Genomic DNA, 64,733 nt, shown 5'->3' on the forward strand with positions numbered 1-64,733 from the left:
GCGAGTTATTAGTTTTTGGACTTGATTATTGTTAGGCTTAAATTATAACCTCTATAAGATGGCTAAAATAAAACTAAGCTTTTTTTGTCCTGTGCTATCCATCTGCATTGCATCTACGAATAGTTAATTTCTGCCCATAGAAATTGATTTTTATGAAAATGTTAAAATACAACAGCAGTTTTCTTTGTTTTCATTACCTCGAACAGGGAAGTAGTGAATACTCACTGTGATTTTTCAATCTGTAAATCATTCCATAATCCATTCATACAACCACTTTATTTTTCCAAACTTTGGTGGTAAATACATCTTTAATTTTAGCATTTATGATGCAGTTTTCCATTATTTGTTTTTAAAACACAAATACATTACATTAGTATATATTATCACTGCAAAGTGATCTTGTTAAATGCAGCACTTCCGCAGTAAACTGTAATGTTCATTAGGTATAAACTAGTCCAATCTTTTGCATATTGGACTGGATTTTCCTGGCCCTGTGATGATGGGATTGGAAGCAGGGGGGCTGGGCAAATAATGGGAAGTCACATCTGAACACTTCCCTGACCCATTCCTGCCACCTGGTAACATTCTTGGGGGAGGGGCAGAAGTAGAATTGACTGCCTTTTTACCATGGAAGCAGACAGCCAAGTAAAATGCTTAAGGCCCCAGTTAGGGCTATTTTGCTGCCTCACCAGTATTTTGCCACCGGCAGAGCCCGCCTACCCCCCTCCCCAACCCGCTCTTACAGAGGCCGCCAACTCAATGAAGGCAGCCTCTCTGCAGCAGACCCAGGGAGCCATCAGGGTCAGAGACCCCATGCCACAAAGAGGGAGCCATGGACAAGAAACCCACTGCCCAAACTATTCACCCAGAGGGGTTACCCCTCTGCTCGAAGGGGCCTAGCAGTTTTGCCCATCAAATCTTTTAAATTTACATCCAAGTCTCCCAGGGCACCTCCATGTTGGGGTGTCCTTGCAGTCCCGGACCTGTCTCAGCAGTGCCCACTGCTCCCAGTGGGGTTGCCGAGACTTCAGAGCTGCCAGCCCTCTAACTGGATCGGCAGCATCGGGAGCCCACCTGCTGCCCATAATGGGTTGGTGAATGTGTAGCTGGTTAGTTACGAGGCTGCCACCCAGAAGATTGTGCTGCCAGTCTTTCTGCTGACAACTGCAGGCTTGTGACCTCCCTACTTGGTCCTGATATCTGGGTCTCAAAGCCCAAGGGAAAATCCAATCCATTACTTCCGGCATAAAAACAAAAAATGCTGGAAAGACTCAGCAAGTCAGGCAGCGTCTGTGGAGATCGAGAGAAACCAAGTTAACCTTTAATGTTGATTACCTTTCATCAGAACTGGAAAAAGTTTGAGATTAAGCAAATACAGGGGCAGGGAACAGAGGATAGGATAAAAGAACAAAAGGGAAGTTCTGTGATAGCAGGAGCTGGAAAGCAGGAGTGATTAAATGACATTAAAGGATAGGATAAGGACAATCGAGAGAAAGGATCTTAGTTTGAAAAATCAAGATGTAGAATCCATTTAGGTGGAGCAAAGAAACAACAAGGGGAAGAAAACACTGGTTAGAGTAATTTATAGCCACCTTCACTGTAGTTTAATGTCAGGTAGAGTATAAATCAGGAAGTTAGAGGTGCATATAACAAAGGTAATACAATAATCATGGGGATCTTTAATCTTCATGGACTGGGCAAACCAAATTTGTATTAATAATGAGCAGAACAACACCAGAGAATACATTCAAGGTAATTTTTCACATCAGTATGTCACAAAACCAACAATGGAACCGGTTATTATAGATCTAGTATTGTGCAACATGTAAGCTTAATTAATAACCTTGTAGTAAAGGAACCTCTGGGGGAGGATGATTACAATATGTTAGAATTTCATACTCAGTTTCACAATTATTTAGTTCAGACCAAAACTAGGGTTTTAAATCTGGTCCAACCCTGGCTAACAAGAGGAGTTAAAAATAGTATTAGAACAAAAGGAAAAGGCTTATACTGTTACCAAAAAGGGTAATAAGCCTGAGGATTGGTAGAAGGTTAGAATTCAGCAAAGGATGAATAAGAAACTTAGAAAGAGAGAATAGAATTTGAAAGTAAACTAACAAGAGGCATAAAGGGCTGAATTTTACATGCTCCCAGCCGGCGTATTTACTGTGGAGGGGCACGTAAATAGGCTGGACGCCCATCCCACCATCTTCCCACCCACACCACTGCTCACCCTATAATACAGGGGTCGGGTGGGTGCCAAAATTGGCAGCCCGCCCACCATATTTAAATGAACAATTAAGGGTCAATTAGGCTTGGTGTGGGCAGCAGAGCTGGAGCGGGAAGCCCGATTTTTAACCTGAAATGATTAAAGGGCAGGAAGGAAGAGGGGGTTGCTCTTCAGGGCTGCCCTTTGCCAATCACGTGGAGGCTCCCCCTTAGGCTGAAACCCCCCCTTTCCTTCCTAACCGCTCCCCACTTTAAACCTACCCCATCCCCACCACACTGCCACTCTCCCTAACACATCCCACACCCTCCCATGTCGTCGCTCCCCCCTGCCCAATATTGTAAAAGCTTCTATAGGCATGTGTAAAGGAAGAGATTAGAAAAAGTAAATATGGGTCCCTTAGAGGCAGCAGCAGGAGAAATTATGGGCTAGACTTTCTGCCCCCATGGGCAGGAAGGGCATAAAATTTGGCACCATGGCAACGACGATGTGTCAGTTGACTGCCCACTCCCACAGATATTTTGCCTGCAACAGTTGGGTGGCTCACTCACCCATGGGTCAATTTAGACCTTCAAGTGGCCTTTTAGCGAACTCCTCTCACCACCGTAGTTTTTTTTACCATTGTGGGGAGGCCCATTCCAAGTTTCCAGGCCACCAGGTGAGGCTGGGCTGGAGGGTGCTTCCTGTCCAGACACCTTGTGTCCATCATGGTGGAAGATATAAAAGAAATTCCGGAACTAGTAGGAAACCAAGGATCCAGTGAGAATGAGGAACCTAAAGAAAATATTAGTACAGAATTATACTGGAGAAATTAATGGGACTAAGTACTGAGAAATCCTAATGGTCTGCATCCTCGGGTTTTTCAGAGAGGTGGCTACAGGGATAATGGGTGCATTGATTTTAAACTTCCAGAATTTTCTCAGTTTTATAATGGTTCCCACAGATTAGAGAGTCACATACGTAACTTGCTTTCAAGAAAGGTGGGAAAGAGAAAACAGGGAATGATATTCCAGTTAGCCTAACATCAGTCATCAAGAAAATGGCCAAAACTATTGTTAAGAATATATAACAGGGCACTTAGAAAATCATAATATGATTGGGCAGATTCAACACCAACTTATGAAAATCAGTCAGCCTAACTTCGGTAGTGGACAAATTATTGGTATTATTCGTTATTTAGATGTGCATGAATTAAGGTCAGTAGGCCTGGATTTGTTAAGAGAAGTTCATGTCTGACAAACCTAATTAATTTTTTTGCGGAGGAAAATAAGGGAAATCAATGATGGCAGCACATTTGGCCTAGCCTACATGGATTTTAGCAAGGCTTGTGACAAGGACTAACATGGCAGACTGACCAGAAAAGTAAAAGCACATGGGATTCAAACAAATGGCAAGTCAGACAGCTGTTTGCAGCAGCATTCCACATGGCACAGTATCAGGTCCCTGACATCTGGTGGTATATATCAATGATTTGGACTTGAAAGTAGGCAACATGATTAAAAAGTTTGTAGGCGATACAAAAAATGATTGTGCGGTTGATTGTGAACAAGAAAGCTGTAGACTGTAGGAAGATATCCATGAACTGGTCAAGTGAGCAGAAAACTAAAAAATGGAATTCAATCTGGAAGGGAGGGATTTTACACTCTCTGCCGGTGAGTTTGAAGGCAGAGGATGCATTAAGTCTAGTCAGCGGCCTGCCCACCATCTGTCCCCACCACAATTTTACCAACAGCAAGGGTAGCATCAGGTGGCCCATATTGGCATACTGGTATTGTCGCTGGACGAATAATCCAGAGACCCAGGGTAATACTGTGTGGACCTGGGCTCGAATCCCACCACGGCAGATGGTGAAATTTGAATTCAATAAAAATCTGGAGTTAAAAGTGAAACCATTGTCGATTGTCGTAAGAACCCATCTGGAAATCTGCTGTGCTTAACCACTCTGGCCTGGCCTACATGTGACTCCACAGCAACGTAGTTGACTCTTAAACACCCTCTGAAATGGCCTAGCAAGCCACTCAGCTGTATCAGACTGCTAAGAAACCGGATGGACCACCAGGCATCAACCTAGGCATCGGAAACTTGGCCCTGTCATCCCTGCGAAGTCCTCCTTACTAACATCTGGGGGCTTGTGGAAAAATTGGGATAGCTGCCTCACAGACTAAGCAAGCAACAGCCTGACATAGTCATCCTCACAAAATCATACCAGACACCACCATCACCATCCCTGGTATGTCCTGTCCCACTGACAGGACAGACCCAGCAGGAGTGGCGACACAGTCGGGAGGCAGTTGCCCTAGGAGGCCTCAACATCGACTCCAGACCCCATGAAGTCTCATGGCATCAGACATGAGCAAGGAAACCTCCTGCTGATTACCACGTACCACCCTCCCTCAGCTGATGAATCAGTGCTCCTCCATGTTGAACACCACATGGAGGAAGCACTGAGGGTGGCAAGGGTGCAGAGTGTACTCTGGGTGGGGGGGCTTCAATGTCCATCACCAAGAGTGGCTCAGTAGCACAACTACTGACCGAGCTGGCTGAGTCCTAAAGGACATAGCTGCTAGACTGAGTCTGCGGCAGGTGATGAGGGAACCAGCAAGAGGGAAAAACATACTTGACCTCATCCTCACCAACCTGCCAGCCATAGATGCATCTGCCCATGACAATATCGGTAGGAGTGACCACCATACAGTCCTTGTGGAGACATAATCCTGTCTTCACATAGAGGATACCCTCCATCGTGTTGTGTGGCACTACCACTGTGCTAAATGGGATAGATTTCGAACAGATCTACCAACTCAATACTGGGCATCCATGAGGTGCTGTGGGCCATCAGCAGCAGCAGAATTGTACTCGAACAGAATCAGTAACCTCATGGCCCAGCAAAGCCCCCACTCTACCATTACCACCAAGCCAGGGGATCAATCCTAGTTCAATGAAGAGTGCAGGAGGGCATGCCAGGAGCAGCACCAGGCATACCAAAAAATGAGGTGTCAACCTGGTGAAGCTACAACACAGGACTACTTGCGTGCCAAACAGCATAAGCAGCAAGCGATAGACAGAGATAAGCGATTCCACAATCAACGGATCAGATCTTAATTCTGCAGTCCTGCCATCCTGCCGTGAATGGTGGTGGACAATTAAACAACTCACTGGAGGAGGAGGAGGGTCCACAAATATCCCTATCCTTAATGATGGAGGAGCCCAGCGCATCATGCAAAAGATAAGGCTGAAGCATTTGGTACAATGCCCAGCATCACAGATGCCAGTCTTCAGCCAATTCAATTCAATCCACTTGATATCAAGAAATGGCTTTAGGCAGTGTATATTACAAAGGCTATGGACCCTAACAATATTCCAGCGATAGTACTGAAGATTTGAGCTCCAGAACTTGCTGCACCCCGAGCCAAGCTGTTCCAGTACAGCTACGACACTGGCATCTGCCCAGGAATGTGGAAAATTGCCCAGGTATATCCTGTACACAAAAGGCAGGACAAATCCAACTCAGCCAATTACCGCTCCATCAGTCTACTCTCAATAATTAGTAAAGTGATGGAAGGCGTCATCAACTGTGCTATTCAAACATGGGCAAAAGAGCTGAACTCCAGAGGTGAAGCGAGAGTGACTACCCTTGACATCAAGGCTGCATTTGACCGAGTGTGGCATCAAGGAGTCCTGGCAAAACTGGAATCAATAGGAATCAGGGGGAAAATCATCCACTGGTTGGAGTCATACCTTGCACTGGTTGTGGCTGTTAGAGGTCAGCCATCTCAGCTCCAGGATATCGCTGCAGGAGTTCCTCAGGGTAGTGTCCCAGGCCCAACCATCTTTAGCTGCTTCATCAATGACCTTCCTTCCATCATAAGGTCAGAAGTGGGGATGTTTGCTGATGATTGCACAATGTTCAGCACCATTCGCAACTCCTCAGATACTGAAGCAGTCATGTCCAAATGCAGCAAGACCTGGACAACATCCAGGCTTGGGCTAACAAGTGGCAAGTAACATTCGTGCCACACAAGTGTCAGGCAATGACCATCTCCAACAAGAGAGAATCTAACCATCGCCCCTTGAAACTCAATAGCATTACCATCACTGAATCTCCCACCATCAACATCCTGGGGGTTACCACTGACCAGAAACTGAACTGGGCTAGCCATATAAATACTGTGGCTACAAGAGTAGGTCAAAGGCTAGGAATCCTGTGATGGGTAACTCACCTCTTGACTCCCCAAAGCCTGTCTACAATCTACAAGGCACAAGTCAGGAGTGTGATGGAGTATTCTCTACTTGCCTGGATGAGTGCAGCTCCAACAACACTCAAGAAGCTTGACACCATTGAGGACAAAGCAGCCCACTTGATTGGCACCCCACCCACAAACGTTCACTCCCTCCACCACAGACGCACAGTAGCAGCAGTTTGTATCATCTACAAGATGCACTGCAGAAACTCACTCCTTAGACAGCACCTTCCAAACCCACGACCACCATCATCTTGAAGGACAAGGGCAGCAGATACTTGGGAACACCACCACTTGGAAGTTCCCCTCCAAGTCACCATCCTTCACTGTTTCTGGGTAAAAATCATGGAACTCCCTCCCTAACAGCACTGTGGATGTATCTACACCACATGGACTGCAGCGGTTCAAGAAGGCAGCTCACCACCATCATCTCAAGGGCAATTAGGGATGGGTAACAAATTTCTGGCCTAGCCAGCGAAGCCCACATCCCTTGAATTAATTTTTTTAAATTTGAGACCCTTAAGTGGGCAACAATATACCCATTTAAGGGCCCAACTCTCTGCCTCTGTGATTTAACCAGCTGTAGGAGAGTCACACCATGTGCCCAGCCTGGCAGGTTTCCCTGCACAGCCTGGTGGTGGGTGGAGGTGGGGTATGGTGGTTCCTTCCTTAACAGGTTCCCTGGGCCCATCAGAGGGCCCCCCACAAGGTTTTAAACCCCCTGCCCCCACCCCCCAGGTTGCCCTTCCCCCCATGGCCTCTCAAACCCCACGCCCACAACTACCTTTCTGGGGACAGCCAGCACGGCACCTGGCGAGATTCTCAAATTTTACCCAAATCCTGATCCAACGCCACACGCCTCTGCCATGAAGTGCTGGAGAGCTACTCATTGGCCAGCAACTCTCTGAGGTGGGACTGCCTGATCTAGAAGGGTAGAAATCCCACCTCTAGCTTATTAATGTCCAATAAAAGGCTGTGGGACAGCCACTATTCCTCTCGGCAGGCTCCCTCCCAACATTTTAGCCGGGAGTGGGGATGGTGCGGGGAATCCGGTGCCTCATATAATTCATCCTGAAAGAATACATTTGGGGAGGGCAAGACAGGCAAGTGAATACACAATAAATGATAGGATTTGAGAAGTGTAGAGGAACGAAGAACCCTGGAATACAGATCCTCAGATCCCCAACTAGTTAGGATGGTTATGAAGACACCCACAACCCATGACCAAATAAAAAAAGGCACACATGACACTTTATTAGCTGAGCCATAGAATATAAGAGAAAGTTATGATAGAACTGTATAAAACATTAGCTAGACCACAGCTAGAGTACTGTGTACAGTTCTGGTTACCATATTGCAGGAAGGGTGTGATCACACTGGAGAAGAGACAGATGTTGCCAGGACTGGAGAATTTTAGCTATGAGGAAAGATTGGATAGGCTGGGCTTGTTTTCTTTAGAACAGAGGAAGATGACAGGAGATTTAATTGAGGTGTTTAAAATTACGAAGAGCCTAGATAGAGTGGATAGGGAGGACCTATTTTCAGGGACATAGATTTATAAAGTAAATTAGCTGAAGGATTAAAGGGGACTTGAGGAGAAATGTTTTCACCTAGAGAGTGGCATGGATCTGAAATTGACTGCCTGAAAGGGTGGTAGAGGCAAAAACCCTTATCACATTTACTTGGAAATGCAATTGAAGTGTCTTAAACTACAAGGCTACGGACCAAGAGCTGGAAAGTGGGATTAGGCTGAATCACTAAGATAAATACGCACTTCCCTCAATTTAGTCTGCTGCATTCGCTGCTCCCAATGCAGTTTCCTCTACATTGGAGACCAAACGCAGACTGGGTGACCACTTTGCGAAACACCTTCGGTCTGTCCGCAAGTTTGACCCAGACCTCCCTGTCGCTTGCCATTTCAACACTCCACCCTGCTCTCATGCCCACATGTCCGTCCTTGGCCTGCTGCATTGTTTCAGTGAAGCTCAACGCAAACTGGAGGAACAGCACCTCATCTTCCCACTAGGCACTTTACCGCCTTCCGGACTGAATATTGAGTTTAACAATTTTAGATCATGAACTCTCTCCTCCATCCCCACCCCCTTTCCGATCCCCCTTTTTTCCAATAATTTATATAGATTTTTCTTTTCCCACCTATTTCCATTATTTTTAAATGTATTTCCATCCATTGTTTTATCTTTGCCTTTTAGCCTATTCTGATCCCTTCCCCCCAACCCACCCCCACTAGGGCTATCTGTACCTTTATTATCACATTCCTTAGATAATATAACCAGCTTCAACACCTCTTTGTCCTTTTGTCTATTACATCTTTTGGTTATCTCCACGTATCACTGGCCCTCTATCCAGCTCTACTTGTCCCACCCCCCCTTCAACCAGCTTATATTTCATCTCTTTTCTATTTTTCCATAGCTCTGTTGAAGAGTCATACGGACTCGAAACGTTAACTGTGTTCCTCTCCGCAGATGTTGTCAGACCCGCTGAGTTTTTCCAGGTATTTTTGTTTTTGTTTAGGCTGAATCACTCTTTCTCAGCTAGCAGACACGAGAGGCCAATTGGCCTTTTGTGCCGTAAATATGCTATGGGCTGAATTTTCTTGGCCCATTGGAGATGGTATAGGAGGTAGGTGGGCTGACATTATGGTGGGAGAAGGAGTCGGGAGGAGTGCCCGCATCTTCCTGCTGTCATGGTATATTGCCAGCGGTGGAACTATGGCAGAGAAGCCACCACTGGGCAGCTAACTGAACCACTTAAGTGGGGGCAGACCATGACCAATAGTTAACCCCCACCCCCCTGCCCCCACGCCTGTGCTGCTAGTGCACCACAACACCCACCCTTGTCTTGATTGCCAGAGCCTGCCTGCCTGGCCCCAGCTTCCACCTATCTAACTCATCTCCCTTGGGTGGTCAGCCATTGAGGCACCCTCCCCCTGGAGCCGCAGCCAATGGTCACTATTAGCGGTGGCTGCTGAGGTTGTCGAGCTGCCAGTCCTTTGATTGGGATGGCAGATTTTGGGACTGAGCCTCTTAATTAGCCATCGCTGGCAATATGCCACCCTCGGGACCAACTGCTGATTGAAGCGGAGTTGGCTCCCACTTTTGGTCCTGGTGGCGGGACTTCACTGTCACTTTGAAAATTCAGCCCAATATTTTTAAATCTGTTAAGGGGAGAAATTTGTTTGTGTAGCACCACTTCAGGAGTGTTATGCTAATTACATCAAATTTCCCAGTGACAGACAGAACCCCAGGCTGTTACCTGTGTGACCCACACAATGTTCTTCAATTATATCAATACTGGTAGAGGTTGGTGGCACTCTCTGCCACCGGGGAATCGATGTATGTCTACATATAGCACTGCTAGAAGCGGCTCTACCAAACAAACTTCTCCCCCTCGAGTTTTTTGAGGTTTGAACCAATAGCGTGGATAAGGGGGAACCAATGGATGTAGTACAGTTGCATTTTCAAAAAACATTCAACATGATGCCACACAAGAAGTTATTACACAAAATTTGGGCTCATGGGATTGGGAGTAATACATTAGCATGGATTGAGAATTGGTTAGTGAACAGAAAACAGGCTCATTTTCAGTTTGGCAGTCTGCAACTAGCAGGGTACCGCAAAGATCAGTGTTTTGGCCTCAGCTATTTACAATCCATAATAATGACTTAGATGAGGGGACCAGATGTAATGTAATCAAGTTTTCTGATGATACAAAACTAGGTGGGAATGTAAGTTGTGAGGAAGGCGCAAAGAGATATAGACATTTAAAGTGAGAAAGCATAAAAAGTGTAGATGGAATATAATGTGGAGAACAGACAAGCAGAATATTTTTTAATGGAAACATTAGTATCCAGTAGGACCTGAGTGTCCTTGTACAAGAATCACAGAAAGTCAAAGTGCAGAAAGAGTAAGCAATTAGGAAAGCAAATGGTATGTTCGCCTTTACTACAAAGGAATTGGAGTATAAGAGTAAATAAATCTTACTATGTCCTTGGTGAGATCCCCTCCCCCTCCCCCTTCTTGATTGTTCACTCTTCCCCATTATCACAAATTCTACAGCTCTTGATTCTGTCCTGAATAAGGGAAAACACTGTGAGCATCATTCTCTGTTTTGTTAACATCCACACATCACTCTTGAAACTAAGCCAGCACAAAAAAAGCAGCCTATGCGCCCCAAGCACCCTGGTTATCTGGAGAGTTCGGTTGCAAATGTTCTCGTGCAGCTGGAAAGTCCGGGTAAAGATACCCCTCTCTAAGAGACAGTCCGGGCACAAATAACCCCCTGTAAAGGAGGGCTCACATACAGATACTCACTATAAGGGAGATCCCGGGTACAGATACCCCCCTGTACCTGGCAAACTTGGGTCCAGATACCCGCATACCTGGCGAGCCCGGGTACAGATACCTCCTGTGCATGAAGAACTTGGGTACAGATGCCCCCCGCCCTCTGTAACAGGAGAACTTGGGTCCAGATACCCGCATACCTGGCGAGCCCGGGTACAGATACCTCCTGTACCTGAAGAACTTGGGTACAGATACCCCCCGCCCTCTGTAACAGGAGAACTTGGGTACAGATACCCCCAAACCCACGCCCGATCTCGGGAGCCTGGGCACAAATACCACTTGTACCGGGAGAGTCCAGGATGGATACCCCCTGTACCAGGAGAGTCCAGGATGGATACCCCCTGTACCAGGAGAGTCCAGGTACAATTACCCCCTAGATGAGGAGAGCCCGGGTATAAGTTCTCTCCTATGTTGTTCCTGCTCCTCCCTCTTGATCCACATCAGCGGTGACGTTCGCGCGCGGAGGAAGAGTGAAAAGTTGAAGTGGTTCTCGGGCTGGGACAGAAAGGAGTTTCCTCATAAATTCCCACACATGGCCTCTGAACTCTACAACAAAGTGGAAACCTTAACTCTCCGTAAGAAGTTCGTTGCGTAAGTATTAAAGTCTGGACTCAGCGCGATTTAAATAGAACCGGAGAATTTTCATTTTGCAAAAAGACAGCTTTTGTTTCAGTGCAATGCGTGGGCAAATATAACTCCGTTTTTTAATGTCACTGTTTGTGATCCTGAAGAATTGAAAGTAATTATCTTTGTGTATGGAAATGGATCACGAGTTCCCAACTTTGATTGGAGACATTCCTGGAGGGTTGATCACGTGGCTGTAGCTTCGTCTATACATGTTACTAAATTTATCTGAAGGTTGGATGGAGGAGAAAGTGAAAGTTGAAAATAGCTTTGTAGTAACTGAAGGTATAGCCTCTCCTGCTGGCTATCAGGGGTCACGTGAGACTCCAACCAATGAGACCAAAACGTGGGCAATGGGGTTGGGGCTTCCTGAGGAGAGTCCTGATGGAGCATGTAACCCCTGAAAAGCTCCCCATAATAAAGTTTATCTGTTTGTTGTTGAAACCTGTCCCCTCTGTTGAGTCATTACATTTGGCGACAAGGGTAAAATAGCTCTGACGTGGCACCTCGCCTTGTTACCATGAGTATATTGAATATTATGAAAAAGAAAAGACTACTCACCAGTCATTGCCACTCTTCAGCAGAATTGATCCTTACGAGGCAACTGTGGAAGACTGGAGCCAGTATGTAGAGTGCCTCGGATTTTATTTCGTAGCAAACTAAATTACCACGGAGGAAAAGCAGAAAGCCATCCTTTTGACTGTATATGGCAGTAAGGCAAACAATCTCATTCACAACCTGATGACCCCGAGCACGCCAATTCTAACTCCTATAATGAATTAGTGGACCTCCTGAAAATGCACTTCCAGCCGAAGCCATCTGTAATAATGCAGCATTTTAAATTTAATTCCAGAGTTAGGGCCCTGGGAGAGTCACAACCTATGTAGCGAACCTTAAGCAGTTGACAGAACATTGTGATTTGGGGGACATATTAAATGATTTGCTGCAGGACTGATTCACTTGTGGAGTTCAGGATGATGCCGTTCAGCGCCGGTTATTCGCCGAGGTCGACATCGACTTTAAGCGCGCCCTAGAAATCTCCCTCACCATGGAAAGTGCTGCAAGAGACTCACATACAACATGATGCTGTTCAAAATGGAAAATAGATCAGAAAGGCCCATTGGCTATATCACGAGAACCCTCTCCACAGCTGAAAAGGATTATTCCCAGCTAGGAAAGGAAGGTTTATCGATGGTAGTCAGCATGAAGAAATCCCACAAGTACCTACATGGATGACACTTCACCATGGTGTCAGACCACAGACCATTAATGGGTTTATTCAGTGAGGATAAGGCCATTCCACTAATAGCCTCAGCAAGAATACAATGTTGGGCTCTGATATTATCTGCGTATGAGTATACTTTTATGTACTGGCCTGGTTTACACATTGCAAATGCGGACGCACTCAGTCGTCTCTCATTACCAGATAACATTGTACATGCTCCTGTTCCACAAGAAGTTGTGCTATTACTGAATTTCTTGGATTCTTCGCCTGTGTGTGAGAAGCAAATTAGAAACTGGACGAACAGAGTTCCAATATTGTAAAAAATCAGAGACTTTGTTTTGCAAGGGTGGTCAAATTCACCTGTATTTGAAGATTTGAGACCATTCTGTGCCAGATATACAAAGTTAAGCTGTAAAGATGGAATTTTGTTGTGGGGATCAAGAGGTAGAGGACCACTCTTGACAGAGCTTCACAGTGCGCATCCAGGCATATCAAAGATGAAAATGCTTGCGCAAAGCTATGTCTGGCGGCCAGACATTGACAGTGACATTGAAAGCGTGGTCAAGCACTATCTCCGTTGTTAACAACAACAGAAGTTGCCTGTTTCAACTCGCTTGCATCCATGGGAGCGGCCTGGTCAACCCTGGGTTAGACTACATATTGATTATGTAGGACCATTCTTCGGTACTATGTTTTTGTTGATTGCAGATGCACGTTCTAAGTGGATGGATGTATACCAAGTCAAGTCGCCAACATCGAGCGCAACTATCAAGAAGCTGTGTCACTGTTTTAGCATACATGGCCTACCTTAAATCATTGTTACTGCTAATGGTACAGCCTTTACCAGCACAGAGTTTCAGAAATTCATGAATCTGAATGGAATCAGACATATTAAAACATCCCTTACTATCCCTCATCGAATGGTTTAGCCAAGAAAGCTGTACAAACTTTCAAGTCTGGTATAAAAAGGTTATCAGAAGGTGCTCTAAAGTTTCGACTTTCCCACTTTCTTCTCAGTTATTGTACAAAGCCACATTCAACTACGGGATCAACCCCGTCTGCATAATTAATGAAACACCACCTACGTACACAGTTAAGCCTGGTGCTTCCAAATTTAGAGGGGAAGGTAGAGTGGAATCAGAGTAATCAAAAACTGAACCGCGATATACACAGCAAACCTCACACATTCAGTGCGGGTAAAACGGTATTTGTGCGAAATTTCGGAAGTGGAGGTTGTTGGGTTCCTACAATCATTGTCTCAGAAGCTGTTCCATTATCTTTCCAAGTACAAGTGGAAGATAGGATCATTTGTAAGCATGTAGATCATATTCATGCCAGAGAGACATTCCAACAACCAACTATTCCGCCTGTGATTAATGCCGAAACGTCAATTTCTGAGGTGACAGATCAACCTAGAATAGACATGCCCGATTGTCTCTGTAGAGATTCCAAACCCAGAACTGCCATTTTCTAATGATGTGTCTCATGCTGCCGTTCCAGATCCTGTCGATCCTGTTGAGGAACCCGAAGTGGTAGAGCTACGCCGCTCTAGCCGTATTGGGAGAGCACCTCAGAGGCTTGATCTTTAATCACCTGAAGTTGTATTTATGTATATGTTGTTGGATATTCAAATGTTTCCCTGTAAATAGAAATTGCAAAAAACTAAAAGGGGAGGAAATGTAGTAACTGAGGGTATAACCTCTCCTGCTGTCAATCGGGGGGTCACGTGATGTTCTGGGAGGCTCCAACCAATGAACCCTAAGCACAGGCAATCCGGGGGGTGGGCTTCCTGATGAGAGTCCTGATCAAGCATGTAGCATCTGAAAAGCTCTCTGTAATAAAGTTTATCTGTTTCTTGCCTGCTCTGCTGAATCATTAGAGCTTCACCCTAGTTGGTGGTGAACTTCCTGAGTCTTGTTGGAGCTGCACTTGGTCCAGGCATCACATGCCAGACTTGTACCTTGTTGTTTGTGGAACGACTTTGGCGAGTCAGGAGGTTAGTCACTCACTGCAGAATTCCCAACCTCTGACCTGCTCTCATAGTCACAGTATTTAGGTGGCTCTCCCAGTTAAGTTTCTGGTTAATTGTAACCCCAAGATTTGATGGTGGGGTAAGTATTCAGTGGAAATGGTTAGTATTTCCCTTGTTGGGAATAATTATTACCCAGCACGTCTGTGGTGCAAATTTTACTTGCCATACTTATCAGCCCAGGCCTGAATGTTGTCCCAGTCTTGCTGCAGGTGAACACAGACTGCTTCAGTATCTGAGGAGATGTGAAGGATGCAATCATCTCTGAACATCCACAGTTCTGACCTTATGATAGCGGGACTGTCATTGATAAAGCAGCTGAAGATATTTGGACCTATAGGACACAATTCTGAAAAACTTCGGCATCAGCCTCTAAGAACCACAACCTTTGTGCTAGGTTTGACCTCAACTAGTGGAGAGTTTTCCCTCTGATCCCTATTGACTTCAATTGTATAAAATTGACCAAATTTAGTATATGTCTGAGAATGTAAATGAACAGGATTCCTAAAAAAAAAATGCCTTCTTTCTATTAAAAGCCTCAAGCAGTACACCCCCACCCCCACCCCAACCTACAAAACTGCAATACAGAACATATAATCCCACAATGGCACTGTTGAATCCTATTTTCTGTGGTTATGCATTGAAGTATATCTGAGTTCCAGATAAATGCCCTATTCTCCTCAAATGTGAACCTATAATTCAGGAGATGTAAGTGTTCAGTACATGGAAACAGCCAACATAAATTGAAAATCCTGCACTTTGGACAATTGAATAGAACTTGGGTTTATTCTTTGTGATTTCACTCATTTTGTTTCAAAAGACAGCAATATACTATAAAATCTCAATTTTTTTGTTTTAATGTCTGTGTATAATGCAGTAAAAATTACATTAGGAAATCAAAGGTTAAAAGAATATCGGTATCAAAAATCTATAAATCATTTTGCCACAGAGTGTTCTTTGTACTTTTATTTGCAGATCTTCTTGCAAGCTTTTTTTTCCAGATGATCCTATCAAGATTGTCAGAGCTCAGGGACAGTATATGTTTGATGAAAAGGAAAGAAAATATTTGGACTGTATTAACAATGTTGCTCATGGTAAGAAAACCATTTGAACAGATGACAAAAATCGCACACCATTAGGGAAGCTATGTGAAACTTTTTATTGCTACAGCGGTATCCAATGACCATGGATGTACAGAAGAAAATACCTCTTCTGCCCTTCAACCCAATCATGGCTAATCTTTGGCTTCAACTCCACTTTCCCGTCCTCTCCCCTTCTCCTTGATTCCCTTAGAGATCAAAAATCTGTCCCTCCCAGCCTTAAAAATATTCAATGATGGAATATCCACAATCCTCTACGATAGTGCATTCCAAAGATTCACAACTCTTTCAGTGAGGAAATTTCTCCTCATCTCAGTCCCAAATGATCGTCCCCTTATCCTGAGACTGTGCCCATGTGTTCTAGATTTCCCAGCCAGGGAAAACAACCTCTTGGGGGTCTACCTTGTCAAGCCCCCTCATAATCTTGTACATTTCAATGAGATCACCCCTCATTCTTCTAAACTCCAGGGGCAGAATTTTTCCCTTGTCAGGCGGGCACGCGCCCGACCCGAGCGGGAGTAAAATAGTGTTCGATGGCGTCGGGCGAGTGTCCCGACATCATCACACTCTTGCAATATTTCATTTGGCGGGCACGCGCAAGAGGCAGCAGCGTGCCCACTGACTATTAAGAGGCCAATTAAGGCCCTTAATCAATTCATTAAATCACATTTTTTGCTGCGCGTCCAACTGTTCAATTGGCGGGCGGGCAAATAGGCCAAGCTGCCTTTGCATTTTTTGTGATACCTCATCCTTGGGCAGGATGAGATTTCGCCCAATGATTTTAAAGAAATACAAACTTTTAAAACTCAATTTTTAACTCGTTCCTACTCATGTGACGTCACATGAGGGGACATGTTTTCCTTATTTTTCAACCCTTCGCTTGTAATGTTAAAAATCTTCAGCTCCATGAGGCAGCTCTGTGCCGTCAGGGAGCTTTCACTGAGTGCACCCCACACTGACTTCAGCGCTCGCACTCCTCCTGCCCCCACCCCGGCAGCGCTGAGGCTGTGAGTGCACCTTTCACGCTCGGTGACCATTAATTGGCCAGCCAGTGTGAAATTGCCGTCGGGGCCTGATCGCAGGCGGTGATCGGTTTTGCAGCCACTTCCGGGCCTTGCGCCCACCAGGCAAGGTAAAAATCCTGCCCCAGGATATAGACACAATTTACTCAACCTCTCGTTACAGGACAACCCCTCATCCCTGGGGCCAATCTACTGAACCTTCACTGCACTAACTCCAATGCAAGCACATTCTTCCTTAAATATGGAGACCAAAATTGCACACAGTACTCCACATGTGCTCTCACCAAAGCTCTGTGCAATGTAGCAAGACTTCCTTATTCTTGTACACCAATCCTCCTGCAATTAAAGCCAACGTGGCAGTTGCCTTCCTAATTGCTTGCTGTATTGGATGCTAACTTTCTGTGTTCCTTGTCTGAACACACCAAAGTCCCTCTGAGCATCAACATTTACAGGTTTCACACCTTTAAAAAATATTCTGCTTTTTTATTCTTGTGACCAAGTGAATAACCACTCGCTTCTCCACATTATACTCCATAAACCGCCCTGTTGCCCATTCGCTTAATCTATCTACATTTCTTTGCAGCCTCTTCTGTGTCCTTCTCACAGATTGCATTCCTCCCTAGCTTTGTATCATCAGCAAACCAAAATATTATTCTCTGTCCCTTTGGCTAAATGATTGTAAATAGCTGAGACCCCAGCACTGATCTTTGCGACACTCCGCTAGTCACAGCCTGCCAACATGAAAATGCCACATTTATCCTTGCTCTTTGCTTTCTGTCCATTAACTAATTCGCTATCCATGCTAATATATTACCCCCAAATCCATGAGTCCTTATTTTGTGTGGGACGTTACTGTATGTTGTTTGGAAATCCAGGTATACTACATCTACCCTACTAGTTACATCCTCAAAGAACTCTAATAAATTTGTCAAACACGATTTCCCTTTCATAAAACCATGTTAACTTTGTTTGCACTTAGAAAATCATAGTATGATCATTGTTAAGACTTCCTTAATGATAGTTTCCAACACTTCCCTGATGACTGACATCAGGCTAATAGGCCTGTAGTGCCCTGTATTCTCTGGTGCTCCTTTCTTAAATGGCAATGTTACATTTGCTCACTTCCAATCTGCTGGGACCATTCCAGAATCTAGGAAATTTTGGAAAATCATAGCCACTGCATCCATTATTCCAGCAGCTATCTCTTTTAGAAGCTTAGGATGTAGGCCATCAGGTCATAGGGGTTGGTTGGATTTTAGTCCTTTATGTTTCTCCAGTACTTTTTCTCTACTGATATTGATTACCTTAATTTCCTCACTTTTTAGCCTCTGGGTTACTTTCAATTTCTGCTATATAACTTGTCCCTTCTACAGTGAAGATAGGCAATGTTCCTGTCAGTTCCTCATTCCCCATGATAACTTCTCCTGTCTCTTGCTTCTAAGTTTACTTTACTTTACTTTAGCTACTCTCTTCCTTTTTGTATACTTGTAAAAGCTCTTACAATCTGTTTTTAGTTTGCTTTATCAACTTTTTGGTGGTCCTTTGCTGGTCCCCAAAACATTCTGAAACCTCAAACTTACTACTTTGCAACACTATAAGCCTCATTTTTTAATCTAATATTATCTTTAATCTCTTTAGTAAGTCATGGATGGATCTTTCTTGTTGAGATTTTTGTTTTTCAATGGAATGCATTTTTGTTGAACATTTTGTACTGTTTCTTCAAATGTTTCCCACTGCTTATGTACCACCAAACCTTTTAGTCTATTTACCAAATTAACCTCCCTTCATACCTATGTAATTGGCTTTGTTTAAGTTTAAGATTTTGTTTGTGATTGGGGTATGTTGTTTTCAAACTTAATATGGATTTCTGTTTTATTATGATCACTATATCCCAGCAGATCTTGTACAATCAGATTACTAATCAATCATGGCTCATTACACAATACTAAATTGAAAATAGTTTTATCCATAGTTGGTTCCACAACAAATTATTCCAGGAACAGAAACAAAAATAGCTGGAAAAATTCAGCAGGTCTGACAGCATCTGCGAAGAGGAACACAGTTAATGTTTCGAGTCTGTATGACTCTTCATCAGAACTAAGAAAAAATAGAAATGAGATGAAATATAAGCTGGTTTAAGGGGGGGGTGGGACAAGTAGAGCTGGATAGTGGGCCAGTGATAGGTGGAGGCAAAGAAGAGATTGCCAAAGATGTCAGAGACAAAAGGACAAAGGGGTGTTGATGGTGGTGATATTAGCTAGGAAATGTGCTAATGGGGACATAAGGGTAGAAAGCAGGACGAGCATGTGACAGATAGCCCTAGTAGTGGCAGGGTAGGGGGAAGGGATCTAAATGGGCTAAAAGATGGAGATTCATTGGAGATCCATTCATTGTTTTATCTCCACCTTTTAGCCCATTTCGATCCCTTCCCCCTACCCCGCCCCCACTAGGGCTATCTGTCACTTGCTCGTCCTGCTTTCTACCTTAATGTCCCCATTAGCATATTCCTTAGCTAATATGACCACCGTCAACACCCCTTTGACCTTTTGTCTCTGACATCTTTGGCAATCTCTTCTTTGCCTCCATCTATCACTGGCCCTCTACCTGTCCCACCCCCCTCAACCAGCTTATATTTCATTTCATTTCTATTTCCTTAGTTCTGATGAAGAGTCATACAGACTCGAAACGTTAACTGTGTTCCTCTCCGCAGATGCTGTCAGACCTGCTGAGTTTTTCCAGCTATTTTTGTTTTTGTTTCAGATTTCCAGCATCCGCAGTATTTTGCTTTCATATTATTCCAGGAAACTGTCAAAAGAGCATTCTACAAACTCACCTTCCACCTTTGCCAATTCAATTAGTCCAGCCTATATGAAAATTAGAAGTCACCTACAATTATTTCATTGCCTTTGTTGCAATAATTTCTTGTTTAATGCCTTGTCCAACAGTATAACTACTGTTAGGTGGACTGTATATTACTCCCACCAGCGTTTTCTGACTCTTGCTATTCCTAATCTCCAACCATACTGATTCTACTTCCAGATCTTCTGAGCCAAGATCCTTACTCAATAATGTCTTTATGCATCTTTTGCTATCAGGGCTACCCCTCATCTTTTCCCTTCTGCCTGTCTTTTTGAAATGTGCACCCTGGAATATTTATTTCCCAAACTTGGTCACCTTATAACCATGTCTCTGTAATGGCGATTAGATCTAAACCGTTTATCTCTATTTGTTCCATTTTGGATGCTTCATACATTCAGATAAAGAATCTTTTAATTTTATATTTTTACTCCTATTCCCTGCTTGGACCTTGCTTACTGACACACTTTCGTTAGACTCTCTGTCCCTTCCTGTCCCTTCTGCTTGTCTTTACCTACCTCACTACAATATTCTATAGCCTCGACTTTTCTAATTCTCCTTTTCCCCCCAAACCCTCTCCCTAACTCTGTGAATAATCGGGGATAGACAGCAATCACCCTAGTTAGTTGAATAATTTGCTTACACTTTTCATTTAATGAAAAAAGAGTGGTATTGCCACCAAAGACAATTGATAGTCACCTTACACACCTTATAATGCAGACACAAGGTTGCATTTTGTAGATGTCCCTTGAAGGATTGGCATTCGTTTGCCTTTTCTTGAACAGCTGAATCACCCAGGTAATGTGAAGTTCACCCTCATTCATTCTGTTAGTCACCCCAGAGGAATTCAGCATCTTCAATATGGAATTTAATTTTTGAAGTCTATAAAATAATTTACAATGTAATCCAACCAAACTACATTTTCATGATTATTTGAAAAACGCTAAAGTCCTCTAGTAAGTAACTAAAAACACCACACCATCACCTGGTTATCTTCAAATAGCCAGTCTAGTGGAGGAAAGTGTAGGAAATATGGTACATAAAGTATAATAAAGTGTAAAGTTAGGTTACATTCCTGTGAGATTATCTTCCACATTCTTTAACTGCAGTGCATATTCAATATCTAAAAAGGGGAAATATGGTGGGTGACTATCCCTGTTAAGGTTTTTATATCCTCTTCTTCTTGAGGTTTCTGCCCGAAGGCAGATCTGACCCACAGTGCCACGACCTCCAGCATGGGTAGAGCAAGAAGGCAGGTCGCAAATTCACCCCAGCCAGAATGGGGAATCAAAGCCCATGCTGATCCATATTGGCCATCCAGCCAACTGAGCCAAGTAAGCCCCCACCAAAGAAGTCAAGTTGCTGTGGAAACATGCACTTTTGCATGCATGTTGGAGCTTGGTTTCGTTTATGGTGGGAGAGGCTCTAATTTCTTTCCATCACATTGCTGACCAGGAATCTCTCCCGCTCCTACCAGCTTCCATTAGCATATGTTGGAAGGATTTACAAGTTGATTCTCAACCTGTTTGGCCATATAATGAACACACTTTCCTTGGCCCTGAAGTTCTGGAGTGGGCCTTAGAGTCATAGAGGTCTATTGCACAGAAAAAGGCCCTTCAGCCCATCAAGTCTGCGTCGGTCAAACAAGTACCTAACTATTCTAATACCATTTTCCAGCACTAAGCCCATAGCCTTCTATGCCATGGCATTGCAAGTGCACATCCAAATACTTCTTAAATGTTATTAGGGTTTCTGCCTCTACCACTCTTTCAGGCAGTGAGTTCCAGATTCCCAACACCCTCTGGGTGAAAAAATTCTTCCTCACATCCCCTCTAAACCCTGATATAAACCTTAATTGGCCCACCCACGTAAAATGGCAGCGCACAGCCGATCGTGGGCTGCTCCCGCCCAGCCCACCCAACAGGGAGAGCATTCTCCCCCAAGACTTTTGTCCATCTTCGGCTATGGCTGTTAAGAAATCTAGAGCCTGGTGGAATCCAAGCTAAACATTGGTGAACAGGTTATTGCTGATAACTTGTAAGAGTGAGTGTAGCCAGATAATGCTGTTGACAACACCTTCCATCACTCTGATGATTGAGACTAGACTAATGGGACAGTAATTGACCAGATTGAATTTGCCCTGCTTTCTGTGGACAGACTATACCCTGGGCAATTTTCCACTTTATTTGACACTAGTCAAATGTTAAAGGGGTTTTAAAAATTTTACTTCCTGGGCGTCTTCTAAATGATATCAAAATATTTAAAATGCAGTTGGTGGCTGGAAGTAGAGCACCATCTACAGATAAAAGTATGCATGTGCAGAGTTCTCATCAGCCGCAGTAGAAATATGGGGTTGCTAGTTGCAAACTACTGACCACAAGAGATTTTTAGTGCACTACTAATCAGCCTTATTTTTAACCATCCCTGCTGCAACACAGACTGTTGGAGACATTTTAGTTTAATTCTTTTGGAAGTAGCAATCTCTTTCAAGGCAGAATAATTGGCAAGAAGACATTTCGGGCAATGAGCTTGATTCTGATCATTTTGTACAGTCAATGTGTAAACTTGAAACTTGCTGGAACAACAACAATAACTTGCAATTATCTAGCACCATTAAAAACAAGAACGTCCCAAGGCACTTGATCGGAGCATTATCAAACAAAATTTGACTAAACCATGTTAAGGCCAATGACCAAAAGCTTGGTCAAAGAGATAAATTTTAAGGTTCGTTTTAAAGAGAAATCGAGGGCTGGAGAGAACTCCAGAACTTAGGGCCTTGGCAACTGAAGAATTTCCAGTGGTGGAGCGATTAAAATCAGGGATGTTCAAGAGGCCAGAGTTGGAGGAACACAGATAGATGGTTGTTTGTCTGGCGGAATTTACAGAGCTAGGGAGGGGTGAGGCCAAGGAGGTATTGGAAAACAAGGATGAGAATTAAGAAGAGCTGGATGTTATCACCTTACGTGTGGAACCAACACTTTGTTTTCAGATGATGTCATTGAGAGAGGGCCTGTTCATGAGATTTTTTTTATAGTTGTTTCCCATCCATAATTGTCATTGAACTGAGTGGCTAAGTGATTTCAGTCAACCACACTGGAGTCACAGATCAGGTAAGGATGGCAGATTTCCTTCCATAAGACCATAACACATAGGAGCAGAAATTAGGCCATTCGGCCCATCGAGTCCGCTCCGCCATTCAATCATGGCTGATAAGTTTCTCAACCCCATTCTCCCGCCTTCTCCCCTTACCAATCAAGAACCTATCTATCTCGGTCTGAAATACACTCAATGACCTGGCTTCCACAGCCTTCTGTGGCAATGAATTCCATAGATTCACCACTCTCTGGCTAAAGAAGTTTCTCCTCATCTCTGTTTTAAAAGGTCTTCCCTTTACTCTGAGGCTGTGCCCTCGGGTCCTAGTCTCTCCTACTAATGGAAACATCTTCCCCACGTCCACTCTATCCAGGCCTTTCAGTATTCTGTAAGTTTCAATCAGATCCCCCCTCATCCTTCTAAACTCCATTGAGTATAGACCCAGAGTCCTCAAACGTTCCTCATATGTTAAGCCTTTCATTCCTGGGATAATTCTCGTGAACCTCCTCTGGACCCTCTCCAGGGCCAGCATATCCTTCCTGAGATACGGGGCCCAAAATTGCTCACAATATTCTAAATGTCTGACCAGAGCCTTATAAAGCCTCAGCAACACATCCATACTTTTATACTCTAGTCCTCTCGAAATAAATGCCAACATTGCATTTGCCTTCCTAACTACTGACTCAACCTGCAAGTTAACCGTAAGAGAATCCTGGACTAGTACTCCCAAGTCCCTTTGCACTCCAGATTTCTGAATTCTCCCCCCATTTAGAAAATAGTCTATGCCTCTATTCTCCTACCAAAATGTATGACCTCACACTTCCCCATGTTGTATTCCATCTGCCACTTCTTTGCCCATTCTCCTAACCTGTCTAAATCCTTCTGCAGCCTCCCCGCCTCCTCAATACTACCTGTCCCTCCATCTATCTTTGTATCATCTGCAAACTTAGCCAGAATGCCCTCAGTTCCTTCATCTAGATCATTAATGTATAAAGTGAAAAGCTGTGGTCCCAACACTGACCCTTGCGGAACTCCACTAGTCACCAGCCACCATCCTGAGAAGGACCCCCTTATCCCCATTCTCTGCCTCCTGCCAAACAGCCAATCTTCTATCCATGCTAGTACCTTGCCTCTAACACAATGGGCTCTTATCTTACTGAGCAGCCTCCTGTGCGGCACCTTGTCAAAGGCCTTCTGGAAGTCCAAGTAGATAACATCCATTGGCTCTCCTTTGTCTAACCTGCTCGTTACCTCCTCAAAGAATTTTAACAGATTTGTCAAGCATGACCTCCCCTTGATGAAACCATGCTGACTTTGCCCTATTTTACCATGCACTTCCAAGTATTCTGAAATCTCATCCTTAATAATGGACTCTAAAATCTTACCAATGACCGAGGTCAGGCTAATCGGCCTGTAATTTCCCAACTTTTACCTCACTCCCTTCTTAAACAGGGGGGGTTACATTAGCAATTTTCCAGTCCTCTGGGACCCTCCCTGACTCCAGTGATTCCTGAAAGATCACCACTAACGCCTCCACTATCTCTTCAGCTATCTCCTTCAGAACTCTGGGGTATAATCAATCTGGTCCAGGTGATTTATCCACCTTCAGACCTTTCAGTTTTCCTAGCACCTTCTCCTTGGTAATGGCCACCTCTGCCCCCCGACTCTCTTGAACTTTGGGGATGTTACTCGTGTCTTCCACCGTGAAGACTGACGCAAAGTACCTATTCAGTTCCTCCGCCATTTCTTTGTTCCCCACTACTACTTCTCCAGCGTCATTTTCCAGCGGCCCAATGTCCACTTTTGCCTCTCTCTTACCCTTTATATATCTAAAAAGAACCCTTGCAATCTTCTTTTATATTACTGGTTAGTTTACCCTCATATTTAATCTTCTCCCTCCTTATTTATTTTTTAGTTGTCCTCTGTTGGTCTTTGTAGGCTTCCCAATCCCCTGGCTTCCCACTGCTCTTCGCCGCATTGTATGCTTTCTCTTTAGCTTTTATGCTGTCCCTGACTTCCCTTGTCAGTCATGGTTGCCTCGTCCTCCCTTTAGTATGCTAAAGGGACATTACTAGACTGGCTTTCAATTCCAGAATTATTAATTGAAATTAAATTCCACCACCTTCCATGGTGGGATTTGAACTCGTGTCCCCAGAGCATTAGCCTGGGCCCCTGGTCCCTAGTCCAATAACATTACCACTATGCCACCATCTCTCCCTCTCCCTCTATAATGCATAGATATAGGAGAGGGTTAAGTGTAGATTTTGGTGGAACACCAAAGGTAATGATCTGGGAGTGGGAAAAGATGCTATTGCAGCTGATTCTTTGGCTCCAACTGGTTGAATAAGGGTGGAAGATTGGAGATGGGGAGGTAGTTTGAAGGATCGAGGGGGGTTACATGTTTTTTGAGAAGTGGGGTGATGATAGTAGATTTGAAGGAGATACGGAAAACACCTGAAGAGAGAGATTTGTTAACAATATCTGCTGACATGGGGATCACAAGGAGAAGTTGGATGGTCAGCAATTTTGTCGGAAAGTGTTGAGGGAGCAGGAGCTAGGTCTAATAGACAAGATGAGCTCAGAGAAAGCATAAAGGGAGATCGGAGAGAAATGAGAGAAAGATGCGAATTCAGGACTACAGCAGGAGGAGCTTTAGAGGATGTTTGGCCTAGCGGGCTAGTGAAAGGGAGGAAAGTGGCAGAAGCAGCTAATCGGATGGTCTCAATCTTAGCGACAAGAAGCCCATGAGCTCATCACACATGTTATTGAAGGTGATGGTAGAGGAGACAGGAGAGAGGGGTTTAAGAAGATTATTTGCAGTAGAGAAAAAAAGCCAGGTGTTATCATTACATTCCAGGATGATCCTGGAATAGTGAGTAGTTTTGGCAAGCAAGAGGTCCCTATGATGCTTAATATAGTCCAGCCAAATCTGACAGTTAAACCCGTTGTCCATTATATCTGTTAAAACTGGCATCCATTGGAAATAAGGGAGCAGAGAGGGAAGCTCTACCAGGGGAATGGCCAGGGTGGAAGAGAATAATGGCTTTAACATGGACCAGAGCATCAAAGGGTGTGGTTGAGCAAATTGGTAGTTGCAGAAATTTCATGGTGAATGGAGAGTCGAGAGCTAGACAGTTGGAAATTTGGAAGTGGTTCTAAGTGATATTCAGAACTCATAGGAAATAAGTTCCACAAGACTTTATTGGGGAGAAAAAAACGCTTTAGGCAATGTGTATGATTGTGACTTTTCTGAAAATTAGGTGCTTTTATCCAAAACATTTTTAAGAGGAATTGTGGCATTTTTGGAAGGAAAGAGGTACTATAAGTTACTTCCAGTTCAGATTGATTGATTTAAATTGAATTGTTGCTTTCCATATTGACATACATTTTTTAAAAGTTGCTCAGAAACAGTGGGCCCTAATGCTGTATTGTGGGACAGACATTGTTGTGATTTCAGTCAAATAGAAAAGTAGCCTGCTAAGAGAAGAATATAGTAAATAATGAAGAGCATTCGCCATCTCATTTTTCTTTGTTCCATATTTAACCAGGCTTTGAATTTTGTTACAACAGTTTTCAATGTATTTAAATATATAATCACATATTAACATCAACTATAAAGTGACTACAGATTACTCATTGGATGAGTGGGGAGAGATCAGTGGTCAAATAAATTCTGAAAACTTTTACGCAGCTTAATAGCCATTTCCAAAAGGTCAGTGGGAACACGTTACTTCTCTGTCCACAAATCCAAAGCATGATGTTTGATAAAGGACAAATTAAAGAAGCTGAATAAATAAGATTGTCAAGGGAATCCAGTGATGCTTCTCCTTGGAATGTTAAGCTACCTGGCAAAGTCCTTTTAAGTCTTTGGAGGAGAACTTAGGCATGGAGTCCACTTGTTTTCTAGTTTCCAAAATCTGGTAACAATCTCCCACAACTATTTAAGTCTGGAAATGGGCCTCACACAAAATTGAATTGGATGACTTAGTCACCCAGGATACCCACCTGAAACAGCCTGATTTAGTTATTCAAATTGGGATCCTATGCCAATTTTAGGATACCATTGTGAAATTGGACATCAGCTAGGTGGACTGTACGCAGGGCAAGCTCCAGCTGGTTCTTCTGGGTCTGAAATGGCTTAATGGACTGCTGGAAGTTGCTGAAAAAAGGCCCAAATGCTTTTTTTTTTAAATTAGATTTTATTGTGTGCTTCTCCTGTCTCCACAAAGCAACTGTAAGTCATAAGAACTGAAGAAATAGGAGCAGGAGTTGGCTGATGATCTGCACCAATTCCACTTTCCCATCCTACGCCCACATTACTTGGTGCCCAAAAATCTGTCACACTGTCTTGAATAAACTCATTAAATGTGTAGTTAAGGTCTGGAATGCACTGTCTGAGAGTGTGTTGGAGGCATTCAAAAGGAAACTAGATGCTACCTGAAAAGGAAGAATGTACAGGGTTCCAGGAAGAATGCAAAATAATGGCACTATGGGAATTGCTGATCCGGAGAACCAGTGCAGACACGGTGGACCAAATGGCCTCCTTCTGCGCTGTAACATTTCTGTGATTCAATCTTCTAGGGCTGAGAATTCCAAAGACTCACAATGCCTGAGCGAAGAAATTGCTCTTCATCTCAATTCTAAATAGCTGATCCTTATCCTGAGAAATGACTCCCAGTTCTAGACCCTCTACCAAGGGGGTAAGCCTCTCAACATCTACCCTGTTAAGCCTCTAGCAACTTTATACATTTCAGTGAAATCACCTCTCATTCTTTTAAGCTCCAGAGAATATAGGGCCACTCTACTCAATCTATCCTCATAGTTCCAGCAATAAATTTAGTGAACCTTTGTTGCAAGTACATCCTTCCTTAGGTAGGGAGATCACAACTGTGCACAATACTCCACACGGGGTCTCACCAAAGTCCTATGTAATTGCAGCAAGACATCCAACCTCCTTGCAATAAAGGATAACATACCATTTTCTTTCCTAATTGCTACCTGTACCTGCTTGTTAACTTTCTACAATCCACATACAAGAACACCCAAATCCCTCTGAATGTCAACATTTACTAATCTCTCACCTTTTTAAAAAAGTCACTGGCAGCCTGGATTTGCCCCCTCAGCATGGCCTACCTCCATGCACACAAACGCCCCTCTCACCTCTATTCTAGAACATAAGTGAGGGTTGCTGCCTGTGGTTAAATGCAAAAGAGGCCCAGCACTGAAACTGAGCGACATCCAACTTGAATTTAATAGTATGGATTACTGGCTGAGTTTAATTGGATTTAATGCTTGCAAGTTTCATTAGATGAAACATCATCTTTTATCTTCAAATATGAAGCTGCATGTGAAATAGTTTCCCTGCCTATAAATCTGTTTTCCCTTTTACAGTTGGGCATTGTCATCCAGATGTCGTGAAAGCTGGGTACATGCAAATGGCAAAATTGAACACAAATGCACGGTTTCTACATGACAATATAGTCCACTATGCAAAGAGATTATCGCAGACATTACCACAGAAACTATCGGTTTTCTATTTTGTGAACTCTGGGTAAAATGTGTTTCCTTTAATTTGTTAAATGTATATTTTCCTTGAAAATATTATTATAAATCAGTCATTTCAAATAATAGTTGGATTCAATTCTTATGAATTCTGGGTGGCTTGAAATTCAGTTTTTAGTAAATTTACCCTTAACGTAAGATAATTGAAATAAAACTTGGTTTGTCACTGTAACCTGATATGTTTTTCTCTAAATATTTTATATCAATGATAAGTTATGAAATTGAATTTAAAACATCAGCAAGGGTGGTTCAGAAGATATTTTTGTGTCATTGGTGTCAGCTGTTGCTTAGTTGGTAGCACATTTGCCTCTGAATCACAAAGTTCTGTAACCAAGTCCCACTCCAGGACTTGAGCACAAAAAAATAAAGGCTGACACTTCAGTGTGATACTGAAAGGGAAAATTCGTCCCAGATTTGCACTAAACACGGTAGCGGGTGGGGAAAAAGGATGTTTAACCCGCCAGCCGCAGTGGTGGTTTCTCACGCCGTATCGTCCTAATCCCACCTCATTAATAATGCACTCCCGGGAAACACGCTGTTTCGATGGCAAGCGGGTTCTTATTCGCCCGCCACGCCATCACCTTGCTGTTTCATCACTGCATATTTAAAGTGCAGTCGTGCGAACACCTCTCAGTGCTTCTAGCCCAGGACTGCTGCAAAGAAAACATGGCCCCAAAATGCAAGAAGACTGCAACCACCGCCCCCTCCACCGGTTTAATGACGCATCCCTCGAGTGCGTTTTGGACACAGTGGAAGCTCGCTGTGATGTCCTCTACCCCCGCTCTGGCTGCAGGATGGGCAGCAACAACACTAATCTAGCATGGGAGGCAGTGGCAGCGCTGGTCAGCATCATTGCCCTACAAAGAGGACAGCCACCCAGTGCCGAAAAAGGATGAATGATCTCCTTCGTTCTGCCAGGGTAAATCACTCTTCTCATCACTCTCAAAAACCCATCACACAACCACATGGCCCTCACTCACTGCCAGTTCGAGGGATATCATTCACTCTCTCACACACACCTTCATTGTCCTCATCCCATCCATGGGACCACTCACCCCCCACATGCCAGGCACATTTATCATTTAGCCTGGCAGGCATCCTGCTTACACGCTCTCCATCAGTATTCACGCAGAACAAGCTGGCACACAACAAGAGGGAGAGATTACAAACTGGTGGAGGAATGCCTGAAATCAAGGCCCTCACGGTCTTTGAAAATAAGTGCCATCCAAATGACTGGCGAGGATCTGGATTGCTCCTGTGCTGACGGTGAGGTTGGTGGTGCTCTACTAAGTGAGGACCATCAGTGTAACATCCATCAGATAACCATGATGTGAGTGATGTGTCCTATTCTGCAGTGACCTGCCATTCACTAATTATCTCCTCTTGCTTTTGCAGGAACATCTGCCAAACAGCCGACAGAGTCCATGACCCAGGGCCTCCAATCAAGCCCCGAAGAAACCTCTGAAGAGGAATCTGAAGGCACCTTCATTGAAGACCTGTCACAGCGCTCACCCACACCCTCCACCAGCACAGAGACACATACCTCGGTGGGACCTAGCTTTAGAGTTGCCTCAGGATCACAATCTGGTGAGCACATCACGCTGTCTGATCCACAGCAGGCGGAGGCAGTGTGTTCCCAGGTGTCTGGCACTCGGAGGACTGCCAGAGGCCAGAAATCTGCTGAGTCCAAGTCAGATGATGAACCTCTGGACTCGGTCATGTCACAGTTGCTGGAGCTGCAAAGGCAAGCTCGGGAACATCAGGAAGGGATGGCCGCTTCACTCCTCAGGTTGCAAGGCACGATGGAGGAGACTGTCCGCCTTCAGGCTGAGGTGATAGCCCTGGCATGCCAACGCACCGAGGTCAGCACCTGGCGGATGGTGGCTGCCATGGAGACCATGGTCCAGGACATCGCTCCTGCACTGGTGCATGGGCTGAACTCCATTGCTGATGCCAGAGTTGGCCTCCAACAGTGTGTACACAAGAGGGGTGCAGGGCAGCTCAATCACACTCCAGCAACCCCTTCTTCTCAAGCAGTCGGCCAGTGGCCCTTGGACACCCATAGGGAGGAGGATCAGCAGGTGCACACTTTGGGGCCATCCACTCAGGTGATTCTGGGACCGTTCAGCCCATCCGAACCCCCTCTTGCTCTTCCAGCAGCTCCAGCTCCACATGCTGAGGAGGGTGCCACTGCTACACAGCTAGACCCCGCCGGAGCCTTCCAGGTCTCAGCCCTCCAGAGGACGCCCGCAAGATCATCACAGCGCATAGCAGTCAGCAGGCTGCTTCCAACTCCGCTGTGGATGTCCGGGGAGCACCAAGATGTAACAGCAGGGTTAGGAAAGTTAAGAAGAATTAGTTGCACAGCCGGGGCAAGTCTGTTAACCACTTGTAAATACTGTTCACTATTGTCAATAATCTCCCAAGAATGTCTCCCTGCCTATGGCTTCTTGTTCTGATGAGCAGTGTCCATGTCACTCAGATGTGAAACCTTGGTTCCAGTGCAAGATAAAGGCAGGTGTTTCAATCCACGACTTCTTCCCTGTGCTTTGTGCAGCCTTCAGACCAAAGTGATGATCTGGCCCCACATTCACTGGACACATTACTGATGCCTGCACCTCGACTGTGCTTGACATTGCTGCCAGAACGTCGTGGGCAGGTGTCATAGAGTTCCGTCATACTCTCTGTGTGTGCTCTTAGCATCTTTGAGGTGGCGCTGGCCCCCCATCTCTTCAACTGTGACTGGTGATGCTGTGCTCCTTAAGGACTCAGATGCTGAAGGGTGACAAAGGATCAGGTGCATTTAAAGTTTAATGTGTCTCCATGATATGACCCTAATCAAAGCGCAAGCCAGACAGGAGTCGGACATTCTCAGAGGCTATGTGAAGATCTACGGAGTGTCCTCACTGCATCCTCCTGGAATTAAGTGAATATTAGGGCCTCCACTGTCTACATGACAGGAGCATTATCACAGAGGGTATGTGCGCTGCCATCAGCCAGACTGGAGTCAAATGTTCACACAATGTGAGGATCTATGGGGTCTCCTCACTGTATGTCATCATCATACTCCACAAATCTAGCAGCTGAAGGCCTCCTGAGTGCACCTACCTCATCTGGCCAGTGCGAGGGCCTCATCACTGTCATCATCGCCATGGATGATTTCCTCACCCTCATCCCCGTCGACGTCCTTCTCATCGGAGGAGGCATCCAGCTCCTCCATCTCCCCCTCTGCCAGCTCCTCTCCCCGTTGCAGTGCCAGGTTGTAAAGGGTGCAGCAGGCGACGACGATGCGTAACACTCTCTGTGGACTGTATTGCAGGGCTCCACCAGACTGGTCCAGGCATTGGAACCTCATTTTCAGCATCCCAATGGTTTGCTCCGCCAAGGTTGCATCATGAGCCTCATTATACCTTCGCTCTGCTGCAGTCTGAGGCCACCGCACGGGTGTGATCAGCCACGGCCTCTACGGGTGACCCTTGTCCCCGATGAGCCATCCCTGCAGCTTTGTGGACCCTGGAAGACATCAGGGATCTGAGACTGACTGAGAATGTAGGGGTCGTGGACACTCCCTGGGAACCATGTGCAGACCTGTAGGATGCATTTGTGGTCGTCGCATACTAGTGAACATTCAGCAAGTGGCAGCCCTTGTGGTTGACATAGTTGACTGCTTGTTGCAACAGAGATCTGAGCGCCACATGAGTGCAGTCAATGGTACCTGCACCTGTGGGAAACCTGAGGTCTGGGTAAATCCCAGTGCTCTTGCATCCTGGCTTCCCTGATCCCAGGCGAAATGCACAAAGTTGTGTGCCTATGCGAATATGGCATCCGTGATCTCATGGATGCATTTGTGGGTGGAGGCTTGTGATATCCCACAGAGGTCACCTGAGGAGCCCTAAAAGGAGCCACTGGCGTAAAAATTGAGCACCGCAGTCACTTTCACATCCACTGGCAGTAGATACCCTCCATGTCCCCATGGCGTCAAATCCTGCAGCAGCTGGCAGATGTGACTGACCAGTTCACTAGACATACGCAGTCTTCGGCGAAACTGGTTCTTGGTCATCTGCAGGAATGAAAGGCGGCGTCTATAGACCCTAAGTCTAGGTAGGCACCGAACAACGACCGGCTCACTGTGGCTCTTCAGCAGCGTGTGCGGGAGCCCCAGCCACCCCTTCCTGAGGGTGCTGCTCCTCCCTCTGTCACTCTCTTCTCCTTTGTCTCCAGTCTCTGTAAGCCATGAGGCATACAGCTAGGTCACCAGGCTCCATGTTCCTGGTAGACACCTCCTGCAGGATGAAAGAAAGAAACGTGTGGGTTATCTTGGGTGTTCTAACCTCTCTTGGTCAAATATGAAAGCCCCTTAATGCATCCCGGAGAGTGCTGGCCATTACTTGGATGACCAGAGTTTAGTGCGCCGCATAGCTGCCCAAAACCCCAACTACTTCCGTCCCACTCCACCTGACCGAATGGCGGCAGCTTCACCCATTGGACTGCATGTTGTGCTCTCAGCTCAGGTGCAGGCATTCCCCTAACCCGTGCTGCAAGGCTGCTCTGTTAGCTTGAATCATGGGGGAGACTGATCCAAACCGGGATGGTGACATTGCAAGGGGCTGTGAGTACCTCCACCAGCGACTGCTCCATGGCCAGATTTAGCAAGGAGATTGTACAACGTGAACAGTCTTCAAACTGTTCTGCAGTCCATTAAAATGCTCATTAGTCTGCAGTCTGTGCCCGAGGGATGAAAAGTTCAGGAGCAATTTCATGCCTTGGCGTTGCTTGAGTGGGCAGATAAGCTAGAGGCCGACTCCAAGCATGTCAATGTGGCTGCATCTGAACTGTCTCAGCTGCAGAGAAGCTTCATACAAGGTTTCCCTAATACGTGGCCACTTCCCTACCCCCGACCCCACACATGCTTCTGCACTACCATCAACCGCAGTGCAGCCCTTGCCCCCCCTCCCAACTCGCCTCAGCCGCAGGGCAGCCTTGCCCTGGCACCGCACTCAGTGAGCCGGGAAAAAGCAACTTGCCTGTGCCCTCGCCTGAATGCGCAGCACCTCAACCTTGAAGTCCAATTGGTGAGCACTGCGCAATGTTACCGCGCACTCACCTCCAAGTTCCCCTCGAAGTGCAGCCCCCCTAAGTGCACGCCTTATATATGTTGTGAAACACATTGGCATGCAATTACGCCAATGTGCTCGGATGATCCAACATGGGGGGGATGATTTCGGCAGGCTGGGTTTATAATAATATGCAGATGTATTACAATGAGGTTCCCGATGTCCGACGGCAGGAAACACAGCCCGCCATTGACGGGCAGAGCGGACGATTGCAAACTGGTTTCACGACGTCACGAAATGATTTTTGGCCATCTTGCCATATTGTCCACTCATGCCACCAAACACGTCCGATGCCAGCAGGCATGGAAAATTCTGCCCAAAGTGTGCTACACCATCAGAGATGCTATCTTTTGGGTGAGGCATTAAACCGAGGTGCCCTCAGGTGGATACAAAAAAGCAAAATAGCACTATTTCAAAGAACAGCAGAGTTATTTCCAGTATCCTGGCAAATATTTATCCCTAAATCAACATCACAAAAACAGATTATCTGCTTGTTATCGCATTGCTGTTTGTGGGTGTTTGCTTGTGTAAATTAGCTGCTATGTTTCCTACATTACAACAGTAACTGCACTTCAAAAGTACTTCATTAGCTTGAATGCATTTTGGGACATCCCGTGGTCATGAAATGCTTCATATAAATTCAAGGGAGGAATTTTACGGCAGTGGGATTTTACAGCCCCACCGAAGTTTATGGACTTTTGAATGGCTGGCCGCAATTTACGGTTCTGACCCCGCTGTGATGGGGCCGTAAAATTTCACCCCAAGTCTTTTTTTCATTGCCATTGAATTCACTTTGAAAATAATTTTGTTAGTTTCTTTTATCAATTTTCCTTCTTCTCTGAAGGCACTGTCTCCTTCCTATAGTGGGGTATAGTTTCATAGTTGTTGTTTGCTATTTTGTACCTCAGCCAAGTGGCCATTCTTCAATTGTCTTGGCTGTGGGTTTTAGGAGTACTTTTGATTGTAGTTTGAGGGGGAGCATATAGTAGCTAAGCCAAAGCCTGTCCTCATCTTGTACCCATGTGTACGCTTCTGACACTATTTACTGCATTGTGACCAAAAGTGTGAACTTTGGCTGATTTTCTTTCCCATAATTGTAGTGTCGTAGCATCACCCAAGTCAAGATCAACTAATTGGCCACTGACCAGGAATCAAACCTCCAGCATCTTGGTTTATGTTAATGAGGTATACACTGGATCATCTATGGAATTAATTGTTTTTAATTATTTCCATGGTATTTGCCAGTTCAGCAACATTCTCCAAAGAGGAACAAAGATCAATTTGTATTTTCCATATTCATTGACAACATTTAGCTGCAAGTTCTTCCTGATACACGTAAACACTGGCAAACAACCTACCTACAAAAAAAGGAAATGTCTGCCACTCTTTAACATAGTGAGCATTGTCTAAATTTAGATTGCCTATTGGGATATGTCCTTCATTTTTGAATGTAACCTGGAAAAATAGACAGCTCAGATTTTGGTCTACTCTAAATATTCTCTTGTGTTCAGTGTCACTGATTTCTCTTGAAAGCAGATCCTGCATCCTTTTGAATGAGGCAATTATCTTTCCTGCCGATATCTAGTTTTAAGGTGGCATCTTGCAAAAACCTGTAACAATGAAACTTCCTTGTAATAAGAACTGGGCATTTCAATCCTGCACATATTGCCATGTGCACTTCTCCAAACTCCCAAAGGGGAAACTGTGAGAGACAAGACCAAAAAATAAATCGGTCAGCTGATTTCTTAATGATCAATAAGTCTCTCACCCTATTTAAATTAATTAAGTAGTGCTCCTGTTGCTATATAAAGAAGTATGCTGCACTGTCCACGTTAGTAGGCTAAATGTAACCGTTATGACAAATATTTCCTCCGAACTAGGTTAGCATTACCATGAAAGGAAGATCGGCTCACTTCCAATGTGTCCCCTACCAAATTACATGCACATTCTGCTCCAGACTGTGTGATGATTTGTCCTTTGTCCCTAAGGGATATGGAAGCCTCATGTTTCTGGTGCTATGCTAGCAACTAAGATTTAAATTCCAATGAATCTGCTATTTTTGTGCTAGGACCAGTAAATAACAATGAAATTATTCAGATTATTATTAAAATCTAAATGGGTTTAACAATTCCTAAACAAAAAATAGCCTACTCATCATAATTCTACCTCCTAATTATAATGGCTGGGCCCCATTATAAGCTGGTTAGCCAATTGCAGTAGCAGCAGCAGGCTGCCCACCCACCTAGATTGTATCATTTCCAGTGGGACTCGGGGCAAGCAGGTTCAAATGTTATTAGAAAACTGAGGGAACTGTTGTAACTGTGGCTACCCAAAACAAAAATATTCTGATTTTCTCAGGAAAAATGGCAAAATCGTGTGGAAATTCAGACCTAATATGTATACTGAATGTAATGTAACACAACTGTGAAATGAAGAAAATTTACATTATCGAAAGAATCCTACAATGAACATTTTCTCTAAATTCCCTATGTATAATGATTGTTAAAATGTTGATTTGTTGGGATACTAAATGCCTCACATATATGTAACTGGAACACAAATTTAATGTTTTGAAATGTTCATGCAGGAAAGTTAAACTGAAAAATTACATGAATTTTTTTTTCTTAACCTCATTACAGTTCAGAGGCAAATGATCTTGCTCTCAGGCTAGCTCAACAATATACCCAGCATGAAGACATTGTTGTCTTAGACCAGTAAGTTTGCTTAAATAAATTGGTGAAATGATGTGTTAACATAGATTTTTGTGTATATATTTCCTTGAGTAAGTTTTCAATTTTAACCATTTGTCTTTGTAATGGTATCCTGTTTGTGTTGCATGGCTTAAAGTAGTATTATGTTTAAGGTGATAATTCCATTGTATTGAAATATTTAAGGCCATATTGCATTCAATTATGGTTCTACCTTAATATAATGTACATGCAACTGACCATGTAATTACTTTTTTTTTGTATTAAAAGTGCCTACCATGGACACCTTAATTCATTGATAGATATCAGTCCTTATAAATTCCGGAGTCTAAGACCACAAAAGGATTGGGTTCATGTGGTATGTTGAAGTCTAGTAATTAAATTGCAATACTTGTTAAAACATTTAATTTGTGAACTTCCTTTCAGTTAAACATTACTTTCTGGACAGGTGCCTATTCCCGATACATACCGGGGAATGTTCAGGGAGGATCATCCTGATCCAGCCTTGGCCTATGCAAATGAAGTGAAAGCTGTCATTGATGAAGTACAAAAGAAAAATCGTAAGGTACGGTACTATGGAAAGACAATGTTGTGTCATATGACTATTTCCTGCATATGTGTATTTCTATTCAGTCTGCAAGCGTGATCCTGAGCTTTGGTGGCTTACCACTTTTATTCTCCTTCCCACTCTGACCTCTATTCCCTTAGCCTCCTATACCATTCCACTGAAGCTCAGCAGAAGCTCAAGGAACTGTACCTCAACTTTCAGTTTGTCACAGTATAGTTTTCCAGACTTAACACTGAGTTCAACAATTTCAGATCATAATCGCTGCTCTCATTCTTTCAGACAGCATCTGTTAGTAGTGATTATGCCAACCCCACTTTCAACTCCTCTAGACCCATCTTTTATTTCTTATTCCATTACCACCTTGCATCACCGTTCCTTTTGTCATTTAATCTCTCCTGCCTTCCACCCTGCCACAGACCTACCCTCTTGTTCTACCCTCCCACCACTTTCCCCTTTGCCCTGCCTTTGTACTGAGACATCTTGTAACAGTTTCCAGTTCGATGAAAGGTAATGGACCTGATACATAAATTGTTTTTCCCTACACAGATCTTTCGTAAATATTTCCAGCAATTTGTTTTTATTTCAGTGTTCCAGCATCTCCATTGTTTGCCTTATATTAATAAGCATTCACAAGTTGTTCTACCTTGTGGCATCATAGCTGAGAATAATGGTGTCCTATAAAATTAATGTTCACACCCATATTCCAGCAGAGGTCAGTGGAGAGTGATCTGTCTTCAAACCCCTGGCCATTTTTTCTCCAGTCCATTGATAGTGAGGTCAGTTGTACTGGCCAATGTACATTGTCTGGTGTGGGCTCAGCCAATGAGACAGCAAAGGTTCAGCCAATGAGCCACTGGGAAAGTTGGAAAGTTGTGGATTTCTGCCATGTGTGACTGACAGATTAACATTTTGACATCACTATATGCTCTTGAATACAGATGTCTGGTTTGCATTTTTCATACATTATCATTCCATGCTGGTTTCTAGTTTTTTTAAAATCTTTCTCTATCCCCAGATTGCTGCATTTTTTGCTGAATCATTACCAAGTGTTGCCGGTCAGATAATTCCACCTGAAGGATATTTCCAGAAGGTTGCAGAGTATGTATTACATACTACTTTGTCTAAATGTGTGCATCACATCATTCTTTGCTTAACTACAATAAAATTAACTAATTTTATTCTGGTCGCTGTTACACTTTTTCTAGCCATCTTACTTTAGATTATTTTTGCCCTCCTGTCTGAGAGTATGCTGATGGGTGGTCCCAACTTCCCATACTTTGGAAAGTGTCTGCCCTTTCAGATGGAGGTAAGCTTTTAATAGCATTCCCAGCAAATGGACAGCTCACCCTAGATGGTAATTGCTTTCAGCTATTGGATATATCCTATACTTCATATGAGCTCAAACCAGTCTTCATAAGCAGGACCTCAGCACAACAGACATTATTGTAATATCAAAAAAGTTTATTTAGAAAAGATTAACCATACATTAAGTCATATAATTTCATATTTACAGTAAATAGCTAGCTACCTCTGTGCTCACACCATTGAGATATTAAGCTCAGCTATGTTATGTTAAAGCACGAGGCTAAAGCTTTCTACAGGAAGAGAAATAAAATTGGCAACAAGTTGCTCTCATGTACTTCCTAAGGATCTGAACAAAATAGCACAAGGATGCTTTCCCACACAGTTACTGTGAGGCCCAGATATGGAAAATACTGAGAAGGGAAGAAAGAGTGCAAGTGTTTTTTTCTAACTGAGTATTTAATGTATCATGTTCTAGATGCATTTATCCTACATTATGACCACCCTGTGGTTGGAACTCTTTACCTATTTATAGCAATTGCTGTAAAATGTCTCATTCAGGTTCTTTTTTTAAAAAAGCACTGCCTTACTTTTGGCTGCTGTAAGGAATTGAATTGAGAAAAGGATTAACTGAATAAATCTCTTTTATACTTCCCAATGACAATGGTTTTGGCCTTCTGCACTTTTGTGTGTGAGAGTTTCTGAGATGAATATTCAGATGAAAAAAATGGAAGGCAACTTTGCATTATACAAACAACTTTTCTGTGGAAGTGAACTGGTCATTTATTCAGTTCAGTTTATTCCACAAGTAGGTTATATCATCTAAATATTTTGTGTGCTGCATATTTCAGTGAATTCAACAGGAAAATTACATCACAATGGCTTTTTCACTTAAATAAGTATTTATACAACAAGACCCCAAATGCTACAAGATATTTTTCATAAACAAGTTGTGTGGCAAGGAGGGGGAGAGATATAATCAAATGCTGATAACTTTATATTCTATTCTCTCTTGCAGACATATTCACAAAGAAGGGGGATTGTTTGTTGCTGATGAAATCCAAGTTGGATTTGGAAGAGTTGGAAAACACTTCTGGGCATTCCAACTACAAGGAGATGATTTTTTACCTGACATTGTAACTATGGGGAAACCTATTGGAAATGGACACCCATTAGCCTGTGTGGCTACAACTAAAGAAATTGCAGATGCATTTGCTGCAACTGGAGTAGAGCATTTTAACACAGTAAGTCAGAACCAATAACTCAGCAGACAAAACAGGGGTACTTTACTCAAAAGCTACTGTGTAGTACATACGTAAAAGCATGCCAAGTAAGGTCTGTCTAATAATCCAGGGCTCTCCCAATTATATTGTATTGCTGGTAAATACAGTTGTTCCTTAGATTTGGATGTAATTATCAACTTGTTTCTCTAGATACATGTCTAATGGTAATCAGTTGGTTTTATGTGCATCCAATGCTTTAAATATAGAAGCCTTATTCTCAGTATGGACTTGCAGATGATGGCATCTTTCTTAAAAGAACCTACCACTGAAATTTCTGGCAGACCCCACTACAGGGCAAGGACACATACTGACTCCCATTTCTACAGCCCTAGTTGTAACTCTGAACTGGTGGCTGAAAGGACCAGAGATCCTCGGAAATAGATTCTTGCCCCAATAGCTCCACCCTGCCTCACCCAGACTGCATGGGCCAGAATATTGCCGTCGGCGTGCAGGGGCAGGCCTGACATGCAGATGCGCATAACGACACGAGATGACATCGGGCGTGCGTCCCAACGTCATTCCCACATTGCATTTGGTGGGCACATGCCAGAGGTGGCTGCGCAACTGCCGAACTGTCAAAGGCCTATTAAGGCCATTAGGAAAGTAATTCAGCTAATTAACAGCGCCACCCATCCAACCTTAAGGTTGGCGGGTAGGTGAAGAGCCCAAGCGGCCTTCGCGTTTTTCAGGAAACCTCATCCATGGGTGGGATGAGGTTTCCTGTAGGTTTTATAAAATAATTAAATAAAATTTGCTAAATGTACAAATGTCCCAGCTCATGTGACACTGTCACATGAGGGGACATGTTTCAATAATTTTTCTGTTCATTTATTCAGAAGTTTTATCATGAACTTAATCTCCCTGAGGCAGCTCCGTGCGTCAGGCAGATTGCTGCACTCTTTCACGCGCATGCGCGGAAGAACGCAGGCCCTGACTCTCCCTCCTCGCCCCACCCGCACAGGTAGCGCTACCGGCCGCGCCTTAATTGGCCCGCCCACATAAAACGGCGGCGCACAGCCGATTGCGGACGGCGATCGGCTCCGCGCCTGCTCCCGCCCAGCCTGCCCGACATAAGTAAGATGCTGCTTATGATTGTACTATTAACTCACTGGGTTCTCTAGCCCCCTATCTTCAAGCTAAGAAATACAGTACATAAAAAGAACCTATTAACAAATACTCAAAATATCAATTATATCGAGAAGAGGACACTTGGGTAAGATACTAGAAAGTAAAACTACACACCAGCAATGAAAGCAGGGGAGAAAGGAAGGAAAAGGAAACAAATTTATGAATGGGGTTAAAAAGGATCTCAAGCTGATCTCATGCTGATAGTTAATCAATGTTAAAATATAATTCAATTTACAAAAAGAAATCATGAACACTCCATTTGTATTAAAATTAATATTCATATTTGAAGACTGCAAGTAGTTGTATTATTACGGTAGAAGGATGTATGCTAGGATATAAAATTTTCAAACATATTAATTATTAGATTGTCATTGATGTATTACAGTTTGGAGGAAGTCCAGTATCCTGTGCGATTGGGATTGCAGTTTTAGAAGTCATTGAAAAGGAAGACCTACGTGGGAATGCTACACGAGTCGGTACCTACTTGTTGAATCTGCTTAATGAACAAAAAGCCAAACATCCAATCATTGGTGACATCAGGTATTGAATTTGCCAATGAAACCAACATTTCCAAATATCAATCAGCAATCAAAAGTATAATAATTTCACTTTTGTACTTAAAGGGGCATTGGTTTATTTATCGGAGCAGAGCTGGTAAAAGATCAACAGGAGAGGACACCTGCCACAGAAGAAGCCCAGTATTTAATTACAAGGTATTATGATTGTTGTGTTCATGAGAAAAAAATTCTGGTCTTCAAAAAAAATTATAAATTCAAAATTAATTTTTCAAATGTGTTTGTGGAAGTCAGCTGAACGTTAGTGATCCTCTACAGCCGTGATCTTAAATTTACCCTCCAGTGATACTCAGGCACATCAGCTTGCTATAAGCCCAAACGCCAAGATTAAAAGGAAGAAGATGCAAGGTATTCATACTTGCAGATAATGACAAAGGCAGCTGTGATGCTGATGGATGGACTGAGTCCCAGGGAAGTGTTAAAAATGTCAGGTTGTAAACAGGTATACTTTGAGCTGTTCATTTGATTCCAAGATAAGATAGAGTTGAGGTCTAAAGAATAGCTAATCAGAATTTTTACTTGGATACAAGTCCCATGTGATTCATGTTGCCATGGAGATGGGTGCAGAGGAAGCCATTGTAAAGATCGGCTTTCCTAAAATATCACTGAATATCACAGATAGGTGGGTTCAACTACATGGATCCAGGAGAGAGGGAAGAGAGCAGCTAGAAGCCAAAAGTCTATAGTTCACCATGCCAGAATGAAAAGACCAAATTTGTGAGAAGTTAAAATGAGACCAGAAGATTTGCCTTGCTTGCGCTAGAGGGAGGAACACCAGTAAAACTCTCACTGTGAAAAACAGTTCTAGAGTTAAAAGTTACCAAACTGAGAAAGGAAAAGAATGGAAGTAAACCCTTGGGAGCAAAGAATCATGTTGGACTGATTCTGGGAGAATTAAATGTCTACTTAAAGCACTGTGTAACGTAAACCTGATGGTTTTTTGTGTTGTGCTAAAAATAAGGGGGTATTCCATTGCCTGCAATAAATAGTGTTTAGTCAATAGTGCTTTTAGTTTTTGTTACAGTAAATGTCTCATTTTTATTATAAACTAAATCTTCATTTGTAATGGAAACTTGTGATGCTAAAATTACACCATCCAACCAGCAGTAGTTCTATGCTACATTTACTGGTAGCAGTGCAAAATTATATGTTAGTTTCCACATAAATATTGGCAAGAAAATCTAACTAAAATAGGAACTGAATTCTATGAGTGCTCCCTGGACCAATAATTTCTAATCTTTTAAGCCCACCAAAGCCTGTACTTAGGCTGGGAAAATTTTCGTATTAGCTTTACATGTGTGAAACAGGGTTTTCACCACAATTCTAGCAGAACAGGAGCAGCTCCAAGACATTTCCATGGGACACTGGCTAGTATGTACAAGCTTCCAACTACAAATAAAATATAAGCTAAATACTGTGGATGCTGGAAATCAGAAATAACAGAACGTGCTGAAAATGCTCAGGCAACATTTGTGAAGAAAGAGTTATTTCAAGTTGGTCGGTTCTGATGAAAGGTCATCAACCTGGAGTTTACTGTTTCTCCCTCCATGGATGCAGCTGGACATGCTGAGTACTTCCAGCGTTTTCTACAAATAAAAAAGTTATTTTATAATTATCAGTCACATCAGAAGTGTATCAAAATTGCTGGGATAAAACTTTAGCAAAGTGATCATTGTATTGATGACTCAGAAATAGCCTGTGAAACTGCTTTTAGAAATACATATAGGCCTGAATTTTACCATTGGCAGGCTGGCTCAGCGGGAGCAGGCAGGGGCAGTTGCGGAGCCAACCACCGCCTGCAATCGGCTCTGTGCCATTTTACGCAGGCGGGCCAATTAAGGCCCGCCCAGCGTAAGACACGAGCGGTAGCACTACCTGTGCAGGCGGGGAAAGGAGGGAGAATTGGGGCCAGCGCTCTTTCATGCACGCATGCGGAGTGCTTTAATCTCCAAGAGGCATGGAGCTGCCTCAGGGAGGTTGAAGTGCTATTGAAATAAATAAAGGGAAAAAAAGGGATGTTTTTATATTTCAGAAAACTTTTTATTTGATTCATAAAAGCTTTAGGAAACCTCATCCCGCTCGAGGATGAGGTTTGCTAAAAAACGTAAAGGCCGCTTGGCCTTTTCACGTGCGTAAACAATGACACTAATTAATTCATTAATGGCCTTAATAGGCCCATCAGTTATCGGCAGGCATGCAGCCAACTCCAGCATGCGCCCTCCGAGCAAAACATTGCGAGACAGCGCGATGATGTTGGGATGCACGCCCGATGTCATTGTGCGTCATATTATGCGCCAGCATGTCGGGCCCGCCCTCACACGCCGACTGAAAAATTCAGGCCATGTCGTAGTTGCAACATGGGAACAGGCCATTTGGTTCAACAGCCTGTCAGCATTTATCCTCTACATGAGCAAATAATTCTAATCACATTATACTCACCCTGTTCCCATATCTGCACAGAAAAAGTTACATTTCAGGTCATTGACCTTTTGTCAGAATGGCAGATATTAGAGATGCAAAAGGCTTTAAGCAAGTAGAGGCAGGGAAAGTAGAGTTAAAGACAAAAGGTTTACGATAAAGTGGAAGGCAAGGTGATTAAGTAACAAGAAATGATGGTGCGAAAGGGAAAGGTAATGGGACTAGAAAGGCTATTTATTCGTACCCAACTCTAAGGAAAGCATTTCCTGCATATGCTCAGTGTCAGAGTGTCAGCTGGTAGCATTAAAAACAAACAAGTTGCCTTGACACAGACCAACAATAAAAGTTCAAGTTACCCATTTTTAGGTCTGAGCAGTCCTTAACTAATTGTATCTAGTCCACCTTTCACTTATTAACTGTAAAATATGCTTCAGACAATTCAGTAAATGAGATTCTCAACTTCCAATATGGACAACTGATTGTAATATTTAGTACAAGGTCTTTTTTTGATAAAAATCAAAAAAAAGGAAAAATTTAATTACCCAATGTGGGCCTCAAAATGATGACCCTGGGATTAAGAGTTCCATTCTGTACCAATTGAGCTACCCAGGCTCCACAGAAGCTCCCCGCACTAAGCATTAACACACTCAATCTAGCCGAAGGAAGGCTTAACCTTCATTTTCAATATGATCAGTGGGACCCATAGCAAAGATTTCAAATCAGTGATGTGCAAACTAGATGTGAAGATGAAGCCTGTTGTAGCATTGGATCATGTTTAAAATATTGAGAGCAAACTCCTGCCATCAAAGGCATCAGGAGCAGCATGGGCCAAGTACGAATGCGCAACTATTCCGGACACCTTTCCGGTTGGCAGGAGTTACAGTGGACAAGAAACAAAAGATGGATCTATAGGAGTTATCAGTGGCAACAGCAGAATCATTACCAGCATCTGCTGATTTTAAAAAATAGTATTTAGTGAACTGTGAGCTTGCAAGACTGTAAAGTGTCCAATTGAAACAGGAGGTGCTGTTCCTCCAGCTTCATTAGAACAAGAGGCAGCGGACAGAGTGGGAGTGGGGCAGAATTAAAAAGTAGGCAACCAGAAACCAGGGTTATGCTTGCAGATCAAATAGAGCCGCAAGGCAATCGCACAATCTGTTCTACTGCACTTTGTTCAGGCGCCTATACAATTTAATTTCACTTTTTGTTAGGTTGAAGGAGGAATTTATCTTACTTAGCACTGATGGACCAGACAGAAACGTCCTGAAATTCAAACCCCCAATGTGCTTCACTATGGAGGATGCTCAATATCTTGTTGAAAAAATTGACACAATACTTACGGGTAAGTGTTCGAAAAAGCTAATTTTAAGATATAACTAGTTACTTTCTAGTAGTAATGTTCATGGACATTTCTAAAATCGAGTAGGCCAGTTTTTTGACAACCAGTCATCTCTATCAGATCTTCAAATGAAAACAAATAGCAAATAGGATTACTTGGTGAGAAATGCAGTTTACAGCTTGTATGAGGTTACTATATAAAACATCAGTCTTCACTCCAAAGAATTGCATCACTTTTCATGGGCTTGCTAACACTCTCAGTTTGTTTTGGTAAAATAAATGTAATTTAGATTTATTATAAACCTATTGACCAAGTTGACCAAGTAGTGTACAGTAATAGAAAAAAGTTTATCATTCTAAGTTTTTAAAAAATGAATCCTACTGTGTTAGGAGACATGCTCCAAATTTTACCTTCAGGCATCAAAACTTTCCTAAATTCTTACTTTGGGAATAACTTGAATTAAAATATTTTCAAATTTTGGAGAAACCCAAATGTATTTGTCAGCTTGGCTGCTCAAAGCCAGCTGTTTGTTGATTCAATTCCTACAACCTGACCCCCAGCATATAATGTACACACTTCAATGCAGTTATGAAATGCTGCATTGTGATTGGAGGTGGGGAGTAAGGAGATGGTGCCATCGTTCAGATTAAATATGAAACCAAGGCCCTGTCTGCCCTTCTTGTGGATGCTAAATAACTATGACACTCAAAAAAGAGCTAGGAGGTGCCCTAAACAACAGTGCATCTCCCATTCAACATAATAAAAACCATCTTCATACATGGAACTTTGTGATATGCAAAATCAGCTGTCTGCATTCACCAAACAGTATTAGCTGTACTCCAAAAGTAATTGGCTATGAAGGACTTTAGGACATTCTGCAGAAATTGAAGATACTGTTAGTCTACCCCTTTCTCTAAAAGGGGCTGGCAGTTTATCAAGCTGGACCACAGCCATTTCAAGACTAATTTTTGCAACTAAATAGGCTATTGCTGAATACTAACTATTGTTCAATAGATTGGAGATGAGCATTGTAGTTGCCACCTCTCCCTAAATTTGTCACCACTACTCACACAAAGCTATATTTGAAAGCACGTAGTTGTTGCAGGAAACAGCAGCACCACAGTTAAAAGATTAAGATTTCTTGAATATTTTTAAATCACAGAAATGGAAATGACCAACACGTGCAAGACTGGAGTGAATTAGAGCAACTGAATGTATGGTCCCAACTGAAGCAGCATACATAAAACATATAACATGGAAACAGGATTTGGCTACAGTGGTCTATGCTCATGTTTCCCCAATATGCAAGCTCTAATCACAGTTCTAGTGTCTCTTCAATCCCTTATCAAATTTAATCTTGACGGTTTAATTTCATCACTCACCCTGGAAATGAATTTCATATTCTCAACTACTGATCAAGAACTTTCCCATTCCAAATTCTGTATTTTTTCTGTACGTATGGCTGTTTTCTCCCAGCTAGTTCTACCCAGTCAATTTTTTTAAAATATACATCTGCAACATTGATCCAATAGTCAAATCTCTGTTATTCTTCGCCCCAGGGAACCTGCTCACATATTCTATAACCCAGCATTAATTTTATTACCTGGTCTGGTAGCACTCTTGTCTGCATCTGAATGTTCTGGGCTCCAGGTCCTGAACACATCTAGGCTAGTGCAGGATTCATCCTTTATCTAAATTCCTCACTGCTGCATTCTTTTTCTGACACACTACAGGTGGACATTAAAAGGTCCCAGTATGACAATGCAGAAAACATATGCTAGTTCCATCCCTGCCCCTTCACCCAAGCTATATGGTGAGATTGTAGTAATCTCTGTTCAAAGTGGCATGCCATTGGAAGAAACAAATATCAATATTATGTTCAAAGAACATATTTAAATGCCAAAAGTCTACAAGTTTCCCCCATGCATGCTCTTTAATATTACTGTTCATTGACAGCCTTGAAGAGCAGTATTGACACAGGTTACAGCACAGAATACTATAAAACTCTTGGCTGAGAATTAAAATATGGCCTTCAGAATGAAACAACAGGTCCAGTTAGAAATTGATACATTACTGTTGTTTTGTATTTACGTTCTCCCATTGTTAGCAATCAGCCAACAGAAAATAAATGTGGAGGAGTGTTTTGACCATGTAACTTAAACAGTAAAATACAATAACTGCACAAAACAGCCTGTTAATGTATAAAATCAGGAATTGAGCACTTAGATTCTAATTTTGCACTTCTGGTTTTCGATAGAAATCAACGAGATATTTCACTAAAATTACGTTGATATCTTAGGAAATTGCAAGGAATACAGGATAAGTTGGAACACTTTCATTGAAACTATTAGAACAGCAGTTGCACTGAAGTAACTTTGGTAATAATATTCTTAAATTCAGAGCCACAGCTTCATTTGTAGGTAAGCTGGTAAAGCAACAGAATCAATAAGGTTCCCATTTTTAAAAAATAGCTCATACAAGCAGATACAAGCTAATGCTTCAGCAGTATGCCCATTAAATAGATTTGTAACTCAAAACTGAATGCCTTTGATTTTCTTTAATTTACATACAAAGTCAGAAGTAAACTGAAATCTGAATACAAATAAAATTCATGCAACACAAAATACACAAAAGGAACTTTTATTTCAGGAGCTTGGACTGCTCCAATAAACAAGTTATTGATGCAAATCCAGTAATTTTATGTAAAATACAAACTTACATAATACATTATCAGCATCCATTAGGTACCAAAAAGTACAGTAAAAACCACTTCCATCACAGGAAATGTATGACACAAAAGACAGACTACAAAATAAAAAGTTGGAAAGTGACAGGCTTCCCTAAAACAATCTTCTGTACATTTGGGGAGTCATCCAGAGTAAAAACAGTTCAAAAAAATTAGTCCCCAAGTGCAACACAGCTGCATTTAGAGGACCTGTGTATGTTTTTACCAAGCTTGATGACCTGAAAAAGTACAAAGAAAAATCCATTAGTGTTAAATAACAAGATAGTTATTTTAATAGAACTATATGTAACAAATCTTAAGCTTCACACATAGCAGAGCACCTCAGTTTGTAGTCACATTTCCTTTGGCCACTTGCTTGGCTTCAGTGAACTAGATTATTTTTCTCTTGAAATATCAACCCATCACTACATTACCCCTTAAAATTTCTTTCAGGGGATGAGTGTTGTCACCCATCCCCAATTGCCTTTGAACTGAGTGGCTTGCTAGGCCATGGCAGAGGACAGTTAAGAGTCAACCACATTATTGTGTATCTGGAGTCACCAGGCAAAGACAGCAGATTTCCTTCTCTAAAAGGGAAGTTAACCAGATAAGTTTTTACAACAATGTTAGTTTTATAGTCACCATTACTGAGACTAGCTTTATAATTCCAGATTTATTGATTAAATACAAATTCCACCAGCTGCCATGGTGGGATTTGAATCCATGTCCCTAGAGTATTAGCCAGCTCTAGATTGAGTCCCGTGACATTACCACTACACCACCGTCTCCCTGCATAAAAGCCATGGAAGTACTGAATATAATCTGACAACAGAGGGAGTATCATTCCAATTTATTGGAAGGCATACAAATTGAAACTAACCAATTAATAGCACATTAAATGACAAATGCCATAACTTGGTTCAAATTAACTATAGAACCTGCAAAAATATTTAGCACATTTGCATTACTTTTTGAAACCAGTTTGTAAGACACCATAACACAATGCAGTATGCCAAAGAGCACAATCAAGAGGTCTCTTACTAATGTTATATGATTATATAATTATCTAGACAGTAGTATTCAGTTAAACTCTATGTTAAATAAAAACAATCTACACGTAAGCTTTCTTTTTAAATATATGTATATAAATTTCAGGAATCTTTAAGTTCTTGTCAACTTCAGGCCATGCCTCACTCCTATGGATGTTGTTCTGACAAAAATTGAATTTCCCTTGGAATTCACTTTTTAAAAAAAACACAATCCTGAATACACTGACATGATTCACTCATCTGCAAAACAGTACGTTTCCCCATCTGTACCTTGGGTTTTGAGCTCAAAAGGGGCGAGAGAAAAAAAATGGGAGGGCGTGTATTTAGATCAATATTGGCAAACAAACAGTCCAAATACTTAAATCACCAGCACTATTTCCATTTCTGTACTTGCAATCTCATCAGATTCACCTACATTTTCCCATGGATGAAAGTTGTTGACCCACAGCAATGTTCTTTAGAACTCAATTGCTATTGAATTTTGGATTGCCAAACAGCCAAAACATGAAGTTTACTTACTGTTAATCTTCATGTGACATTCTCCAGATTTTATAGAGAATGTGTGGGGTCCTTCATCCAAACAGTTAGCAAAAGTTTTAAAACCTAATTGTACAGAACAGATCGGAATGTTCATTAAAAAGACGGTAGCAAGTCCAAGTTTCTATCTAGAACCTGCCATAAGAGGTGGCAATAATTTCTCCCAAAAAATGGGTTTAAACCCATTTCATCCATTGCGCATTAATTCAATTTACACAAACACAGCAATAAAAATGTGTGCTGTTAACTAGCTAAAAAACAGGCAGTCATGTTTTGGCCATCACAAGACAAATATCAGTACTGGCAGATGCTGCTGGGCAGTATTAAGCAAGCCAGTACTTGCAACTGAATACTGGTAGTTCCCAGTTTCATGGTCCAAGGCACAAATGCTGAGACACACCATCTGGAATCAGAGCTTTATCAAACATAGTGGAGTGTAAAGTAAAAAGTGAATTGAGCTCCATTTTAAAAATGTACAGTATAGAATTGACAAAATATACTGTGATGCAGCTTTTTGCTACCACTATACTAGACTAGTTATTGCCTAGCTTTCAGCAGCCCCGATTTATGCCCCAACTAAACTGAATTGCACATTTCAACTAACTTCCGATTAGGATTACACATTCTCTTCCTCTTTCCTACCTACACGCACCATCCCCTATGTTCTGTAAATGTATCTTAAAGGAGGCATACCAAACACTATGGAACACTTGTGAAATAGTTTTTCCTCACTCCCCTTGTCCAACTTCAAACGAGTGTCAGGAATCCACGATCTTTCATTTTAAAAGCACCAGGAAAAACCATACTGCCCTAGGTTGGATCTCATCACCGATTTGGTTATCTGAAGGATACTAATTTTCAATACTAGTCTCATTACATTCCTTTACTGAAATGGACATACCTGCATTCACATTCCATTTTAATATGGCTTGTAACCACCTTGGTGAGCTGCCCCACGTCTTGGTGCTTTCCCATAGTTACCATTACTCTGATCTGGATGAAAAATAAGCTTATAGTTAAATTGCTACTCTCTAAAGTTTGATGCACAAAATGCGGTCTTTCCACTGAAACGAGACCAGTAAAAAATTGAGGCCGCTTCCATAAAGTCATTTGTGATTAAATCTGATAGTGATAGAGAGTGAATAATTGACTTGAGAATGGCCACATTAAAGGTCAAGAATCTAAAACGTAAAAACTGCATCAGTATTTGCAATGCCTAAGCCTCAATCCACACAAGCCTTGCTTCAGTACAGCAATGAATGTACTTACTGTAGTCATATCCTTGACCATATCCACCATAATAACCACTATTGTAGTTATAGCCAGTATAATCATAGCCTCCATATGCACCATAGCCACTTTGCCCGCTGTAACCATAACTGCTGCCATAGCTTGGATTCCAGTAATTACTGCTGTATCCTTGACTCCAGTTCTGACTTTGACCTTAAATTTAGCAAGACATACAGGTAAGCACTAAAAGAATGATTCCACAGATTATTTTCCCCCTCACTTTAAGAATTGTAAACATGCAACTCACCAGCTCCACGGCCACCACCTCTACCTCGTCCTGTAAAGCTACCTCTGCCTCCCCACTGCTGTTGCTGTTGGTAAACTTCTTTAGGCTGAGCCACTTTGATTTCACACTGTATCAAAAAAAAAAACAAGTCAGTCTACAAAATTCCATACAACTTTCTTGTCAAGAAACCAAGTTGCCTCTGTCCATTACCTTGCTGCTGCCAACATCGTGGTACTTCTTCTCCAAAATCTTTTTCACTGGCTCTTCCTCTTTAAATGAGATGAAACAAAATCCTCTCCTTTTGTTGGTCTTGCTATCCATTGGAAGTTCAATCGATTCCACCTAGATAAAAATTCCATGACACTTACATGAGGGTGAAGCTGGTGTTGCAATAAACCCATCTGAACATGACCTCACACATATGGGAGGAAAAAAACTAACTGTACACAACAGGTACACTATCTACAATTAATCTCACCATAATAGCTTCTCAACATACAGACCCAAGACTTCATACGAAGGAGCGACAGGTCATTGCAATGACCTGCCCATCTTCAGTGTTCCTTGCCAATAGGGAAATTACGTTTTTTAGCCTAGTCAATCATTGCCTATGTGCCTAATTCATTGCAGTGCTCTGATACTTCGGTTTGGCATTTTCAGCCACACCTTAAAACGTCCCAGGTCAAAGTTACACATTGTCAGCGTAACCAAGCTCAGCACAATAGGTGCAACAGTTGTCCTCCACAGTCCTGTTTTACAACTGGGTCAAGGGAAATTCACATAAATTATTCCAAGCCCAAGATTTGGATGTCAGTTGGGGTTTACAGCCAAGCCTATCACAACTCACTAAACTCGAGCCACATGGGCTCAAGCGTCAAAATGCGGTGGGGCAATGTTTTAGAGTCGTGCTTTAATATCTGCTCAGCAAATACCAACCTCACCAAAGGCTCCAAAGTACTCTCTGATCTTATCTTCAGGGGTATCTGGATGAAGACCTCCAACAAAGATTTTCTTTACAGGTTCTTTCTTCATGGCCATTGCTCTTTTAGGATCCACGACTCTACCATCTAGCTTATGTTCTTTTTGTTCCAATACCTACAGGAAAAAAAGCAACTCAATGTAGAATTGTATGTGTACATGTCATTGGCTTAGAGGTGTTTCATAGGATACAGGCTTCTAAGGTTAATTAATGCTACACTGAGCATTAATGGGGGCAAATTGTGCAAATTCAATAGCTGTCCCCATTTACAAAACACCCATGCAACCTGTGCCAGCTAACAGAATAAAATTGGTGCAATTAATACTGTCATTGTATTATTTATTGAAGTAAACGGGCTAAACTGTTGCAAAGAGACTTCAACAGCAAATGAGAATCCATCCACTAAAAGGGATAGAGCACCAAAGTGGTGGAAAAGCTGGAAATAATGGAGGTCCAAAGAGACTTGGGGCCCTGGTACATAAATCATTAAAATGTCATAAACAGGTACAAAGTAATGGAATGTGAGGTGGTTACACCACACCTGGAGTGCTATGAACAGATCTTGACACCATGCCTTAGGAGTGGGGAAGTGCTGCTCAGATTTACCAGAATGCCTTCAAGGATTAAATTAAGGTGATTACACAAAATAATGTTCTATACCCTGGAATTGAGAGGTTTATGGAGTGATTTTATCAAAATTTCACAATTTAATAAAATTAACAGAGTGGGAAACTATTTCCACTGGAAATATACATTTATTATAAAATATTTCCACTGGCTGGAGAGTCTAGGACTAAGGACCATAGTCTAAATGTCACAGCCAGAGCCTTCAGGAGTCAAATTAGAAAACACTTCTTCATGCAAAGGACAATAAAAGTTTGGAACTCTTCTAACTACAATTGATCTGAGTTTGACTTCTGTTATCCAAAAAGCATTAAAAGGAATGAGGCAAAGTTTTGTACTATGGTTAGGTTGCAGATCATTCAAGCTTGAAAAGTTAAACAGCCCACTCCTGTTCCTATCCATTTGGTAATAATGTGGATAGTCCCAATGTATAATTTAAAACAGCTCAGATCAGGATGCCCATCTTACCAGTAGTCTAGACTAGTAAAAAGACATTCAGTATTGAAGGCAGGCCAAAGTGATGTTACGGCAACTCATATCAAGGCAGCCTGTAGAGCGGGTGTGCCATTATATACTATTCCAACGCATCACTGACTGGCCTCCCGTGTTCTATCCTCTAAATTTGAGGTCGCTCAGAAAAACTGTCCGCATCCTTACTCACTAAAAGACCTGTTCACCCACCATCCGTGTGCTCAATGACATGCATTGGCTCCTGATAAGCAAAATCTAGATTTTCAAAATTCTTGCTTTCAAGTCCTGCCATGGCTTTGCTCCTCCAACTCTAATGCCTTCAGTTCCAGAACCCTCCAAGATATCAGTGCTCCTCTAATTCTGTTATCCTGAACATCCTCACTTTTGAAATCACTCCACCGTTGGTGGCCTTGCCATCAGCTGCCAAGGTCCTAAACTAGGGAATAAAACCCCTCCCCCATTTAAATATGCTCCTTAAAACCTACCACTTTGACCAAGTCTCAATCCTTTTGTGGCTCAGGTGTCAAATTGTGTTTGATAATGCTCCTGTAAATTGCCTTGGGACATTTTATTACATTAAAGGTGGTGCACAAATACAAGTGATTAACAGCATAAAGTGTAATAAATCTCTTATGCAAGTAAGATTTATGGCACTTGGCATCCAAGCCAGTAAGACTGAAGCCCAAAGATACTGAATGTTCGAACTCTAAAAAGAGAAATTTTAAAGAATTACCCAAGCAGTTAGAATCTGTTGCAATACATTTCTCACCAAATTCATCTCAAATTTTGGGCAACTTTGTGAAATACCTATTAATGGGGGGTGAGGCGGTGGCATAGTGGTATTGTCACTGGACTGGTATTCCAAAGACCCAGTGTAACGCTCTGGGGACCCGGGTTTGAATTCCACCATGGCAGATGGTGAAAAAAATCTGGAAAAAGTCTGATGATGACCATGAAGTCATTGTCGATTGTTGTAAAAACCCATCTGATTCACTAATGCCCTTTAGGGAAGGGAATCTGCCATCCTCAATTGATCTGGCCTACATGCAACTCCAGAAATTAGGGATGGGCAATAAATGCTGGCCTGGCCAGCAACACCCACATCCCATGAACAAACAATTTTTTTAAAATTCCAGAGATTCAAATTTGGAACATTTTTAACAATCTATTTATTTTTCCTCCATATTTTACCCAAACGTGATTAGGCCAGCAACTTCATCAAGATCAGTGAATCAAACAATTATAAAACTATATTAAGGCCATTTAGCTGTTTGGTATGGACATCAAGGTGCAGAACATAGGTGGGTGCCATGATTGAACCTGAGTGTTCTTAAGGTGCTGTTGCAGTCAGCATAGCTTGAGATTTGAACACGACTAACTGGGCGTTGTAACACAGCATCCCATTTCATTACTGCCACCTCACACTGACAAATGCTCACCAGCTTCGTTTTGGAAACTTCCACCCGAAGAATGTCTCCTATTATTGTCCATATCCGAGACCGTCACAAAACTTGACTGTACAGTACAATACCTCCACCCCTAAATTTGGCTTTCTTTTGCCGCCCAATTTTACTTTCAAATTTGGAATTACATACCGCCCTCTGGAATGTTTGATTAAACGTAGGCTACCGCCAAAAACCGTTCTCAACCTTACTCTATCGGCGCATGATGAATCTTTGAAGAGGATAAATCCAAAACCCCTCGACCTTCCGGTTGCAGGATCCATCTTAATTGTACAATCCACAACTTCGCCAAATTTGGAAAAATAATCCTTCAGGTCTTTTTTACTGGTATCCCAGCTCAAGCCTCCTACGAACATTTTCCTGTTGAAATCAGAGCGAGATAGAGAGAAAATACGACCTTTTGTTATCCAGTCCTGTTTCCCCCTCCCCCAGCCCAAGGAAGCACATGGCGCCAAGAGCAATGTGAACAAAGAGACGGCGGCGCAGCCCTGACCGGGGGCTGATCATCCTCCTAACCCCGCCGCCAGCCCACACACAACGGTGCACTTTACATTGCTGCAAGCAGCAAGAAAAATTTCGCCTCACTTAACGCAAGCGATGCAATCAAGTGAACACCGCACCAAAGCCGCATGAAGGATAACCGGCCGGTGAACACCATTACCGGGGAAGTCGCCAAAGCGAGCTCCGTTGCAGGGCCGCATGTTACCCAGCCGGCCTGGGCCTACCGGCGAAGGGAAAAGGGGGAGCTGCCGCATGGCCTCAGCCTTCTTACCCGGCGTCTTCCTCATTTTTGCTGGCGTTGATTTTCGAACCTTCGCTGTCAGCTCCGGACTGAGGCTCCGCTCCATCCGCCGCCATTCCCTGGCCGCCAGTAGCCTGACCCTCTCCTTCCTCATAGTGACCATTCTCCGATCCCTCCACGTACTGCTGCCCAGCGTCGGCCATTTTGAGTCTCGTTCGCGTCCGATTAAAACTTAAGTGGATTTTTTTTTAAAAATGGTGACCCCCCCCCTTTCGTGTGCGTGCCTGGTAAATCCTACAAGCAGCCCGGCTTCTGCCTCTGGATTCCGCTCACTACTGGCATGTGGCCTTTTATAAAGGGGACTGCGCGGCACCACGCAACAACTACTCCTCTCATTGGGTACAGATATCTATATCCAGTCCTCTCATTGGCTAATGAATCGTGTCCCCTCTCTCCTCGGTCCGGGTTACTTGGTAAAGTTTTTCTCTGTTGAAATCGGTTTTTTTAGTTGAATAAATATCACAAAATGTGCGGTCACAAGCAAAATATCTGTACTGTAGAAATGCTTGCAGTATATAATATTGGCTCAGCCTCTTTAGGAAGATTTGAAGGGATGAGAGTGCAGAAAAGATGAGAATGACTTGAGGAACTTCATTTAAATAGATTGAAAAAGCTGGGTCTACTAGAGAAAGTCGAAGGGAGAGTTGAAAGAGATATTCAAGGAGGTCGGGACGGAGATAGGGAGAAGCTGGTAGAAGGATCAAGAACCAGAGAAAACCAATTTAAACAGATTAAAAGCAGTAATAACATGGGGGAAAACTTTTTCTTAAATGCAACAAGGGGTTAAGATCTGGAATGTAGTGCGCAAGCCTGATGGAGAGAAATTCAGCCACGTTGAGAGGAGCAGAGCCTGGAGCTGCCCAACTTCCCCAGGCCCAGGCTCTCGCTATATTTCAGGCCGAGCCTTGCTTGGAAACAGGTAGCCTTTCAGCAAGAACTAGCCCCGCAGCGCTCCCCACCTGCCTACTGTCTCCTGTCTCAGAAGCGCTGCGGCCAGCAAGAAGACAGAAAGCAATCCAGAGAGAGAGAGAAAGAACACGGCAGCCTCAACCCCCAGAGGGCTGCCATCTTTATCAGAAGTAAAGGCCATTTCAATGAGATGACGAGGTTTCTGATTTGACAGTTGCTCTATGAGATCAGTAGCCCAGTTGGACCAGATGGAAGGTCTCCTCCTGATTGGATTAGCAGTTTAACATAAACCTTCCATTGGATGACAACAGAATACACACCCAAGTAATGAGCGCTCTGCAAATGGCCGGCTGCCATCAGCCCCCAGACAAGAGTTGTGTCTGCATGCCAACCCATCCAGCCATTCACTCTATACCCATTAACATTTTGCATATCTCAAATCTCATGGATTGCTTTCCATGGTCACCAAGAGTTAGATGCTGATTCCGATAGACTCCCAGCCAATCTGGGAGAGTTGGTAAACCTACCTCAAGTCTAAAGGACGCAGACTTGAAAGATATGGTGGCAAGTGGTTTAGATAATTCTACTTCAAACCCTTAAACCCTTCTCCCCTGTCCCCTCCACCAAGTTTGGCCAAGTTGCTATGTGCTGTAATTTATTCGACTCTTTTAGGAGGCCACACATCATCATATTAGTTCCTCAATGACCTTTTCACTTACTGCAACTGTGGTGGCCCTGGTGTCCACAAGTGATTTCCAGTAAGAGTCAGAAGTGGAAACATTACCCAATTTTTCCCCTCTTCTGGATCTCCACTACTTCACTGGAGAAGACTGGCTAATTCAGCACCACACAATACAGGACATTTATTTACTAAACCACCAGAAGAAAATTCAAGCCAACTGTTCTTTTTAATTTTGGCAGAGTAGAGAGAGGGTCCAGTAGCAATTCCACCCACACACACACACAATGTGTAGCACTTTTTTGATAATAAGAACAAAGAGATGCCCCAGCATCAACCTAGACATTGGAAATGACAAAGGCTCAGTCCCCCCTGCAAAGACTTCTTCACTAACATCTGGGGACTTGTGCCAAAATTGGAACAGCCGCCATACAGTTGCCTCAACAAGCAACATCCCAACATAATCATACCTTAACATTGAATGTCCCAGACTTTTCCATCTTCCTCCCTGGGTATTTCATGTCCGACCAACACGACAGATCCATCAGAGATGGCAGTACAGTGGTATGCGGGAGGGAGGGATTGGCCCTATGAATCCTTAACATACTCTTATGGCATTAGGTCAAACATAAGACAAGGAAACCTGCTGATTGTCAATCACCAGCCTTCCTCAGCTGATAAAACACTTTTGCTCCATGTTGGTCCCCACTTAAAAGAAGCATAAAGGGAGCAAGGGAACAGAATGTAGTCTGGGTGGGGGACTTCAATGTCTATCACCACGAGTGGTCTGGTAGCACTACTGCTAAACAAGTCCTGAAAAACATATCTGCTAGACTGGGCCTGCAGTCAGTGGTGAGAGAACTAATTTGGGGGGTGGGGGGAAGAAACTTATTTTACCTCATCCTCACAAATCTACCCCTTACAGATGCATCAATCCATGACAGTTTTGGTTGGTATTTCAGTGGAGACAAAGTCTTGTCTTCACACGGAGGACACTCTCCATTGCATTGTGTGGCCAGTGTTAAATGGGATAAAATCAGAACAAATCTAGCAGCTTAAAGCATACACATATAAACAAACATATGAATTAAGAGTAGACCATTCAGCCCATTCTGCCACTTGATATAATCATAGCTAATCTGATTGTGGCCTCCACTTTCCAGTCTACTCCCTATACCCTTACATTCTTGATTGATAAGGGAGTCAATCTAACTCAGCCTTTAAAATATTCAATGATCCTGCCTCCACTGCTCTCTGAGGAAGAGAACTCCACAGACTAACAAGGGATCCATGAGGCACTGTTGGCCATCAGCAGCAATGTACACTACCAAAATCTATAACTTCATGGCCTGCATATCCCTCACCAGGAGTCCAACAAGGAGTGCAGGAGAGCATGGTGGAACAGTTCCAGGCATACACAAAATGGAAATGCCAACCTGGTGAATCTACAATGCAGGACAACATGCATGGTAAACACCAGAGCAAATGATCCCACAGCCAACAAATCAGATCAAAGCTCTGCAGAACTGTCAAATCCAGTCATGAATGTTTAATTGTTCACCAATGAACCAGAGGAGGAGGCTCCACAAACTTTTCCATACTCAATGATGGTGGAGCCCAACATGTCAGCACAAAAGGCAAGGTTGTAGTGTTTGAAACAGTCTTCAGCCAGAAGTGACAAGCAGATTTTCCATGTCTGCCTCCTAGAGGTCCTCAGCATCACTCATTTCAGCCATTTCATTTCACTCCACATGGTACTAAAGAAACAGCTAAAGGCAATGGGCCCTGACAACATCCCAACTGTCCCTAGCCAAGCAGTTCCAGTACAGCAGCAATACTGGTATCTACCAGTCAAAGTGGTAAATTGCCCAGGTAAGTCCTGTCCACAAAAAGCAAGTCAAGATCAATCTAGCCAATTATCACCACATCAGTCTACTCTCAATCATCAGCAAACTGATGGAAGGTGTCGTCAAAGGTGCTATCGAGCAGCACTTAGACACCAATACCAAGTTTGGGTTCTGTCGTGAACACTCAGCTCTGGACCTCATTACAGCCTTGGTCCAAACATGGGCTAAAGAGCTGAATTCCAGAGGTGAGGCAAGTGTTATAGCCCTTAACTTCAAGGCAGCATTTGATGGAGTGTGGCATCAAGGAGCTAGAGTGAAATTGAAGTCAAAGGGAATCAGGGGATTCTTCAATGGTTGGAGTCATGTCTAGCACAAAGGAAATTGGCTGTGGTTATCAGAGTCAAAGTTATACAGCACAGAAACAGGCCCTTCGGCCCATCGTGTCTGTGCCAGCCATCAAGTACCTATCTATTCTAATCCCATTTTCCAGCACTTGGCCCATAGCCCTGTATGCTATGGCATTTCAAGCGCTCATCTAAATACTTTTTAAATGCTGTGAGGGTTCCTGTCTCTACCACCCCCTCAGGCAGTGTGTTCCAGATTCCAACCACTCTCTGGGTGAATCAAATTTTCCTCAAATCCCCTCTAAACCTCCTGCCCCTTATCTTAAATCTATGCCCCCTGGTTATTGACACCTTCGCTAAGGGGAAAAGTTTCTTCCTATCTATGCCCCTCATAACTTTGTATATATATCAGGTCTCCCCTCAGCCTTCTCTGCTCTAAGGAAAACAACCCTAGCCTATCCAGTCTCTCTTCATAGCCGAAACGATCCACCCCAGGCAAAATTCCTCTGCACCCTCTCCAGTACAATCATATCCTTCCTATAGTGCAGCGACCAGAATTGCACACAGTACCCCAGCTGTGGCCTAACTAGCATTTTATATGGCTCCAACATAACCTCCCTGGTCTTATATTTTATGCCTTGGCTAATAAAAGGTAAGTATCCCATATGCCTTCTTAACCACCTTATCTACCTGTGCTGCTGCCTTCAGGGATCTATGGACATGTACACCAAGTTCCCACTGATCTTCTGTACTTCCTAGGCTCCTACCATTCATTGTGTTTTCCCTTGCCATGTTAGTCCTCCCTAAATGCATCACCTCACACTTCTCAGGATTAAATTCCATTTGCCACTGCTCTGCCCATCTTACCAGCCCATCTATATCATCCTGTAATCTAAGGCTTTCCTCCTCACTATTTATGACACCACCAATTTTCGTGTCATCTGCAAACTTACTGATCATACCTCCTATATTCATGTCTAAATCATTAATGTACACTACAAACAGCAGGGGTCCATGCACCGATCCCGGTGATACACCACTCATCACAGGCTTCCAATCGCAAAAATAACCTTCAATCATCACCCTCTGCCTCCTGCCATTAAGCCAATTTTGGATCCAATTTGCCAAATTGCCCTAGATCCTATGGGCTCTTCCTTCTTGACCATTCTCCCATGCAGGACCTTGTCAAAAGTCTACTGAAGTTCAGGTAGGCTACATCAACTATACTACCCTCATCTACACAACTAGTCACCTCCTCGAAAAATTCAATCAAATTTGTTAGACATGATCTCCCCCTGACAAAGCTATGCTGACTATCCCTGATTAATCCCTGCCTCTCCAAGTGGAGATTAACCCTGTCACTCAGAATTTTTTCCAATAGTTTCCCTACCACTGATGTTAGACTCACTGACCTGTAATTACTTGGTTTATCCCTTCTTGAATAATGGTAGCACATTCGCTGTCCTCCAGTCCCCTGGCACCCTTCCTGTGGCCAGAGAGGATTTGAAAATTAGTGTCAGAGCCCCTGCAATCTCCACCCTTGCCTCACATAGCAGCCTGGGATACATCTCATCTGGGCCTAGGGATTTATCCACTTTTAAGCTGCTAAAATCGCTAATATCTCCTCCCTTTCAATGCTAATTTGTTCAAGTATATCACTCCCCCTCCCTGATTTCTACACCTACATCATCCTTCTCCATAGTGAACACAGATGAAAAGTAATCATTCAAAACCTCACCTATATCCTCCAGCTCCACGCAGATTGCCACTTTGGTCCCTAATGGGCCCTACTCTTTCCCTGGTTATCCTCTTGCCCTTAGTATATTTATGAAATGCCTTAGGATTTTCCTTCATCTTGCCCGCCAGTGTGTTTTCATGCCCCCTCTTCGCTCTCCTAATTACTTTTTTAAGTACCCCCCCTACACTTTCTATACTCCTCTGGGGCTTCCGCTGTTTTCAGCACTCTCTATCTGTCATAAAACTCCTTTTTATCCCTTATCCGATCCTCTATATCCCTTGACATCCAGGGTTCACTGGACTTGTTGCTCCTACCTTTCACCTTTACGGGAACATGTTGGCCCTGAACTCTCACTATTTCCTTTTTGAATGACTCCCAGTGGTCTGACATAGACTTTCCTACAAGTAGCTGCTCCCAATCCACTTTAGTCAGATCCTGTCTTATCATATTGAAATCAGCCTTCCCTTCAATTCAGGACCTTTATTTCCGGTCCATCTTTGTCCTTTTCCATAACTACTTTAAATCTTACAGAGTTATGGTTACTGGTTGTTGGAGACCAAACAGGTCTGCCCCAGGACATCACTGCAGGAGTTCCTCAGGCTAGTCTCCTAGGCCCAATCATCTTCAGCTGCTTCATCAATACCCTTCCCGCCCCATCATAAGGTCAGAGGTGGAGATGTTCGCTGATGATTACATAATGTTCAGTACCATTTGTAATTCCTCAGATAATGAATCAATCCATTCCCACATACAGCAAAAATCTAGACAACACTCAGGCTTGGGCTGTTTGTGACAAGTAAAATTTGCACCACACAAGTGTCAGAAAATGACCATCTCCAACAAGAGAAAATATAACTATATCCTCTCAACATTCAACAGCATTGCTGAATCCCCCACCATCAACATCTGGGGTCAGGTGGTGGTGATCATGATTGACCAGAAACTTAAACTGGACCAGCCAAGTAAATGCCATGACATTTTTTATTCATTTACGGGATGTGAGCATTGCTGGCTAGGCCAGCATTTATTGCCCATTCCTAATTGCCCTCGAGAAGGTGGTGGTGAGTTGCCTTCTTGAACCACTGCAGTCCCTATTGTGTAGGTACACCCACAGTGCTGTTATGGAGGGAGTTCCAGGATTTTAACCCAGCAACTGTGAAGGAATGGTGATATATTTCCAAGTCAGGGTAGTGAGTGGCTTGGAGGGGAACTTCCAGGTGGTGGTGTTCCCATGTGTCTGCTGCCCTTGTCCTTCTAGATGGTAGCGGTTGTGGGTTTGGAAGGTGCTGTCTAAGGAGCCTTGGTGAGTTTCTGCAGTGCATCTTGTAGATGGTACACACTGCTGCCACTGTGCATTGGTGGTGGAAGGAGTGAATGTTTGTGGAAGGGGTGACAATCAAGCAGCCTGCTTTGTCCTGGATGGCGTTGAGCTTCTTGGAGTGTTGTTGGAGCTGCACTCATCTAGGCAAGTGGATAGTATTCCATCACACCCCTGACTGGTGCCTTGTAGATGCTGGACAGGCTTTGGGGAGTCAGGAGGTAACTACAAAAGCAGGTCAGTCACTGGCTATTCTGCAGCAAGTAACTCTCATCCCAACTCCCCAAAGCCTATGCACAATCTACAGATGCAAGCCAGGAGTGAGATTAAATGCTTCTCCCTTGCCTGGATGAGTGCAGCTCCAACACCATGCAAGAAGCTCAACACCATCCAGGCCCAAGTTGTGCACTTGATTGGCTCCTCATCCACCAGCTTAAATATTCACTCTTTCCACCATTACTGTGGCCTTAGTGTGTACCACCTACAAAATGCACTGCAGCAACTCACCATTTTCAACAGTACAAGTCTGCAACCTCTACAACCTAGAAGAACAAGAGTAAACCACCGCTTGCAGGTTCTCCTCCAAGACGCATCTGACTTACAAATATATCACCATTGGTTCATCATCACGGAGTCAAAATTCTGGAACTCCCTACCTAACAGCACTGTGGTTGTACTTATACCACATGAACTGCAGCTGTTCAAGGCGGCAGCTCACCACCACCTTCTCAAAGGCAATTAGGGATGAGCATTAAAAATGTTGGACTAGCCAGCAACACCCATGTTTCATGAAAGAATCAAAAAAGATAGACAGCAAATGATGGCCTTGCAGTGACGGCCCCGAATAACAAAAAATATAGTACTACTCCAAGAAGAGAGCATAAACTGATAGCAAGAGATAACTTATGGTTAAGAATGTCAAATCCACGCTGTCAGGACTTTTAATGCATTGCACATCAATAGATATATTACAATGCAAATTCAGAAACGTTAATCTGGGATTCAAGGGGTTAAATTGAGGATAGTGTACATTAACCAAGCTTTTATTTCGAGTATAGGAGATTGAGGGATTATCTAATCATTGTATTCAGATGATAAAAAATAGAGACAACTGTTTCCTCTGGTGGCAGAAGTCACCCAGGAGTGAAACCAGGAAAAACCTCTGAATGGAGGGTAGAAGAAATCTGGAACTGTCTCACCAAAAGGCTATGAATGCTGGGTCAACTAAAACTTTCAAAACTGAGAGCGATAATGTTTTGATAGGGAAAGGTATCAAAGGATATGGACCAAAGATGAATCAATGGGATTTACCAGATACAGGTCAGCCTTTATCTAATTGAATATGGAACAGGCTTGAGGGGCTGAATGGCCTACTGCTGTTCCTAGGTATCATTAAAGGATTTTCAAAATGTATTCAATGCAGTTCAAGTGCATACTTATTTTAACTGTCTCCCCTTTATTCACCCCAATGTAGATTTCTGCATTCATAGTAACAATTCCAAAAAGCTTTAGGATTTTGCATTAAGCTGAAATTCCTTGGATCGGTGGCATGGGGGGCAGCTGCTGTAACAGATTGAGCTATTCACTATGCCAGCATATATTATTGATTTCAGAAGGTTTGCAGAATGATTGTTCATGTTGTGAGATTAGTTTTTACAGAAAAACGAATACAAAGTCCAAAGGCTTCGTGTGTGACATATGAAAATAATCAGTACAATTGGAGTGCAATGGACTCAAGCTATTCATGACTTAAGCGGTAGCTGAAATTCTATCAATTGTATTATCGAGTGCAAATCCAAAGCATACAAATGTAATTTTTGCCCATGTTTACATCAAACTGATGTCAATTCAATGGCATTAAATCCTGAGTGTATCCCTGCTCCATGTTTCAAAGCAATCTTCTAATAGGACTTCCACTATTGCATTCATTTGCAATGAATTTATTTTATTGCATCTCCAAAGAGTTACCCGATACATATAATAGTAACAGAAATTGTCCCATGGAATCTTTTACATCCACCAAAGGAAATAGTTTCATGAAAGAAGACATCTTCTGCTGGACTTCCTCAATACTACACTGGCATGTCAACCTGGATTATGTGCTCAAATCTCTGGAGTAGGACTTGAACCCACAACTTTCTGGTTCAAAGGCAAGAAAGCATGCAGTGTAGGACATTGAAACCCCCTTTTCATTATTTAAGAAGGCTGTTCCTCAAAATTTTGCTTAAATCACAGCTCTATGCTTCTGAACTTTGGCTACCCAATACAAAGGGTAGGGGTGGAAAGCAATTCAGAGGACCTTCTTGTAGATCTACTCCTAGGTCTGACAAAGATGGCCTTTAAAAGGTCCAACATGCTTTGGCTGCCTGCTTCCACAAGTTTTATTTGTTCCCTGGTAGCTCTGGAAAGTTAGCTGTAGTATCCACTTGTACAAATAGCGCCTGTGACCAGTGGACATCACAGTGCATAGTTGACACAGAAAACAATATGATAAAGGAAATGCATGAATCCAGTCTTGTTTGATTGGGACTTTTGTTAACTTATTGAATTAGTTGTACCTCCTCACAGAGGGTGCACTTGTAGAATTGTTTTTCTGTTCATAATCCAGGGTCACCTTATTAGTCAACTTGAAATAAGCATCATTCTTTCCCATGAATGAAGAGGACAGGCATGCCAGAAAATGTTCTGCAGCACTTGAAGCCTGCCACTAGGAGGTGCATGGTGACAGACATTCCCACAACTTTCCTGTGATTTCCTTCTTTCCTGCAGCAACAGCAAATCTCAGGATAGACTTCTGGTTGCTTTTGCTCCTTACCTCAGCCTGCTGCCAAGAGTCAGGATAACGGAAATATGCAAGATGGGTGAAAGGGCTACTTACACTGCAACTGGAGTATCCACCTCTGGAAGGTGGAGGAGGGAAATTGCTGCAGTGCCTTGTCACAGTATAGAGTGGTTGG

General features: G+C 43.0%; 2 protein-coding genes across 6 annotated transcripts; one reads left to right on the forward strand and one right to left on the reverse strand.

Annotated features, from left to right (window-relative positions):
* Positions 1-11,272: 11,272 nt before the first annotated feature.
* LOC144685877 (5-phosphohydroxy-L-lysine phospho-lyase-like) lies at positions 11,273-51,882 on the forward strand. Of its 4 annotated transcripts, XM_078550883.1 has the most exons (13): positions 11,287-11,420; positions 14,179-14,276; positions 15,683-15,801; positions 28,170-28,329; positions 36,094-36,168; positions 36,433-36,520; positions 36,611-36,727; positions 37,746-37,828; positions 39,051-39,276; positions 40,829-40,983; positions 41,067-41,156; positions 44,648-44,778; positions 45,938-51,882. In XM_078550883.1, exons 3-13 carry the CDS (start codon positions 15,747-15,749, stop codon positions 45,976-45,978), a joined length of 1,221 nt encoding a protein of 406 aa, XP_078407009.1. In that variant the 5' UTR covers positions 11,287-11,420; positions 14,179-14,276; positions 15,683-15,746; the 3' UTR covers positions 45,979-51,882. The 4 variants fall into 4 exon arrangements, with proteins under 4 accessions (XP_078407006.1, XP_078407007.1, XP_078407008.1 ...); XM_078550880.1 differs by lacking the exon at positions 14,179-14,276 and having other exon boundaries at positions 11,273-11,420; XM_078550882.1 differs by lacking the exon at positions 14,179-14,276 and having other exon boundaries at positions 11,283-11,420; positions 15,709-15,801.
* Positions 47,400-55,918, reverse strand: hnrnpaba (heterogeneous nuclear ribonucleoprotein A/Ba). Of its 2 annotated transcripts, XM_078550884.1 has the most exons (8): positions 54,912-55,918; positions 54,331-54,499; positions 51,539-51,697; positions 50,813-50,944; positions 50,624-50,729; positions 50,356-50,529; positions 49,988-50,079; positions 47,400-47,739 (listed from the first exon to the last, which is right to left on the reverse strand). In XM_078550884.1, exons 1-7 carry the CDS (start codon positions 55,082-55,084, stop codon positions 50,006-50,008), a joined length of 987 nt encoding a protein of 328 aa, XP_078407010.1. In that variant the 5' UTR covers positions 55,085-55,918; the 3' UTR covers positions 47,400-47,739; positions 49,988-50,005. The 2 variants fall into 2 exon arrangements, with proteins under 2 accessions (XP_078407010.1, XP_078407011.1); XM_078550885.1 differs by lacking the exon at positions 50,356-50,529.
* Positions 55,919-64,733: the final 8,815 nt, after the last annotated feature.

The sequence above is a fragment of the Cetorhinus maximus genome, chromosome 10 (genome assembly GCF_964194155.1).
Source record: "Cetorhinus maximus chromosome 10, sCetMax3.hap1.1, whole genome shotgun sequence".
In the NCBI taxonomy this organism is placed as follows: domain Eukaryota; kingdom Metazoa; phylum Chordata; class Chondrichthyes; order Lamniformes; family Cetorhinidae; genus Cetorhinus; species Cetorhinus maximus.

Coding starts and splice junctions, on each gene's coding strand:
- hnrnpaba (XM_078550884.1), bottom strand. CDS start 55,084: ATGGCCGACGCTGGGCAGCAGTACGTGGAGGGATCGGAGAATGGTCAC. Junction 51,698..54,330: donor ATTCATCATGCGCCGATAGA/GTAAGGTTGAGA, acceptor TTTTTCCTGTAG/GTATTGGAACAAAAAGAACA. Junction 50,730..50,812: donor ACGATGTTGGCAGCAGCAAG/GTAATGGACAGA, acceptor TTTTTGATACAG/TGTGAAATCAAAGTGGCTCA.
- LOC144685877 (XM_078550880.1), top strand. CDS start 11,362: ATGGCCTCTGAACTCTACAACAAAGTGGAAACCTTAACTCTCCGTAAG. Junction 36,728..37,745: donor TACAAAAGAAAAATCGTAAG/GTACGGTACTAT, acceptor CTCTATCCCCAG/ATTGCTGCATTTTTTGCTGA. Junction 37,829..39,050: donor TATTTCCAGAAGGTTGCAGA/GTATGTATTACA, acceptor TCTCTCTTGCAG/ACATATTCACAAAGAAGGGG.